This window comes from Sphaeramia orbicularis, chromosome 17, assembly GCF_902148855.1.
Source record: "Sphaeramia orbicularis chromosome 17, fSphaOr1.1, whole genome shotgun sequence".
NCBI lineage: Eukaryota > Metazoa > Chordata > Actinopteri > Kurtiformes > Apogonidae > Sphaeramia > Sphaeramia orbicularis.
In genome coordinates this window covers 45149125-45221213 of record NC_043973.1, presented here as the reverse complement: position 1 = coordinate 45221213, position 72089 = coordinate 45149125, and the positions used below count along the sequence as shown (strand labels likewise).

At 37.4% G+C, this 72089-nt stretch overlaps 2 protein-coding genes across 2 annotated transcripts in view; both read left to right on the top strand.

Annotated features, from left to right (window-relative positions):
* LOC115436973 (E3 ubiquitin-protein ligase MARCH6-like) overlaps positions 1–21952 on the top strand; it is a 22515-nt gene extending 563 nt beyond the window's left edge. Inside the window, exons 2-26 of the mRNA XM_030160010.1 lie at positions 1728–1824; positions 2068–2141; positions 2232–2375; positions 4847–4919; positions 5079–5259; positions 6867–7089; positions 8671–8753; positions 10356–10388; positions 10543–10594; positions 10713–10771; positions 12354–12434; positions 12568–12636; positions 12759–12833; positions 13354–13488; positions 13581–13700; positions 15163–15263; positions 15393–15530; positions 15621–15816; positions 15907–15976; positions 16900–17081; positions 17172–17306; positions 17402–17491; positions 19213–19345; positions 20903–21038; positions 21136–21952. Of these exons, the coding sequence (XP_030015870.1) occupies positions 1728–1824; positions 2068–2141; positions 2232–2375; positions 4847–4919; positions 5079–5259; positions 6867–7089; positions 8671–8753; positions 10356–10388; positions 10543–10594; positions 10713–10771; positions 12354–12434; positions 12568–12636; positions 12759–12833; positions 13354–13488; positions 13581–13700; positions 15163–15263; positions 15393–15530; positions 15621–15816; positions 15907–15976; positions 16900–17081; positions 17172–17306; positions 17402–17491; positions 19213–19345; positions 20903–21038; positions 21136–21220 (2765 nt within the window). The 3' untranslated portion in view covers positions 21221–21952. The remainder of the gene's footprint in view (positions 1–1727; positions 1825–2067; positions 2142–2231; positions 2376–4846; positions 4920–5078; positions 5260–6866; positions 7090–8670; positions 8754–10355; positions 10389–10542; positions 10595–10712; positions 10772–12353; positions 12435–12567; positions 12637–12758; positions 12834–13353; positions 13489–13580; positions 13701–15162; positions 15264–15392; positions 15531–15620; positions 15817–15906; positions 15977–16899; positions 17082–17171; positions 17307–17401; positions 17492–19212; positions 19346–20902; positions 21039–21135) is intronic.
* A 12993-nt stretch (positions 21953–34945) lies between these two features.
* On the top strand, positions 34946–69976 carry ankrd33bb (ankyrin repeat domain 33Bb). The gene is made up of 5 exons (XM_030159816.1): positions 34946–36609; positions 55623–55752; positions 65754–65894; positions 67753–67916; positions 69260–69976. Exons 1-5 carry the CDS (start codon positions 36148–36150, stop codon positions 69914–69916), a joined length of 1554 nt encoding a protein of 517 aa, XP_030015676.1. The 5' UTR covers positions 34946–36147; the 3' UTR covers positions 69917–69976.
* Positions 69977–72089: the final 2113 nt, after the last annotated feature.

The following is a 72089-nucleotide window of genomic DNA, read 5'->3' as shown; positions in this document are numbered from 1 at the left end:
TGAAGGGTTATAAATGCTCAGTGGCTGTCACTAAACATTTTAGAGGAATAAAGCTAATTAGGTAGAGCTATGTAGTTAAATATTGGAGCACTATGAAGTAGCTGTTATCATAACATTACAGTATGGTGGCTAGTTAGCATTAGCTAGCATTACTAATAAATCCACACATATCAACGCTGTTTACATTGATGAAATACATATTAAACTGTAAAAAAAAGAAACGAAACAGTGCCGTGAACAGTATAATTTGATATAAACACAACTCCTATAGTTTGTTTCTCATTGTGTCTTAAAAATGTTTGCTCTTTGTGCTGTTCATGTGTCGTATTCTGATTCTTCTACCGTCGTAAAGTCATGATCCTGCTCAGAAATTTAACATATAGACCCACATGTTAACTTACAAAACAGCTAGATAATACTCAGGGTATCCTAACTGGCATTATACCCTTTCATCGTGGGCTAATTATAGTCATTTTAATTTGGTCATCTACTCACACAAGTAATCCAAGGATTAGTTTGCTCTATTGTTAGTATGACCTCTCTTGTGTTGTTCCCCAAAGAGGCATCTTATCCTACATGTACATAAGTTCCAGTCTGTGGCATATTATAAAAGCATGAAAAGTGAAAATCCATTACAGGCTGTTTTTCTGTGGCCAGAATGCAGAGATTTTTCTTTTTTCTAATATTTGGCAAATAACTTGTCAATAAAACAGTTATTACAACTGATTTTCTCTTATCTCCAGGGTTATTTTATTAACCATCTCAGCTAAGGTGATTAGAAAATGTTTTGCTTAACTTGCCACATTTATATTTAGATGCAGAATAATGATCTGCCCCTAGATTTATGAAAAGATCTGGTATTTAGTACATTTCTGTCAAGCTCAGACCCTCAACATTAAAATTTTAAGTGTAATAATGCAAGTAATCATCTTGTACACCACTCAAGACTTCTTTATTTTGATGCATGTTGGCTTTCATTAGCCTATATCAAATGTAAATGACATACCGTCGACATAAAATTATTAGACCACACTTGTTTTCTTCAATTTCTTGTTCATTTTAATGCCTGGTACAACTAAAGGTACATTTGTTTGGACCAATATAATGATAACAACAAAAGTAGCTCATAGTAGTTTAATTTCAGAGCTGATATCTATCCATTTTCCATGGTTTTCTTGATAATAACCGAAATCACTTCAATTCTTACATCAATAGCTATGGCATTGTACTGACAAAAACAGTGCTTTTCGGCATTCCATGTTTTCTTTTCTGTCAGTTTTAGTCACATGATACACACAGGAGTTAATACTTGATTGCATAATCATTGTTTTTGATGACTTTTGATGGTCTAATAATTTTTTCCGCGACTGTACTAAAACACAAAATTATAGACTACTGGTGTGTTTTTCCCCTGTCGTTTTCAGAGTGTTGTGCTTTTACAAATAATTTAAAGGTTCAAATAGCAGTCTGAGCTCTTCAACTTCCACTCAGGACTTCATATTAGTAAAAAAAAAAAAAAAAAAAAATTATTACAGTTATCTTGATATTAATCGATATGGACGGACCAATATGGCAGTGATGATTTTGATTTTATTTCCCAGGTTTGAGACTCAAAATGAAAGTAATACAGTCAGTCAAATGCTGAGATCATAAAATGAAATTGTTGTAAATATTAAATGGACAGAAGTGTGATCATACAACATGACCTGATTGTGTTTCACCATCAGACATATGCAGGGTTTGTCGGTCGGAGGGGACCCAGGACAAGCCTCTCTACCACCCCTGTGTGTGCACCGGCAGCATTAAGTTCATCCATCAGGAATGGTACGTTCAGTGACCAAAAAGGAACATACAAATGCTCGAGTTATTTTTTTTTTACCCTTGTATGAAAGACAAAGGCTTTATAAATTTAACAAGGAGGTTAGAGACCATTAGGGAATATGCTCTGAAAGTCAGTGAACGAAAATAAGCACAAGCTGGACAAAAAAGATGGTGTTTTGTCTGTTGTTGTAGTAGTGAAAGAATGCGAGGTACAACCCAGCAACTTTTCCATGCTTCTTCTTACAGCTTGTTGCAGTGGTTGAAACACAGCAGAAAAGAATACTGTGAATTATGCAAGTATAGGTTTGCGTTTACACCAAGTAAGTTGTTTTTCTAACCATCCTCACATATAAATCCAAATATTCTGTTGCTGTTGTTGACCTTCACCTCTTTTGTTTTGTGTTCTTCAGTCTACTCTCCAGACATGCCATCTCGTTTGCCTCTCCAGGACATCTTTTCAGGGCTGATCAAAAGTCTTGCAAGAGCCATCAGATACTGGTTCCACTACACACTGGTGGCCTTTGCCTGGCTCGGCGTGGTGCCTCTCACTGCATGTAAACCACCTCATTTCATTATATATTAACAAGACAATGGAGATTTATCATGCAGGAATACCTGGGCCTTTGTATTGTATGCATTCCGAACCATGTTAAAGAGAAGATACATCTTGTTATTGTCAGTGACTTGTAAACCTAAAGGGGTCATATTTTGCTAAACTCACTTTTATTAGTCTGTGGTAGGGGTGTTAGAAAATATTGGTTCCACAATATATCACAATATTTCATTTCACAATACTGTGTTGATATTAACTCTTTAAGTGCCAGACAGTTAAGGGTCTAATAAGCCTTAAAAGTGCCACAGAATTTGGCCGTTTTTCAGTATTTCGCGTCGTTTTTATAATATTTGAAGAATCCTGCAGGAAACCGCTCGGTAACATCCGACCGATTGCTGATTAGATCCAAAACGCACCGGACGCAGCCGATTCATTATTGATCGTAATTTGCATAATTTATTATAATAATAATAATAATAATAATAATCTTTATTTATATAGCACTTTTCATACATTAAAAACTGTAGCACAAAGTGCTTTACATATCAGTTTAAAAATCAGTACCACCCCCCACCCACACCCACCCGCTCACCCGCACACACACACATATACATGCAAACCCACATATACATGCAAACCCACAAGCTCACACATACTTAAGAAGACTGACTGAGCACAGGTAGACCAGAACAAAAATGTACAAGTAAAAGTAAAACATCAATTTAGGAGGCGCTGTCTCAGGGAGCCATCCGCACCAGGAGGCAGCCGCCGACCCCGGCGACCAGGCACCAGCAACACAGCCCCGCATCCCAACTAGTGGGAGAGGGCCAACTGGGACCCCCACCCACCAGAAAGGAGCGGACCCCAGTGAGAGAAGGCGCCACAGCCCCCGGAGTCCACAGCCGCCCCCCGGCATGGAGGGCTCCCTCTGATGAAACACCGGAGAATAAGAAACATTAAAAAGATATAAAAATATTATTCAGTCGCATGACCTCAAATTCCCGTCTGCTTGGTCTCAAAAGGGGGACACAGAAAGAACGTCATCGAAATGTGAGAAAGAAATGGGGGTGGATGGTTTGTTTGTACACAAATATGGCGTGTTCTCCAAAGCCGATCTGATCGGCCCGTGGCACTTTACAGGTTGTTTTCGTAAAGCCGATTTAATCGGCCCATGGCACTGAAAGTGTTAAAAAGTACTGTATCGATTTTTTTTTTTTTTTTTTTTTTTTAAGGTATTTGTTCAAATGCAGACATGGTGAAGGTTCATTTTTGTTTTTCTTTTTTGTTTATATTTTCTTATTATTTAACCTTGTTTTGTTAAATAATGGTTATTTCAAAGCATCCTAAAGTACTTTTTACTGTCTGAAAGAGGCAGATGTTTGTTCTGTTGTTGCACAAAATAATGTTATGATGTTGGATGATTCAAGGACTGTCCACTATGCATTCTATTCACAACAAATAGAATATAAACATTTGAGCAGGATCTTAAACTGTAATGTCTGTAAAACATAATTTAAGTTTTTATAGAGGAATGTTTTGTGATACAACAATAGATCCTGTTCTGATAAAACAAAATTTCTTTAGTAGTCATGCATATTTCTGGTGTTATTCAGTTTTTACAGAAAATAATCTTTTAAAAAAGAAACTTTAAAAAAAAAAAAAAGCCTTATTAACAGTATCATGATATATTGCGATATATCGTATCATGATCCTAGTATTGTGGTTTGTATTGTATCGCCAGATTCTTGCCAATACACACCCCTAATCTTTGGTTCATTTATTTGTGTATTTGGACTCAACAGTTCCAAAAGTTTGAATTTGAACCCTCCAGGTGCTGCAAAGCTATCTTTATACTCATTTTGGTAAAAATCAAGTGGATTTCTTCAACCTGTTTCAATTCCTGCTTAATTTGTTACGTTTTAAAACTAGTTACATTACGACATTTGCACATATAAGGTCAAGACTTCCGACGAACATTTCTCCGAGTACGACATCATTTTTTGTCAGCAGCGGCGGTTGTAGTCCATATTGAAAATATGTCCAAACTTCGAGCTAATTACCTAAAATTTTCAGTTGTTGATTGTATTAACGAACACAAGTGGCTGAACGGGACAGAAAGCACGATCAACAACCTGGAGGGGGTGGGGTCATGTGCATTTAAAGGGCCAGCGCTCCAAACCACCTTTCTGGTGTCATTACTCAGAAATAGGGTTGAAGATGGACCTGTGGAGTTGAATTAATGAAGAATTCAGACCCAAGCAGAGCATTTACAGTTTATGTAGACCACAGGGAAATGTTTGAAAATGAAGAATTCCATTTAAAAAAACAAAATATCACACCCTTTAAATCCTTTGGCATAAGGGTCACCATGGGCATATTTGTGAGTTTATATCCCACATGTATTTATTTTTTCTTTTTTTGCAGCCATGTTTTTATTGACATGATCATCTCCTGTGTTTGCTTTCCAAACAGATCGCATCTACAAGTGTTTATTTACTGGCTCTGTGAGCTCCCTCCTTGCCCTGCCATTAGATATGATATCAACGTAAGTATTGATCACTTTCTGAGCTGAGTTTTAACCCATTTCTGTTCCACTGATGTGGTCTCGTGGTCCATCCTTTTTCCTTTGTTCAGCTCTGTGTGTCACTGCAAGATAAAGAGTTGAATATTTGTTGAATCGCAGCTGTTTATGTGTTCTCCACAGAAAAGACATGCTCCTTGATTGCGTCCACGGTGGGTTTGTGGTCACATGCACATTGTCTGCCTTCATCAGCCTGGTGTGGCTGAGAGAACAAATCGTCCACGGTGGTGGCCCCCAGTGGTTGGAGCAGAATCAACCCCCTCTGGTTCCCAATCAGCCCAATGGCCCTGCAGCTGCTGATGAGGTGAGTCCTGTTGATGGTCAAGGCCAGCGCACGTCTGTTTTCTACCTTCACATAGAAGTGGGCAGTTACCGGATATGTGAAGGTTATTGGATTCTCTATTTATTCCACCATGAATGCACTCTGGTCCAGTTGGCACAGTCTAAACTATCCGTGTTGTCAGAAGTGTGTATAAATACTGAGGTATACAGAACCTTCTTTAAATTGATGAGTAAGCAACTCAGCTTTATTTTACCCTTAACCCTTTATTGGACAAGTGACTATTTTTGGTAATTTCCTCATACATTACAAGACAGTGACAGCAACAGTTACAGTGAGGGAACAATCTCAGGTCCAGTGTGGTCTCCAGGGTCTGTAAGGTCCATCTCTGCATGAACAGTGAGTGGACCTGCTTTGTTCGGTACCATGAAGTAATGGTACTAATGTAAGGAATGATGTTCAAAGGGATCATGTGGATGTGGACAGATAATAATAATAGTAAATGCTGATAAATCACTTAAAAAAGGTTAAATATAGAGAAAAATTAATTTGGAAAGTGCCACAAAAGTAGGTCTGGGTCTTCATGGGTTAAAGTGGACTCAAACTTGCTAGCTTAGGAACATAAATGCTACAGGGTTTCTGTGGGTCATTAAAAGCATAAAAAGCATAAATAGCTTTTGTGAAAATTAAGGCCTTAAATGACATTAAAAAACATTAAATTCGATGTCCAGAGGCATTAAAAAATTAAATACACTCAATGGAAAAAAAAAAACATTCCTATTCACAATTTATTTTGATTATATAAACATTTAATTATTTTGATTGGAAGTAGAGTGTGATGATTGACTGGCGGGACAATACACAATGAAGAATAATTATAGAATAATTACAGTCTTGCTCTGAACTGCTCTAAAATGTCACATATTTCTCTACTGATGAAGCTTGTCTCCCAGTAAACTCATGGACACCAGTACTGATAAGTTCAGGGTCAGTTCTGCTCACTGAAGAAGATGTTTCGGCTACAGAAGCTAGGACCTTGCATTCCAATAGATACATGTCTAAAACAACAGTCATGACACTTTGCTTGGAATACAACGTGCTGTGAGCGTGCTCATGCTGGTGCGAAAGAGTGAAGGGAATATTAGCAAATGTTGGAAAAATGGGAAAATGCAAGTTTCAGCAGAAGTGATTGGAGGAGGAACTGTTCAGAACCTGGTTAAAGCCTGTCGACGGTAAACTGTCATAAAACTATAAATAAAACTGTATCTGCTGTATTTGGACAAGGGCATTAAATTTGTTTAAAGTGGCATTAAAAAGCATTAAATTAGATTTACTGATACCTGCGGAAACCCTGTGCAATAGGTATCCCAAGGTACTACATATTTATATTTATGGTTTTTATACTAGTATGTTCTTTTTGTGTCTGTGAGAGAATATATAAAAAATGTAAAATATAAAACAAACAAACAAACAAACAAACAAACATGACAATTAATTCATGAATGTTAGCAGTACAGTTTGATGAATGTGACTCCAAAAGGCCACCTGCCATCTGTTCTTTCAGATGTGGTCAAATCTTGCTTCATGCTCTGCTGTGACCTGTTTTATTCCCCCGTGCGTGGATGTTACAGGTTCCAGGCGGTCATGGAGCTGCAGACGAAGCAGCGGATCGACGACCAGCAGACCCGGACGCTGCGCCTGCCGACCCACACCAAGCTGGTAACCATGGAGACGAGGCCGAGCTGGACGACGACGAGGACGAATACGATGACGATGAGGATGATGACGAGGATGATGATAATGATGAGGATGATGAGGAGGAGGAGGAGGATGCTGATCCCAACAACAGAGGAGGTCAGCGAACAGTAAAGCATCACAGTTTTTTCTTTCAGTTCAAGACTTTGGAGGTTTTAGTCAAACCCTGGATTTATTAGTATTATGTGGGGTGTGGTTGGTAGAAATCAGGGGTGTCAAACCCATTTCAGTTCACGTGTCCGCACACAGGCCAATTTGATCTCAAGCGGACCGGACCAATTCAGTTCAATTCAATTTTATTTGTAGAGCCCTATATCACAACAAGGTTGTCTCACAGGGCTTTACAGAATTAGTTGGATATGAAAAGGAAAAACAGTCAAATAAACAGTAGATGGAGGAAATGGACCAGTAAAATAATAGCCTATAAGTAATGACAACTCCAAATTTTTCTCTTTGTTTTACTGCAAACCCTCCCCAAAAAAACATTAAATTATGAAAATATTTACATTTACAAACGATCCAAACAAAGATGTGAATAACCTGAAAAAACAGGACCCAGAATGGAGCCTTGAGGGACCTCACTGAAAGACTAATGAACTACAAAAAAACACAATCATTTAAAGGAGTGATATTTTGCTTTTTTAAATGGAATTCTTCATTTTCCAACATTTCCCTGTGCTCTACATAAACTGTAAATGCTCTGCTGGGGTCTGAATTCTTCATTAATTCAATTCCACAGGTCCATCTTCAACCCTATTTCTGAGTAATGACACAAAAAAGGTGGTTTGGAGCGCTAGCCCTTTAAATACACTTGAGCCACTTCAGGCCCCACCCCGTCCAGGTTGTTCACTGTGCTGCTCTGTCCTGTTCAACCAACAACTGAACATTTTAGGTAACTGGCTCCAAGTTTGGACATATTTTCAGTTTTTACAACAATTGCTGCTGCTGATAAACAATGTTCGACAGAAGTCTTGACCTTATATGTGCAAATATCGTGACATAAGTAGTTGTAGACGTAACAAATTAAGCAGGAATTTAAAGGAGTTGTAGAAATCCACTCGATTTTAGCCAAAATTAATATAAAGATAGCTTTGCCGTACCTGGAAGGTTCAAATTCAAACTTTTTGAACTATTAGGGTCCAAATACACAAATAAATGAACCAAAGACTAATAAAAGTGGGTTTAGATAAATATGAGCCCTTGAAGAAAAATAAGTGCAATTTTAACAATATTATACCTCAACTTATCATTTATATACATGTGCATTACAGATGGGATCTAGAACGGCACAAAACATTTAGTAACAGGCAGAATATTGTTAAAATTGCACTTAATTTACATTTCAGGTTGTTCATATTTGTTCAGGTTATTCACATTATATTATTAAATGATAGTTTGTTAATGTAAATATTTTCAGAATTTAATGTTACTTTTTTTCCGCTAAAACAAAGAGAAAAATTTGGGGATGCCTTTATTTATAGGTCTAATGTAATATTATTTTATTCACATTAAACCAAAAAGAAAATTTGCAAATTCATCCCACATGTTTGACACCCCCGGTATAAATAATCCTTTCGCTGTTCTCAGACGTTCTCTCCCCTTGTTAAAGTAAACGGAGATATGCTTGAAGAAGGCTTATGGATTTATTCACATGTATATTTGTTCGCCTATCTATGGTAGGTATCCCTTTCCTTTTTCTAGCAGAGTTGCACTGGAACGCCATGGAGTGGGACCGCGCCGCCGAGGAGCTGACCTGGGAGAGGGTGAGCATCCGTTTTCTGTTACCAACGGAGGTTTTCTTCGCATCCTCATGGTTTAGCTCAGTGGTTCTCAATCTTTTTCTGTCAAGCCACCCCCCCACCCCCACCCTTTTTTTTTTAAGGACGAAAACTCTCCCGGCCCACCTCAACCCCAACAACATTGTACCAGTGGTGCAATTATAACTTTTATTGAAAGAAACACCAATATCGTACCAATACTTGCCTTTCCTTGAATGATTTTTTGTGCAAATTAAAAATGACTTAGATTTTTGCTTAAGTGATACAGATAAATTCAACCAGACTGCTCCTTGAGACAATATTTTTCCAAACAAAATTATTTAGTTTAGTTTATTTCGACTATGTAACGAAAGAAAATAATCCTACTTAGTCCTTATAAATGAAACAAATTATGAGAAAACAAAACAAAAAACAAAAACATATACATGAAAACAAAGTCTGACCTCATTTGCATATTCGAAAAGGAATGGAAGGAAGTATAACGTATTTAATCCCATCTCTTCGCCGCACAGAAGTCTACTGTTACAACTATGGTAATAAAGTTACTTTTTTTTAGAACAACAAACACATTTTGGTAACAAAGATGAACATTTTAACAATATCAGTGGGTCAATAAGCCCATTTCCATTGCACTTCTCAAAACATTGAAGTGCAAACTGTACAAACTTTGCAAAAACCGAAACATTACACATTTTCTTTTGCAGTCCAAACCTTGTCCATTCTCCAAACCTAAACTCTTTGTCTTTGTTTCTCAATGGGAACCGAAGGCATCAGAGTAAATAAATACGTTTTCCTAAATTCAAGGAGTCAGATTTTTGCCAGTATGGCTGTAAAGAAATGGGCATTAAATTCTGTTCTAAGTAGTCTTAAAAAGGTCTTAAAAAGTCTTAAATTTTGCTTGTAGAAACCTCTAGGAACCCTGGTTATTACAAGAAAGAATGAAGAAAACAAAAAACTGCTCTTTCATAAACACCTGCCTATACACCATACCTATATGTTCTCCATTCATTATCCATAACATGACATATATGTTCTCCATTAATTATCCATAATTTGACATATATGTTCTCCATTTATTATCCATAATATGACATGTATGTTCTCCATTAATGATCCATAATTTGACAGCTGCCTTAGTCTAGTTTGTCTTTTACTTCTCATAATAACAAATATCTCTACAGTTGTGTTTTGTGCTGTTTCTTCAGCAAAATCTCAGTGTAAATCCAGACTTCCAGCCTGTTTGAGTTACTCACTGTAGCTCACAGAGGTGCTCTAATTTTTCTCTAGATTAGATTCAATAGAACTTTATTGATCTGTTTAAATTGTTGTTTTGTTGGTTCCCACTTCCTCAGCGACAGCAAATTGACGTATTTCACAAATTCCTGCAGGTTTAAGTGGAATAACTGAATGAACACTGATAGTTCAAAAGAATAGTTTGGATGGCACGGTATTTATTTATTTATTTAGTCACAGTCCGTAGAATCCCTTTGATAATCGAATAATTTTCCATACTAATAACCAACCACGAAATAAAATCTCAACAGTATGATGTGTTGATATGAACGATACTCTCATTTTGTGTCTCAGATGCTGGGGCTGGATGGCTCTCTTGTTTTCTTAGTGAGTACTCAAACACTCTCTGAAACTTATCTCACACACACAGCTTCAACCATTTCATAACAAGTGTATTTAGGATGTATACAGGACATGGCCCCTGTTGTTATGAGGCTGCTTGGAATCATGGGACTGAAGCTGTTGTGTACTTGTGTTTTAGGAACACGTCTTCTGGGTGGTGTCTCTGAACACGCTCTTCATCTTAGTCTTTGGTACGTTAAAGACTTCATGCTAATAAATGTCCTCCACTGTCATTGGGTCATAACATGCTGGATTTAAGGCCTGTAGTAAAGTCGTAACTACAGATTTGCTCTTGTTTTTCTCCTCCAGCTTTTTGCCCCTATCACATCGGCCATTTCTCAGTGGTTGGACTGGGCTTTGAGGAGTATGTAAGTACATATGTAGTCCAAAGACGACACCTGTACAAACTGAACCACTGCTTCTACACAGACTTAAGGCCTTATTAAGCCTTTAGCTTTGAGTACAGCATGCAGTCAGAGTGGCATCATTCCAATATGCTCATCCAATGTCTCAACATTTACTGACCTCACCAACTAAATCAAGCCCAGATCATATCACTGCCCCCAAATGCTTTTACTGTAGGCACGAGGCATGATGGGTAAGGGGTCAGGGTCAGTCTGTACTCAGACCACATGACTTTTTTCAACTGAAACACAGTCCAGTTTTTATGCTCTCTACAAAGCGATAGTTGTTTAAGAAATGAGAGGCTACTCTAGTTAAAGGGTTAAAGAACTTGATGCAGTAACACACAACAATATTTTTGCACTCTTATTTGTCTACATTTCTTTTAATTATCATATAGATAATATTTGTCTAGTACATATTGTACAAATTGCTGTTCGGTCCTGTGATTAATAAAGTATTCTGATTATTATCCAGTGGAAGGATCTGACCTATTTCTTAAATAATCTAAATCCATGTGGAGGCTTTTTGTTTGCTCAGGCTGTGTATTTGTACTTTTGCCTTATTAATTGAATAGAGTAGGCTTTATTGATAGAGAGAGTTGGTCTCTGCCAGTGATAGTGCACTGACATCTAAGTAACAACACAAAAGATTCAGGCATGTATTAAAAATATAAAATAATAACCTTTACTGTAAATTTGAAGATTGATGTTTTTGTGCAACACTGGGAGGGATGGGTGAGATATGTGAAGTCTTTGAGATCTGATTTTGCTGAGATGAATGCATGAATATGAACCCAAAATCATCTGAAGGAAATATGTTTTTGTTTATCTTTATTTATGCATTGATTCTTTACTTTGAGATCTTGTATGACAGGACCATAATGAGCTGCTGTAAATGTTTTTGTTTTGATTTTTACAACCACTCTCTGGATGTGCCTAGTTTTGTGTTTTTGTTTGTTTTTTCAATGTATGAAAAGAAAAATTGTCTTTCAATAAAAAGAGAATTTAAAAAAAGTATATATATATGTAATTGAAAAATATATGCAAATTAGAAATATACTGTATTATAAAAAATATAAAAGCAGTATGAAAATGTGCAAATTAAAGTAGTAATATAAATAATGTTAACACACATATAAGAGTGTGAACAGTGCAAATGTATCAGTATAGACAATGTTAACACAAATGTACCAGATTCAGAAAACTTCTTTTATCACATACGAGCAAGTCATTAGCAGCTTACCACAGACATCAGCCCACATCCAAAGTGCAATGTGACAAAAAAATAATCAGTGCACAAATACAAGATCATTGAAAGCAACTATGAATAAATGCATTTAAATAATCAACGATAAATAATCAATGAACCAATGCAGACTAAAAGACTAAGAGACACTGTTGGTTCTGCTAAAATAAAAAAAAAAGAAATTTCATATAAAGTGACTAAAATGGCTGCTGTCAGAGTTTAAAAATCTGATAGCTGAAGGAATAAATACAGTCAGTGTGCATGTATGATGCTAGTGACGTTGTCTTTCCTTGTCTGCAGATCAGAGCATCAAACCTAGATGGTCCCATCACCACCTTAGTGGGCTACATCCTTCTGGCTGTTGCTTTCATACTCTTTCACGTATCCTTTGCACTAAACGCTGTCATTTCGCTGCTTTTTTCTTTTTGTAGTCGTACAGGACCAGGTCAGGGACAGTTACTGTATGGAAATAATCCATCTCATTTGTATGAAGCCTTAACTGTGCGTCCTTTAGGCATTGGCTTCGTTAGTGAAGTTCCAGCGGTCCAGACGTCTTTTAGGTGTCGGCTACATTGTTGTCAAGGTAACGTAGCAATGAAACAATACTGTGCTCATGGAAAAAAAGCTGATCTGTCAATCAAGAGTGTGATGCTGAAAGTGATGGAAACAGAATCTAAATTGGATTTTCATTGTAATGTCTTGCAGGTGTCCTTGCTGGTTGTCATGGAGATAGGCTTGTTCCCATTGATTTGTGGCTGGTGGCTCGACATCTGTTCATTAGTAAGACATAACATACAGTTGTGGAAAATATTATTAGACCACCCCTTGTTTTTTTCAGTTTGTTTTTCATTTTAATGCCTGGTACAACTAAAGGCACATTTGTTTGGACAAATATAATGATAACAACAAAAATAGCTCATAGTAGTCTAATTTCAGAGCTGATATCTATCCATTTTCCATGGTTTTCCTGATAATAACCAAAATCGCTTCAGTTCTTACATCAATAGCTATGGCATTTAGTGCTTTTAGGCATTCCATGCTTTCTTTTCTGTCTGTTTTAGTCACATAATACACACAGGAGTTAGTATTTGATTGCATAACCATTGTTTCTGATGACTTTGGATGGTCTAATAATTTTTTCCATGACTGTACATGACATCACATACCCTTAAGCTTGAACTAAGGGATTTAACCGCAGCCACGATGGCACAGTTTGATTAAGCGTCTGTATTATTAGTCATTACAAAAGCGTGAAAACATTGTTTAACAAGGAAAATAGCGTGCCTCTATTGTACTACAGGAAATGTTCAATGCAAGTCTGAGGAGCAGGGGTCAGAATCTGGACAGCGCCCCTGGTACCACCTTGTTCCTCCATTGGCTGGTGGGCATGGTTTACGTCTTCTACTTTGCCTCCTTCATCCTTCTGCTTAGGGAGGTAAAGAGAGAACCACACCTCCTACATTTCTATTCCGTCTCCATGTAGAGGCATTCAGTGTGTCTGTAAACGTCTGACCTTTGTGATTGTAGGTGCTACGACCTGGTGTGTTGTGGTTCCTGAGAAACCTAAATGACCCAGATTTTAACCCAGTCCAAGAGATGATCCAGCTGCCCATCTACAGACACCTCCGGAGGTTTATACTCTCTGTGGTTAGTCACATATCATTCTTCCAATGTCAGTGGCACAACAGCAGAAAAACACCATTTATTATAAAGGAGTGCTTTAAAAAATGGTACATGTACAATGGTAACCCTTTAAGCGCCAAAGTTGCAATATTCTGACAAGCAACATAACTGAATGAAACAGACCATAGCTCCAGATAGAGTTGACAAATCTTGTTGCCACCTCCCACGAATAGATGGCAGACATGTGCCCCTTCAATCCTAACACTATTTCAGGGCATGTTTCTATCAAAGTGAAGAAGAAAATCCAGTTTGAAAGACGTGGTCCTGAGCTGGTTTAGCAAGTAAAGTTTAGTTTTAGTTTGGATAGATTTGTCTTCTCTGCTGTTTGGATGAAAAGGTATTAAAACTTACTGCATTTTACTTTTTTACTAATATTTAAGTTCGTTTATTTTAAGGATAAGATGTCAAAAAAAAACAAACAAAAAACACAAAGAAAACATCCATGTAAATATGTTCAAAGTTCAATTTTACTAAAGGTTATGCAATTCAATATGGCCGCCACCCTGTGATGTCACAATATGCAAATTAGATGAGTGCACTTACTCCCGTCATAAACTTTGAATCATACCTAATATTTTTGTCATTCATAATATGACTTTATCTCTAACCACTTCCAAGATACAACTTTTTGAAATCGTGATATTAAAATTCAATATTTAAAAAAAACAAAACTCCAGCACCTGAAGGGTTAAAGGAGTGATATTTTGCTTTTTAAAATGGAATTAAGCATTTTCAAACATTTCCCTGTGTTCTACGTAAACTATAATGTATGTGCTTGGGTGTGGATTCTTCATTAATTCAACCCCACAGGTCCATCTTCAACCCTATTTCTGAGTAATGACACCAGAAAGGTCGTTTCGAGCACTGGCCCTTTAAATACACATGAGCCACTTCCGGCCCCGCCCCCTCCAGGTTGTTGGCTGTGCTGCTCTGTCCTGTTCAAACAACAACTGAAAATTTTTAGGTAATCAGCTCAAAATTTGGACATATTTTCAGTTTTTACTACAACTGCTGCTACTGACAAACGATTATGTCCTACTCGGAGAAATGTTCGTCGGCAGTCTTGACCTTATATGTGCAAATGTCGTAATGTAACTAGTTATAAAATGTAACAAATTAAGCAGGAATTGAAACAGGTTGTAGAAATCCACTCAGTTTTTGCCAAAATGAATATAAAGATAGCCTTGCAGCACCTGGAGGGTTCAAATTCAAACTGTATGAACTGTTAGGGTCCAAATACACAAATAAATGAACCAAAGACTAATAAAAGTGGGTTTAGCAAAATATGACCCCTTTAATACAGAACTTTAATTGTTGCATGTTACTTCTCATCTCTAATTCCATCATATAATAATAGTAATAATAGTAATAATGCCACGCTGTATCACCCTGGGATGTGTTTATGATCTGTGTCTTCATCTTGTAGGTGGTGTTTGGTTCCTTAGTTCTGCTGATGCTTTGGCTTCCTGTACAGATTATTAAACTTCTATTTCCAGACTTCCTTCCATATAATGTGATGCTTTTCAGGTAAACACAAACACACTTTGTAGCTCTTGAAGAAATAAGCTAAACGAGCCTTGCAGTGAGTGTCCATTTCTAATACGAGTCCATATCGAAGCGACTGTATTAAGATGGAGTTTTGTCCCATGTCTGCAGCGACGCCCCCGTTAGTGAGCTGTCCTTAGAGCTGCTGTTGCTTCAGGTGGTTCTTCCAGCGTTGTTGGAGCAGGGTCACACTCGCCAGTGGCTCAAACAGCTCATCCACGCCTGGACGTTCACCGCGGGATACGCACTGTAGGCAACAGCATCAAACACAACAACCGCTCAGTTAGAACTGCATTATCTACCGCCGCTAGCGTTCCTCACACGCATCATTTCCCACAGCGACCTGCACTCCTACCTCCTGGGGGAACACGAAGATGAGGACAACCAACCAAATAATAACGCACCTGGTCGCCATAACAACAACAGGATTCCTGGCTTGGGGGAGGGGCTTCACGCTGCACATCAGGCCTTTCTGCAGCAGGGCGGTCCGCTGGGATTCCAACCGTACTACCGACCCAGAAACTTCCCCCTCAAGGTATCAGAGAACCCGACAGCGAATCGTATCAGAGTTTAGTGTCCGCACAGTGTTCGGATATTAACATGTGGTCTGTTTCCGTTTGTTTAGATCGGCCTGCTGGTGGTCTTGATGTGTGTGACCCTGTTAATGACTAGTCTGATCTGCCTCACTCTGCCAGGTAAGTGTCAGTTCACTCCCTTCTGAAACTTCAAGTCAAGCAGTTGTTTTAGTTCATTTTTTCACAGTTTCTATGGGTCTGTAAATCTAAAATCCACAAATGTTTTTCAAAATGCAACTTAGGCTACGTTTAGACGGTCACAATCTGAAGCGAAAACACAAAAGTGGAGTTGCGTTCTCACTTTAATTCCGTGTTTAGACATGCATTTTGGGGAAAAAAAAAAAAAAAAAAAAAAAAAAAATCGCAAAATTGTGTGAAATTTCCTATTTAGCGATGTAGTATGCACGCCCGTAGGCTCAGAGGCATCACCGCCACCTAGACCAAGTACCTTCATACAAACTTTCTACTTCTCTTCCTGTGCATCAATAGTTTGCAGAAGGTACTTAATAAGCCATCTCTGTTTATGTAAGTAATTCAGTAATTATTTTTTGTTGATGGAAGTTCCATTTATTCATTAATGACCTATTAATTATTTTTTCTCATCAGTGAAAGAGGGCGCTTTTAAGTTAAAATTTTGCACACCAAATTTATTAATTAAATTTAATTTTTAATTTGTAAAAGTATGTTGTTTATTTGCAAAGATTTGAAAATAAAAAAGACACCTTTGGCAGAGGAACACATTTTGCCTAATTTTTTTCAATCAAAAATGCTGAAGTGAGAACGGGGGGTACTTGGCTAAGAAAGTATATTTCAGGGGGTACTCCACTGTAAAAAGTTTGAGAACCACTGTACTAGACAATATATTATCAATATGATAGTTACAGAAATATACATAAGTGTGCAAAAATCGTTATTAAAACTGTTAGTTATTGTTAAACCCTTGAGTGTCTTTTTTTTATGAAGACGATCCAGTCATTTTATTCTGTGCTGAAAATCTGAAGATGTTCCGGTTGAATTGATTCTTTTCCTGTCTTTGTTTCCAGTGTGTGTCGGCCGCTGGGTCATGTCTTTCTGGATGGGCACCGCCACGGTTCATGAGCTGTACACAGCAGCCAGCGGTCTGTACGTGTGCTGGTTGTCCGTCAGAACGGCCACGGTGCTGGTGTCCTGGGTTCCACAGGGACCGACGGTCATTCTGTCCAAAGCCTACAAGTGGATCGTCACGGTAACGCATCGCTGCCCCGTGAGCCCGTGACTACATGGTGCAGTTTTCTATTACGTGTCCAACACTGATGTGCTTGTGTGATGAAAACAGATCCTTAAGATGACGGCGGTGGCTGTGCTGTTACTGGGCGTCATCCCTCTGCTGCTGGGCGTGCTGTTCGAGCTGGTCTTCATAATTCCTTTGAGAGTCCCGCTGGTGCAGACGCCGCTCTTGAACCCCTGGCAGGTAGGTCGTCCAGTTTACTTTCAGAGTGTCGTGAAAACAGACTGAACAGATGAGACGGTGTTTGTAATCAGGTTTCGTATGTGTGTGTGTGACAGGACTGGGCCATGGGCGTCCTCCATGCTAAAATTATTGCTGCAATAACTCTGATGGGCCCTCAGTGGTGGTTCAAAACCGTCATCGAGCAGGTCAGTCGCACATCTCTTTTACAGCAACAGAACATTATCACTGGTATTTTAACCCATAAAGACCCAGGGCTACTTTTGTGGCAGTTCTAAAATGTTTTTTCTCTATATTTAATTATTTTTAAATGATTTGTCACCATTTATTATAATATTGTCCTCTGTATTTCGTGGTTTTGATATGAAAATTAGGTATTTTCCAATTTTTAATCCACCTTCAAAACCACCATAAATTCAATAATAAAACTGCAAAAACAAGGTATACGTATTATCAATAAGGCTGATTATTATGCACACACGGAGCCACTTTTTCTAAATTCTTATGTGATGAAATTTTATGATCTCTTTTATTATAAAATAATGCAAATTATGTTCAGAGCAAAATCAAAAATGCTCCCTGACCGAATACAGAGGTTCTTTTCAATTCAGGACATTCCATACAATCTCAGAGGTGTTTGCAAATTTACTGTACAAAAAGCTAAAAAAGGTATGAAAAGGAGATGTGTGTCCATTATTGGAGTTAAATTTTGGAATGATGCCAACATAAATTTAAAAACATGAAATTCTTTTTTGGTTTTTAAGAAAATGGTTTGTAAAGCTATTTTTGAAGCTTATAAACGCGATTAATTATCTGTTGTTGTTGTTTCTTTGGAGGTTGGTAGCCTAAAAAGTTGTAAAATAGGGTAGGCCTTGATAAGCAGTCTGCTTCTGCCTATACCTTATCAGTCATTATTCAACACATTATTCAACACATGATTCTTGATTTTGTGATTCTGTGATTCTTTTTCTTTCTTTTGCGTGAAATGTCAATACTGTGTACAATATTTGGTGTTGTCATGACTGAATAAACTACTACTACTACTACTACTACTACTAATTCACTGATCATGTAGATGTTCATGAAAACTCACATTAAAATTGAGGGTTATTCTATCAGTTGTTTTTCATAAATGTTGTTTCGTAAATTTTATTTTTTTCACTAACTATTTATTGTTAAATGTGTCAGTTATTTGAGTTTTACAAGAGCGTCCTGGCCAAGATAGGCAGCAGCAAATACAAAACAGTTAAAACAGGTTCTTAACCCATAAAGACCCATAAGTAATGATTTTTTCCCTTTATATTTAACCTTTAAGTGATTTGTCAGCATTTTTTTTAACAATATTATCCTCTGTATTTTGAAGTAAAAAAAATTGGTTTTTCCCTGTATTTAATTCACTGATCATGTCGACGTTCATGAAAACTCAGATTAAAGTTGAAGGTGATTGTATCAGAAACAGAGTAGACTGAAGAAAACGTGACTTTTTCAATAAAATATATCATTAACTGAAAGTAAAAACAACCATCTCCATCCACTGTCATTGATTCAACTCAATGGGTTTTACTGGTGAATCAATGACGTAGAAGATGAAGGTGTTTCCATGGTAACTACGGAGCCTCTGAACATCCAAATGGGTCATATCTGATGACCATGAACAGACAACAAACTGTATTTTACACCAATTATTTACATGTATTGATAGGATTAGTGGATCAACAGGTATTAAACAGTTTAGATCAGTAGATGCTTGTGGATGTTTGGGTCTGTATGGGTTAATGTTTTATAATAATAAACATGTTACTTAAATGGTCCAAAAGTTTGAACTATACGGCACAGTTTATTTCTCGTTGATTAAATCTTAAAGAAGTGAAATCAACCAACCACTCAGTATGTTCTGTGTTTCTCGTAGGTGTACGCTGACGGAATTCGGGACATTAACGTATGCTTTATTGCACGAAGTCTGGCTGCTCCGGTCGTTTGTGTGTTGCTGCTGTTTATCTGTGTGCCATACACCATCGCCAAAGGCATTACACCGCTGCTAGGTAAGTTTTCAGCACGGGTTTCTGTCATTTAACGGTGAAACAACACATTATACTGGTAGTGGAGGAAAAGAGGACAGTCCCTCATCGTAGTTGGGCAGTTTTTTCATCTATCCGTTTGCTTTTCCCTTGTATTTTATGCACGGTTTGGCATAAAAGACACTAGTAAAGACCTGACTGACCACCAGTTTTATTTTCTAACTGTATGTGCCTGCTCACACCCTCTTGACATAAAAAAAGTCACGATGGTCAAGATGATTTTACATTTGCACATTATTTTATATTTTTTTGTTGTTTCAAATGTTTTGTTAGAGCACACTGTCATACAGTTACATGTTTACTGCATACACATTGCGTTTTTGCGGATTTTTACATCCATATAAACAAATGCGCAGTTAGGTCATAATGCACTCTTATTTTTTCTTTTCGTTGAACATATAACAATATATGAAGAACAGGTATAAACATAAGGTGCAAAACACAAATGAGGAAAAAATACATTAAAATAAAAACAAGGATAAATAAAACTAAATACCCCCCCACACACACACACTACCCACCCTTACCCTTCCGTCTATTTACTACTTTGTTAGAGTAAAGGTGAAAAACTAATTTCTGCAAAGAGGTGTGAGATACTGAATGAGAGGTGACCAAGTTTTTTCAAAGAGTATGAGTTCATCCATAAATGTATATCTAATTCAATGAGCATTGTAAAGAGGAGTTGATAATATTATTTATTTTGTTGTTGTTGTGTTTTTTCTCTCTTTTTTTGTGTTCAATAGGTCTGTAGGTTTGTTGTATATTTTTTTTTGTATTGTGTCTGTGTGGTCCCTTATGTCTTAGTACATGTTTATGCAAATGTATAATTAAGGGTCAAAACATGGTATTCGAAATCTCTCTGACAGGACATTGTAGAGAATTTGACAGATTAGTGTTGCTAAATGACCCACATTTTCACTTTTAAATTCATTTTTGCTTTAGTTGGACCACAAGGGATTACACAAAACAAGGAGCTACTTTATACTGAAATAAATGTTGGAATGGCAATCAATTAAAGTTCGCTCTCTGACAGGACATTACTGTGTTTTGACCCTTAAAAAAGTAGTATATCTAATTCTTTCTAAGCGGAGTGTGTTAGTGAGGTCACTAAACCACATCTTTGTTCTATGGAGGGTACTTCTTTCTTTTTCCAATGCATGAGAGGTAACTTCTTTGCAATGATAAGACTGTAAGAAAGGAAACATTACTGGAAGTTGTTTAGTTTAACATCATCTGAAATTCCCAAAATAATAATGGGTGGTTTAGGCTAAATATTTTATATTTTCTAATACATGCCTGTATCTTTTGTGTTGTTAATTATAAAATGCACTGTCGTTGGCAGAGATCACCTACATTATCATTGCACGGCTGGTGTAATGACAATAAAGCCTATTCTTCTATTCTTCTTCTTCTATGATGCTCTGACATTGCATTAAAAACAACAATGTAAATCTTAATAATGGAACTCAGTCTCCATTTCATCCCCCTCCTCCCTCCCTCTTTGTTTCTTTGTCTTTGCAGGTGTTCAACCTTGGACACAAATACTAGTGGAAAGGAGGATTTATCCGTTCATGCTGATGTTTCTACTTCTGCTGGCCCTCCTGTTCTTTCAGATACAACAGTTCAAGCGCCTTTATGAGCACATAAAGAACGACAAGTCAGTACAAATCTGCACAGGAAGGCTGGGAAATACACCCCGTAACGCCCCGTACCGTGAATGCTAAAGGTTATTGTGTCCATCCTGTCTTCTACAGATACCTGGTTGGACAGCGACTGGTGAACTATGAGCATAAGAAACACCGAAGCTCCTCCAAGTATTCCCACAGCACCTCCTCATGAACTCTAACACAGCTGTCGGATAAGTGGAGCCCATTCTGATCCGGTCTTCTGCTTCGAAACCTGGTTTTTAAACGCGACTCCTCACATTTCAACTTCGGCCCCGTTATTTTTTTTCAGCGACGTCGATTGCGATCACGGGCCGAGACAAAAACACTTGAGAAATGAATCGAAGGTGACAAAAAAAAAAAAAAAATGTCAGCAGAACCGCAAAGGTGACTGTCCCTTCTCTGACGTGCATTTTATTTTTATAATGTACATTTTAATAAGGTTTGAGTTGTTCGGAATAGCTTTTACCTCAGATCGTGCTTCCGTTTGAATGTTTGTCGAATCAATGCCACTGATCGTCTCTTAATAAGACATTTTTGACGGGTTGCGGAGGAAATCATCGCACTAGAACAGGATCTCCTCTGCAGCTCCACGTACTCACTGTTAAAGCGTCTCAAATGACATCCGTCGTTAATAAGGAGGGACATAAACGATGTAGCAATGCGATTGTATTTTATTTTTGCCGTTTTTCTTAGATGTGTTTTCATTGATTTTTTTTTTTTGTGTGTGTGTGTTTATTTTCTAGAGTGAGCTGTGAAGTAGTCCAGTTGAATTTAATGCAGAAAAGACAGACAGACAATCTGTACACAGTCGAGGAATTGTTTACTTAACGGAGGATTTTTTCACAGTCTGGGCTTTGTCGCAGATATAAGAAATCCGCCTTTAGGAGAGGAGAGGTCATTGGATGAAAAAGGTCATGTGATGCATTACAGCGGATTTTTGAATTTTCAACATCCGAACTGGAAAAATACTCCAACGACACTGGTCATTTCATTTACATTTACTTTAAACTTTCTTGATCCTTGCCTTCAGTGCTGCTAATAAGCTGCTCAGATTTTTGCAGAAGCCGTTTATCTGTAACAGGACGCCAGGGTCAGTAACCAGAATAGAGGATCTTGTTTGTGTTGATGCAGAAACCTGACTATTCACCTGTATTTTTACTTAATTGGTCCATTACTAGTCGCTTTTCCATTGACCATCAAATTGCGCAAATATAAATTCCGCATAAAAATGGAAAAAAAAACAACTTTGCCAAAACTCTCATTTACTTACTTTTGTGGATTGACATAATTTGGTTGTGGTGTGTATGGGGCATATACAGGGTGACACAAAAAAACGGGAACTTTTTAACAATCCAATAAAACCAAGAGTGATAGAAGAAAAGTATTTTATTCATAGTAACTGAAACCTTAAAACATGCCATTTAAGAAACAATAATGAAATTTTCATTTTTTAAAAATTACTTCCTGTAGATGGCGTCCTCCTGTACGAATGCATTCTTGAAATCTGCTGTTGAGATTCCTCATTGACCGCTGCAACATCTCAGCTGGGATACTGTGAATTTCATCCTGAATTCTCTGTTTTAACTCATCCACAGTTCTTGGTCGAGTCGTGTGCACTTTACTCTTGAGATAGCCCCACAAGAAAAAATCACAAACGGACAAATCTGGCGATCTAGGGGGCCAGGGAACGTTACCGAATCTTGAGATCACAAGGTTACCGAACAATTCTCACACAGCCTCCAATGATTGCCGTGCAGTGTGTGATGTCGCTCCATCCTGTTGAAACCAGGTTTCTTGAACGTGTGGAAAATTGTTCAATTCAGGTGTAACGAAGGATTGTAACATCTCCACATCACGATTCGCAGTGACAGTGACTGAGATCCCCTGTTCATTTTCAAAAAATCCATGGTTACTAAAATGGGGGGGTGGGGGGGTGTTTACTTGCTCAAGGTCACTGTCTCACAGTGCTGCCACTTGCTCATGTCTGCCAATACGCACTTCAAAAATTCCCGTTTTTTTGAGTCACCCTGTATATCACCACAGTACTGTGGCAAAAAGAGGACAATGCGTTCATGGAAGAGTATCTATGATTGGCTCTGGGGCAACTAAATGTCTGTACTGCTTATTGTCACAGTGCAAATGCTAGCATCTGATTGGCTCTGTGGAAATAGACAAACCCATATTTCATGCCACAGTACTCTGGCAGGAGTTGTTGCCTTTTTTTAAAGCTTATAAAGCATATCGTCAGTCGCTTTTTCACTGACCCTCAAATTGCATGAATACAGCTAGTGCATAAAAATTTACCTAATGGAAAAACGACAATTTTGCCAAAACTCTCGTTTTTCGATTAAAAATTTTTGCGCTGGCAAGAGGTGGGGTTTTTTTGGACGTAGTGCTATTGGTATATCACGCAAAACTGCAATGGATAGACCTTTTTCCGCAACTAGAGTCACGTGAATAAGAAAAAACAGACGTTGACGGACGTTACAACAAGCGTAGAAGAAGAGTTTTAAAACAAAACACAGCGCGGTATGTGTGGACACACCAGGAAACTGAATTATTTTTTAAATTTGGATGAGATAGAGGGGTAATATACAGGGTGTCCCAAAAACATTGAGATCATTTGAGATGTCCATATCAGAGTGACTACATGGTTGGGAGAAATGATACTTAATAGGATTGATTGTTGACATAAATGTTTTATTTTACAAATTTCAAACAAAGAATTCTGGGGGATGGTAGTTTTATAATGTACCAAAGTTTTTACAGATGTTCAGTGTGTGCGCTGCTTTTGGAGTTCCTTTCCAACACAAACAGCCTTCCTCTTGAAACTTCTTACGCCACGTCCAAATCTGCTTTCCTGTTGGTTCTCGTGTATGAAATTTTGTAAAAAATTCACGTTGCGCATTCACATTTGACTGAGTTTGGGCGTACTTCAATACACAGAACGCCTTTTCTGTCGCAGTAAACGGCATATCTATTCCTGAAAGCAGAACAATAAAAAGGATTACACTTTTTTGAGCCAAAAGAGCAAAACTAATTTTAAACAAATTATTAGGTGATGAAATGATGTCAGATTTTTTGGGACACCCTGTATAATAATAATGAATATATCTTTAAATCAACATGATATTTACATTCGTCGTCATGTTTATGGAATGACTTCTCGTGTCATCTCGCGATAATAAATAAATCATCGCATTTGTGATTTAATAGAAAAACCGACATTACCCACTTCTGTTTTTTCGACATTTAGTCGATATCGATAAAGTTTTGTGTATATGTCCAATGGAAAAGCGACTACTGTAACTTCCAGAGCTGGCACACAAACAGTAGTTGATAAAAGCGACCGAAGAGAGAATACGCAGAACAGAATACATAATCTGGTGAATGTTGTCCACACTGAGACCCCAGTGTGAGTTCTAGTCAGTTTCCTTCATTTCTGACAGCAAATAGAAGTGTATTTGCACAGCTCGATGACAGACCGGACTCTTTGCTGCCATTACCGGACGCTCAATGATGTGATTATCTTCCATCCACTTCGTGTCTCCAGTTTGGCGTCTGTTCTTTAGAGGAAAGTGAGCCTTTTAACCTTTCAGTCGCTTCTTCACTCGTTCCCAGCAAGGCCTGATGTCCGAAAACGCTCCGTCTGGACTCGTTCAGTGTTTATCTCAAACAACAGACAGGGGAGTTGTGAGGGTTAAAGAGCCGCGGCTGCAGTAAAACTGTCCTGATGGGGAGGAAACTAGCATGAATCTCAGTCTGTAGTTTTAGACTCCACCTGGGAGATGTGTAGTTAAACCCCCGAGTGTCTTTGTTTTTTTTGTGAAGACCGGTGAGAGGATCTGAAGGACTGTGTGGTTCGTCACTGGACTACAGACTCTTTACATAAAAACTGCTGTTATTCAACGTAGAAGTGCAATAGTCAGTAGTCATTCAATGAAAACTACTTAATGGCAGCTTCACAAATTGTCAGCAGGCCCTGTTTTTCTTAGTCTTACAATATAGTACATGTTTTTTGGTTTTTTTTTTCCATTTCTGTCATTTTCACAGCTGAATAAACAGGAAGCTTTTAGCTGCATCTGTACATCCAGGTACTAATTTTCTGTCAAACCGTTGAAAATACAGGGTGTCCATAAAGTCTCTATACAATTCAACAGATTTATTACAGAAGCAAATGAATGGACATATCTGTGGAAATTATTAAGCGAGGTGTCTAGGGAATTGGGCTACCCCTTCCAATCCACTGGTCTGGACAATGTTTAATTTAGGAACCCCACCCACTAGGCAGCTGGTGGTCTTAAGAATAGGGGAAGCACAAGTAGCATTTTTCCAAATTACAAACTTATGATTTGTATGTGAATTCCACCCTCCTTTCTTTCCCTAAGAAATGATTAATTACCCCATCATACCAAAATAGGCTCTTCTCCAGACTCTTGTGCAATTTCCTTAGAACAGGGTTCCTACACATTTGAAATTTCAAAATTCCATACTTTTTCCAGACCCTAATTTCCAGTTGTCTTGGTAAAAAAAATTCCAACCATCCAACCAGTCTGTATATTAGGGATTTATGAGCCTGTCGTCAGAGAATTTCATCTACTCATTATGAGTTCTGCCAATGATCATACAAGGCATGTTGAATAACTCCCTCACCAACAGTGTGTACAGGAGTTGGACAAAATAATGGAAACACCTTCACCTCAAGATGATAATGCCCCAATCCATACAGCTAGAATTGTTAAAGAATGGCATGAGGAACATTCTAATGAAGTTGAGCATCTCGTATGGCCGGCACAGTCCCCAGACCTCAACATTATTGAGCATTTCTGGTCAGTTTTAGAGATTAAAGTAAGACGTCGATTTCCACCGCCATCGTCTCTAAAAGAGTTGGAGGGTATTCTAACTGAAGAATGGCTTAAAATTCCTTTGGAAACAATTCACAAGTTGTATGAATCAATACCTCGGAGAATTGAGGCTGTAATTGCCGCAAAAGGCGGACCTACACCATATTAAATTATATTTTGTTGATGTTTTAAGGTGTTTCCATTATTTTGTCCAACCCCTGTAGATGTCACCTGTCCGTCAGAGCAGCAGTGAAACTTGATGACACCTGGGCGGGCCTTAAAATGGGTTGGAGGAGGATAAGAGCAGAAGGCGGGGCATTCAACTTGTCAATCTGCCCAAATGTTTTCTGGGATACGGAGCCAACTACGTGTGCTCTACCACAAACATTTTAGCTGTGCTAGCAAGATTCTTAAAGAAAACATATCGATCCATTTCTTTTTTTTAGATATTCCTAATTTTATGTTTTAGAAAATAGAACAGTGGGAACAGTCTAGGAAACATGACTATTTCTCCATACTTTTGTTTCCATTTTCCAGACTTTTCCAGACCTGGAAATTTATCAAATCAAATTCCAAATTTGCGTCAGAACCCTGTTAGAAGAGTTCTTTGGCAAACAGACCACATTGCTGAATGATGACGTTGTAACCGGTGCGAATAACACTTAAGACGACTACCAGGCACAAAAAAAACGTTAACCAATCATGAGTGAAAACCACGAGTCCTGTCATTTCATTGGTTCTGCGGGTTTTTTTTCCAAGACCCGCCCTGCTCTGTTCATCTTTATTGATGTGATGAGTCCTGGAAATGACTTATTTCCCAATGTGGGGGTGCACCATCTACCTGGAAAATGATGGTTGGTTGAAGGTCATCCAGTCAGAAGGTCAACGTCAACATTTGCACTAACTGATCTGTTATTGAAGAAAAATGGACCAATGATTCGATTGCAGACGATCCCACAGCACACATTCAAACTCAATCTCATCAATTACTTTTTTAATACATTTTTAAAAATTGTATAAAGACTTTTGGACGCCCTGTATAATAATTATAATAATAATAATAATAATAATACAAAGATCAAGGAAAGTCGATAATATTGTATTTCAGGATCCAGTCACTTCATTCTATGCCTCTGAAAACGTTACTGTCCGATTCATTCTTCTTTGTAAAATGTAGAAATTCAAGTCATCCAACTGAAAATACATTGTTGGTATTGCCACAGAAAGACTCTAATTGAGGTCTGAATGTTTTAAAAAATTCTGCTGCCAAAAGAAATCCAAATCTCAGATGGGTTTATCTTCCTGAAATGCTTAAAAAGATGCCGGAATTTTTAAAAAAAAATTTTTCCCCTTTATTGATCAGTAGGAGTCTGTTTTTTTCATGCAAATGTTTTCATCTGTTGCACTTTATCCCACACTTTGCAGCCATTTCAGAATCTTTTGTAGCGTCGTCGTCATAGCGTCCCGGTGTTCTTTCATTTTGCCTCATTCAGACTCAGACTTTTTTTTTTTTTTTTTTTCCACTGTGGTGACTTTGCACAACGGGTTTGACTTTAAGTTTTTGACGCTGCATTTTGTGTCGGAGTTTGATAAATATTAACTGCTTTTCTATTGCTGCGAACCATAGATGTTCAGTTTATAGCGCCGGCGGCTGTAGAACTACTGTGCGACGCTCACGTTATATACGATGCTATAAGTGACCTTTTAGTATCTGGTCAAATTGAGCCAAACATTTCAACCTTTGGTCTTGTATTTCACTTTATAGAAGCAAATGATTTCTATTTTTATATGTACAAAACAGGCAGTGGCATGTACTGTGAACATGGAAGTGTCTACTTTTTGGTTTGTTGGTGTAGTTTAAATGAAACGATAATAAATAGTTGAGTTTTTTGGGGGGGTTTTTGTTGGCGGTTTCTACCTCCGGCAAATGTCATTGAACGTTTGTGCCAAAGAGATGTTTTACAGGATTCATTTCAAGGATTTTTGAGATGAATCTTTTGGGATGGGAAATAAAGTCTTGCAGCACAACATTATTTTTTCTGACTCTGCTTTCAACGTTTGCTTTTTGTGATATTTTGCCACAACAGGTTTGACAAATATTGAGGAATTATTCACAGAAGGAGCATTTATCTTCAGCAAACAACTGGCAGACACTGCTTGCATGAATGGCCACAAGATAAAAAAAAAGGTTTGGAAGCTGCATTTTAACTCTTTTTAGTTCACTCATAGAAATACTCCAGTAATTTCAACCTTAGTGTATTATTGGAAAACAAAACTATTACTTTTGGAATTTTTTTTGCATTTTTTTTGTTGTTATGGTAACTCCATTAACCTTGATTTTCTACATGTGTTTTTTTACCTATAAATGGCCAAAAAAATAAAAAATCCGAGTAGTAAATATAAAAAAAATACAAGAAAAACACATATAAGGTAAAAACAACATCACTTTTAGAACATTAGAACATAGCAAGGGATAATGTGGATGTTGACAGGACCTGTCACTGTATGACCAAAAATAGTCACTTAACTGATAAAGGGTAAATATTTATCAGGTGTTTTATATTTAGTACCTTATATTTAGTACTGCACACCTACAGATCAAACCTAATTAAAGGGAACTCCAAAGAAACTACATTTATTGGACTGTATGAAAGTGATTCCATGAAAGAATAGAATAGAATAGAATAGAATAGAATAGAATAGAATAGAATAGAATAGCAGACCTTCTCGTTTTTCAGTGCAAACAGGTAATTATAGATAAAATATAAGGTGCAAAATATATACATTATATATAGCTCTATATACAAATATGAAGATAAAAAAGGATACAAATTGAGAATAGAAAAAATGTAAATAAATAAAATAATTATTGCACAGGATGGTTGAATATTTACAGAATAACAGAACTGATATTCCAACTCTCACCAGCAGGGGGAAGACTGGTACCAGGACGTACTTAGGACCAAAACCACCAACGACTCAATGCTATGTATCCACAGACTGTATCAGTCACTGAATAAAGTTTTTAAAAAAAAGCTAATCGTTTCCACTTACCTGTATTATGGAATCATAAAGTTTTCCTCTTCAAACTAAAACTCAGACGCTTATTTTAACAGTGGCTCAAAATAACATTGTGTCTTATAATCTTCTGCTGCATCGGCTGATAGTTTACATTATAGCTCTGTTAGCTTAGCTCTGTTTTTAGACAGAAAACACACAGTTAAACTTTATGATACTCGTCGCTTTTCCATTTGACCCTCAAATTGCGTGAATATAACTTGCGTATAAAAATTTACCTAATGGAAAACGACAATTTTGGCAAACCTCTTGTTTTTCAATTACAAGTTTTTGCGCTGGTATATCACGCAAAACTACAATGGAAAGTCCTTTTTCCACAACTAGTCACATGAATTAAAAAAACAAACAAAAAAACAGACGTTACAACAAGCGAAGAATAAGAGTTTTAAAAGAAACATGGTGCAGTATGTGTGGACACACCAGGAAACATCATTTTTTAATTTAGTATGGGATAGAGGGGTAATATATAATAATAATGAATATATCTGTAAATCAACACAATATTTACGTTTGTTGCCATGTTTATGGAGTGACTTCTCGTGTCATCTCACGATAATAAACAAATCATCGCATTTGTGATTTAATGGAAAAATCAACATTACGCACTTCTTTTTTTTTGACATTTAGTAAATATCAGTAAAGTTTTGTGCATAAGTCCAATGGAAAAGTGACTAGTGTCTTATAATCTTCATTTGCTGAATCAGCTGATAGTTTACATTATAGCTCCGTTAGCTTAACTCTGTTTTTCGACAGAAAACAGACACAGTAAAAGCACAAATTTCCTGTTTTCTGTACAGTTTGTGTTGTCAATAGCTGCACTAAAGATCTGTTTAGCAAATATAACAGCATCCCATAATAACTTTGAACTGTCATAAGTGAAAACAACAACAACAGCGCTTCGAGAATTGATCACATCGTCACTTTCTTTGACTCTAAAAGTTGTTTCTTATTGGTTCTCATCCCATCTGGTCACTTTATGACACTAGTTGCTTTTCCATTTGACCCTCAAATTGCGTGACTATAACTTGCGTATAAAAATTTACCTAATGGAAAAACGACAATTTCGGCAAACCTCTTGTTTTTCAATTACAAGTTTTTGCGCTGGTATATCACGCAAAACTACAATGGAAAGTCCTTTTTCCACAAATAGTCACATGAATAAAAAAAAATAAATAAAAAAAACGGATGTTACAACAAGCGAAGAATAAGAGTTTTAAAAGAAACATGGTGCAGTATGTGTGGACACACCAGGAAACATCATTTTTTAATTTAGTATGGGATAGAGGGGTAATATATAATAATAATGAATATATCTGTAAATCAACACAATATTTACGTTTGTTGCCATGTTTATGGAGTGACTTCTCGTGTCATCTCACGATAATAAATAAACAAATCATCGCATTTGTGATTTAATGGAAAAATCAACATTACGCACTTCTTTTTTTTTTTTGACATTTAGTAAATATCGGTAAAGTTTTGTGCATAAGTCCAATGGAAAAGTGACTAGTGTCTTATAATCTTCATTTGCTGAATCAGCTGATAGTTTACATTATAGCTCCGTTAGCTTAACTCTGTTTTTCGACAGAAAACAGACACAGTAAAAGCACAAATTTCCTGTTTTCTGTACAGTTTGTGTTGTCAATAGCTGCACTAAAGATCTGTTTAGCAAATATAACAGCATCCCATAATAACTTTGAACTGTCATAAGTGAAAACAACAACAGCGCTTCGAGAATTGATCACATCGTCACTTTCTTTGACTCTAAAAGTTGTTTCTTATTGGTTCTCATCCCATCTGGTCACTTTATGACACTAGTTGCTTTTCCATTTGACCCTCAAATTGCGTGACTATAACTTGCGTATAAAAATTTACCTAATGGAAAAACGACAATTTCGTCAAACCTCTTGTTTTTCAATTACAAGTTTTTGCGCTGGTATATCACGCAAAACTACAATGGAAAGTCCTTTTTCCACAAATAGTCACATGAATAAAAATAAATAAATAAAAAAAACGGATGTTACAACAAGCGAAGAATAAGAGTTTTAAAAGAAACATGGTGCAGTATGTGTGGACACACCAGGAAACATCATTTTTTAATTTAGTATGGGATAGAGGGGTAATATATAATAATAATGAATATATCTGTAAATCAACACAATATTTACGTTTGTTGCCATGTTTATGGAGTGACTTCTCGTGTCATCTCACGATAATAAATAAACAAATCATCGCATTTGTGATTTAATGGAAAAATCAACATTACGCACTTCTTTTTTTTTTTGACATTTAGTAAATATCGGTAAAGTTTTGTGCATAAGTCCAATGGAAAAGTGACTAGTGTCTTATAATCTTCATTTGCTGCATCAGCTGATAGTTTACATTATAGCTCCGTTAGCTTAACTCTGTTTTTCGACAGAAAACAGACACAGTAAAAGCACAAATTTCCTGTTTTCTGTACAGTTTGTGTTGTCAATAGCTGCACTAAAGATCTGTTTAGCAAATATAACAGCATCCCATAATAACTTTGAACTGTCATAAGTGAAGACAACAACAGCGCTTCGAGAATTGATCACATCGTCACTTTCCTTGACTCAAAGTTGTTTCTTATTGGTTCTCATGCCATCTGGTCACTTTATGACACTGGTGGCAACTTCTATTTTTATCACATATTTTGACTGATTGTTTCCTTCCAGTTCTCATCCTCCACTTGGCCTTGGTTTTAGTTTTCATTGCCATCGAAGTCCGGTGGAGTGACTCGATGCTCCCTCTAGTGGTCGCAAACATTCACAACATGTCGGCCCATTGCTGTAAATAAATTTAGTTCGTATCTCTGTAATACAAAATGCCGATATCTTTGACATTACAACAAAAAAGTATCCTCTAGTGTCACGTAGAACAGCCCTGCTCCAGTTTGCGCTCATTTGACCTACTGGAAAACACAGCTCAAGGAAACAGGACATGGGGTTATTTCTGCCAAATCCAATTAGCCTAGCGCTCGGCTAATGCACTGTCTTAACTGTTTTGAATGCCAAGCACCGATTATCAGCCTATGCAACTTGGACTACATTCTTACTGTCCAGCTAAATCCCAGTTGTTTTTTTTTTACCTTGTTTTCAATCATTTTTAAGACGACTTTTTCATGGTAGGTAAATCACAGAAAAAGATGGTTTTGTTCGGATTGAAAAGCCAAATTTATGTCACAACGATTGATTTTTGCCACATATTTAAGGTCAGATTCCACCGTACGTTTGCCTACAGAGATAACTAGTGTTCCAACAGAGATATCTTACAAATAATCCCTTTACATCCTTAGCAGGTGCTGTTGATAGCCGTGTATTATAAAGAACACTGCAGTGACTTTGAGGAAAAACAGATTAGTCAAACTGTGCCTGTAAACTTCAGATGACTCCATGTGAACTGTGTCCTCAGACCTGGACCGTCCAAAACCACAGATTAATTCCTCTCTAGGAACTTTTGGTCATGACCGTTTAGACTAGGCTGATTTACACTGCAAGCTGCTCTGCTAGGAAAAAAAAAACAAAAGAAAACAAGTGGTGCCAGGCACAACAAACCCCACCCTTTGCGCATAGTTCGCCCATCATAAGTAAATGGGAAAATTTTACAAATTCCTAAAAAATTTTAACTTTGACCTACTGTTTAACAGAATGTAATGAGATCCATTCTGGGTCACTGGTAATCCATAAACCAAATTTGGTATGAATTGACCAAACAGTTTTGCTGCTACAGACATTTGAAATTTCGCCCGTTATAAGTAAATGGGGGAAAAAAAGATTTTAAAAATTCATTAAAAATTTGAAGTTTGACCTTCTTTTCTGAAAATGTAATAGTATCTATTCTGAATCACTGGCAATCTATAAACCAAATTTGGTATGAATTGACCAAATAGTTTTGCTGATACAGACATTTGGTAGGATGTATGTTTGTCCCTTGGCTGTTTTTTGTAAGGCGTCTTTGAGTACTTAGAAAAGCACTATATAAAACTGATGTATTATTATTATTATTGTTATTATTATTATTATTATTTGGAATTTTGCCCATTATAAGTAAATGAGATTTTTTTTTTTTTTAATTCATAAAAAATTGTAACTTTGTCCTACTTTTTCCCAAAATGTAATGAGATCTATTCTGGGTCACTAGCAATCTATAAACCAAATTTGGTATGAATTCAACCAATAGTTTTGCGGCTAAAGTGTTAAACAAACAAACTGATGGGGGTAAGGGGTAATAAATGACTGAGGAGAATAGTTTGTGTCAATGCAGACTTGGTATTTGACCTTAAGTCACCATGAAAATATATATTCATATTGAGACAACTTTATTATTTGTATAGTATCGCTGTCATGGGAAACCTCTTTTGTCCAAACAGTTATTTTTCAGGAAAATGGAAAAACAGTGGAATAATACCTAGGAATACACTTAGGAATAATAATAATAAAAAAAAAAAGAAATAAAGAAATAGATAAATACATAAGGGTGGGAATGTAAATGTTAGCATAAAAAGTGGGCCACATTTTCTTTTTATGCTGTTTTTTGGTTCGTCTACATATGCATATATTTATTTTAACCGATTCCAAAAACCATTGTTGTATTTTTCGTCACAGAGGTGATGTAACATTTGACATTATAGGTTACACACAGGTGTTGTGGGTTGTTCTGTTCTTTCTTATTACTTAGTTCACAGGAGTAGACGTCCTGTTTATGCCGACAGCATTAAGATCAAACCAGTGGCTCAACCACGTACACTAATGTCATTAATTCACTAATAAGGCCGTCGTCGTCTGAACACTGTAATGGTTTACTCAGATGTACATCCGATCTGGGACAGCAGGGTTCACTCACTGTTCACAGAGAAGCTGGTAACAACCGGTTGAACTTCTGGGAGCAAGAAGTGAATTGTGCTCATGACGAGGCAGGTAACCCCAAGGGCGGTGGTTTCCTCTGGAGTGGAGCATTTTTTCTGCACTTTCCTTTTGTCACCCTGCCCCCCCCCCCGCCCCAAAGAGGAGGCAAGGGCTATTGTTTTTGGTTGGGTTTGTTTGTTTCTTTCTTTGTTTGTTAACACTTTAGCAATAAAACTACTAGTTGAAGTCATACCAAATTTGGTTTATATATTGCCAGTGACCCAGAATAGATCTCATTACATTTTGGGAAAAGTAGGTCACAGTTACAATTTTTTTAATGAATTTTTACCCCCCCCCATTTACTTATAATGGGTGAAATTTCAAATGTCTGTAGTAGCAAAACTATTGGTTAAATTCACACCAAATTTGGTTTATAGATTGCCAGTGACCCTGAATGGATCTCACTACATTTCTAGAACAGTAGGTCAAAGTTCAATTTTTTTATGAATTTTTACCCCCCCCCCCATTTACTAATAATGGCCAAAATTTCAAATATCTGTAGCAGCAAAACTGTTTGTTGAATTCATACCAAATTGGGTTTGTAGATTCCCAGTGACCCTGAATGGATCTTCTTACATTTTGGGAACAGTAGGTCAAAGTTCAAATTTTTTTTAATGAAGTTTTAAATTTTGTATCCCCCCCCCGTTTACTAATAATAGGCAAAACCTCAAATGTCTGTACCAGCAAAACTATTGGTTGAATTCATACCAAATTTGGTTTATAGATTGCCAGTGACCCAGAATAGATGTGATTACATTTTGGGAACAGTAGGTCAAAGTTCAAATTTTGTATGAATTTTTAAGGTCTTCCCATTTATTTATGATGGGCGAAATATGTGCAAGGGGCGGGGTTTGTTGTGCCTGGGACCACTTGTTTAATATTTTATTCTCTTATGTAATTTTATGTGTTTCTATGCTTTTGTAAAGCACTTTGAATTGCCTTATGTATGAATGAATAAATTTGCCTTGCCTATATGTAACAGAACATCTCATCATTATGTAAAATAGTCTCATCTCGTCTTTTTCTTGGCTTATATTCTGGTGAAACATCTCCATATACAAGTAGAGGAGATGTTTGAGAGTTAAGGCGTTCCCTCTGTGCTTGTACCATTTAATCAGTTTAAAGATTGAGCAGAAAACATTCAGACTCTTCTTCCACCAGGGAGGGGAAACGGGACAGGAAGAACAAACCAGAGAGAGAGCGACTAAAGGGATTATCATGCGTCACTTCAAGAGAATGGCTCTCATCCCATTGCTGGCCATCGTCAGAGGAAGCCCAGTGTTTCTCCACAGGGAGACATGGGATTAGCTGCTCCATGCTGTTGTTGGTAGCTCTTTCCAACTAGGACGCCTGTGCCGCCGAGCTTCAAGAACAGCTTCAGCTTCTTGTCGAGTCTTGGATCGCTGTGACGGTACAAGTTGTTGGATAACACTGGAATTTAACTCTCCCAACACTCCATGGCTTTGTGTTTTAGTTGGAAACTTTAATGATGACGGCGGATACCAAAGAGGAAGACATGACCAGTTCGACCTCAGATTATGAACGTGACTGAGTTCTGTGGAGCTGCAACTTTTACCCTAAAATAAGGATTTTTTTTCGATATCAATCATCCTGGCCAAGATTTCCAACGCTTCAGAACTCACGACCAAGTGAGATTTTATTTGCGCCAAAGCTTTCTTGAAAGACTTGTAGGCTATTGTTGCAAATTCACCTCGATATTCCACTGATTTTGTCATTAGGCGCTGTAAATTATCATCATCCTTGATGTTCCTGGAATCTTTTAAATAACCTGGTGTTATTTCGTGAATTGAATTGAATTTCGAATCATTATTTTTTTTTGTTTGGAATGTTGACCAGACTAACTGATCAACAGCAGCGTCAGTGGAAAATTTGCGAATTTCTTGACTTACCATTATGACGATTACGCCTAACATCACTAATTTGCATCATAGTTACTTTAGGTGCTATATTCAAGTTAACAATCTTTGCTTAATTTAGGATTTGTAAGGGATTAAGGCTTCTCGTCAATGAATTAAGAAGAATTGATACTAAATGCGAGAACCTCATTCATCCGATTTGATAATGACTCTTGGGAAACGTCCCAGCGAAGTATAAAAGCCGACATCCTGGCAGGACTTCATGTTAAATCAAGTGGGATGAGGGATCGTACTGTGGTGGGCCGGTGGACATAAAACTGTAGGTCCTCCTGGAGTGGTCCTGGGACCCCAAGAGTTGTCAGACCCAGGGATTAAATGGTGTTAATAACAGAGCACCACAGCGACGAGTCAAAGGTTCGAGAGAATGGAGTGGCTGTGGGAGTGGGAATGGGTGCAGACTCACCCGTCATGTCCATCACCAGGATTAACGAAGAAGGGGAGGAGTGCGAGGTGTCAGAGGAAGATGAAAATGACGTCGAGGTACCGTATACGCGCGAATACTGGGAGGATGAGGATGATATTTACCAGGAGTTTGAAGAGTTGGACTTCGATTCCCTTCCGGATCGGACGGACACTCGAAGCGTGGCCTCAGATGACTCGTTCTACCCTCCGGACAGTTCGGTCAGTTCGTGTCTGTACCGTTCGCCGAGCCCCGACAGCCCCGAGCCCATCTCCTTCTACAAGGCCTGCTGCAACAACAACGCCATCATCGTCAAGATCATGATCCGACAAGGAATGACGGAGGAGGAAGTGAAGGAGACAGACAGGAACAGGAGGGTGGGTATCGGAAACTGAATCAGAAGTTTGTGTAAAATGTTCAGATGCGTTTGAGAATTAGTCTTAAAGGGGTTGTATTTTGTTAAACCCACTTTTATTAGTCTTTGGTTCATTTGTTTTTTTGGACCCCAATAGTTCATACAGTTTGAATTTGAACCCTCCAGGTGCTGCAAAACTATTTTTATACCAATTCCGGCAAAAATCAAGTGGATTTCTACAACCTGTTTTAATTCCTGCTTAATTTATTATGTTTTATAACTAGTTATGTCACAACATTTGCACATATAAGGTCAAGACTTCTGATGAACATTTCTCCGAGTTTGACATAATTGTCAGCGGCAGCGGTTGTAGTAAAAACTGAAATATGTCCAAACTTTTGAGCCAATTACCTAAAATGTTCAGTTGTTGATTGTATTAACAAGCACAAGTCACTTCACCAACTTGGAGGGGGCGGGGCCTGAAGTGGCTCATGTGCATTTAAAGGGCCAGTGCTCCAAACCACCTTTCTGGTGTCATTACTCAGAAATAGGGTTGAAGATGGACCTGTGGAGTTGAATTAATGAAGAGTTCAGACCCAAGCAGAGCATTTATAGTTTATGGAGACCACAGGGAAATGTTGGAAAATGAAGAATTCCATTTAAAGAAGCAAAATATCACTCCTTTAACCCTCTAAAACTGAAAACATCATCTGTGGCAAAAATGACCTTTTCTTGAAAATGTTCTATAACTTTGGAACAATTAACCATAAAGACCCAGTGTTACTTTTGTGGCAGCTCTCTATATTTGACTTTCCTAAAGTGATTTATCCCAATTCAACATAATAGTATTTTCGTTATTTTGCATTTTTTTCAGTGAAAATCATGAATTTTCCTATATTTAATTTACTGATTATGTGCAGTTTCATAAAAGCTCAGATTAAAGTTGAGGGTTAGTATATAAAAACAGTCTGTAGGTCATCCTTCTTGGATGTTCTTCAGTTCTGAAGAAGTCTCTTGGATGACAGATGAAACATTTTCAAAAGAACTAAACCGGTTCAGTTCAACCAAGAAAAACTACCAAGAAAAATATATAAAAACAGGAAAAACTTTAGAAAAAGTGACTTTTTCAGCAACGATGTCATTAACTGAACATAAACCCAGTGTGTCCATCCACTGTCATTGATCCAACTCCATGGGTTTTACTGGTGAATCAATGTTGTAGAAGATGACGGTGTTTCCATGGTAACTACAGAGCCTCTGAACATCCAGATGGGTCATATCTGATGATCATGAAAAGATGACAAAGTGTATTTTACACCAATTATTTACATGTATTGATAGGATTAGAGGATCAACAGGTATTAAACAGTTTAGATCAGTAGATGGTTTTGGTCTTTATGGGTTAATTGTGTGAATATTCTTTAAAACATTAGATGATATGGCTCAGGTTGCCCTTGGTAACATGATTTGTGTTTGCACATTCAGAGGCTTCACAGTGAATGTGTTCAAGCAGAAATCATTCATCATAATTTGTTAATTTCAGACACTGGATTGCTCTGACTAAAGGTTTAAATCATCCATGTATAGTTTTCCCTAAAGGCTGTAGAAAACAGTTCTTTTACTGCAAGTTTCTGAAAACATTTATGGTAAATGTGTCTCAAACTATGTATGTGGAAAATTTTAACATTAAATGAACCTGATGAATCTTGATATTATCCTGAATCAAATGGTCTTTGACACATGATGCAACAGAATAAAAAAAACAAAACAAAAACTAACAACTAGGTCTCAGAGTTAATGACCCTGGTCCTGCCTCAGTTTGGAAAGAAACGGCAAGAGACAAGAGCGACAAGGGTTTTTTTTCCACCCTTTTTGTATCATTTCATCATTTACACATATATTTGTCAGTTTTAAAGATAACTTCACAAGTCAAATAAGTCACAGTTTGTGTTAAAACTGTTGAAATAGACTGAAAATACATAATTACAAAAACACTATACACCTGTGAAAAAAAAACGCAGTGTCATTGTAACCATCTTTAACCCTGTAAAGCCTGAACCATTAAATCATTGACAGAAAATTCCAGTTCTTTGAAACTGGAGCCTTTATTGGTCCTTCTGAACAACCCAAAAATGTTTTTTCAAATATCAATTTCCATGTATGAGTTTCAATTTTGTATCATATTTGATACGTTGGGTCTCAATGCTCAAATATTATTTTTGAACAAACAAAAACGCAACACAAACATGTCTAACAAATTGGTAATTCCTTTTCAAAACTGTCCCAGTTCTTCCTCCTTCCTCATTCACAGTCTTGTAGTGTCACCGGAAAGGCCTCTGGTGAACGAATTCCTCCGCCCTGGTGGATTATCTGTGTATTGCATGTATCCAATTGTATACATCAGGTTTTTCAAGCAAAATATCCCACTGATCATGTAGAGGGCTTCAAAACTCATGTCAATCTGATTTTTTATTTCATTCTTTTACATCTATGCATGTGAAAATCACAGAAAAAATAAGTCAGTCAAACACAAACAGAAGACAAACATAACGTGGCCGCACTTGAACACCCTCTCCATTCAGTCCACGCCAAAGTTTTTGCAGACGAACTGATGACAATACCCTGCGGCGACGTCAAAAAGGAAGTTATATGGGCCAACTCTGAAAGATGTTTGATAATGGACTAACATTCTATTGGTTTTTCAATAAGTGTAATTTTCATGATAAGATTAGTTTTCATTGAACTTATTACTTGTACAATATTGTCTTGAAACAAAAAGTGAGATGAGATTTTTTTGATGTTAGCATAACCAATAGGGTCTTTTAGTCTGCATTGGTATTTATTGATTACGTTTTTTGAGCTGATTTAGGATAATTTTGGTGTGCTGAATCCAAAAATCACATTAATTTTGCTCAATCAGGTCAACTTTCTGAACTATGCTACGTATTGTCTTTTTAACATTTTTGCTTACATTTATGGGCATTTTCACATCATATGATACAAAATTCTTTCCTATTTCTTGCAATAAACGAGTTCTGAAGATTTTACTTTTACCAATTTATGATTAATGTTTTTTTTAATATTACAGGTGAATGAAATGGCTTCGACTAGAAGATCTTGCAAAAATAAGCCTGACGTATTCTGCTACATCTGCAGTGAATACACCATTGTGCCTAACAGGAATCAAGTCACAAGTTTCATAAAGTGTGCTTACCAATCTTATTTTGGTATTAATTATTATATTTTGTGAGAAGATCAATTTTTTCTAAATCAAATTAGCAAAAAAACCTGACCTGATTGAGAAAAACAGATGTCATTTTTGATGTCACCATTGTACCTAACAGGAATCAAGTGATCAAATGATTTTTTTTCTCTTAAAACCTATTTTGGGTGAAAACTATATTAAAAAAAATCAACTGATAAAGTCACAAAAATGTAATCAGTTTTGTGAGAAGATCAAATTTTTCAAAATCAAATTGAGAAAAACAGATGTCATTTTTGGATTTAGCGGTGCAAAATGGTCCTCATTCAGTTGAAAAAACCTAGACAACTTGCAAAAAACATTTCTTTGTGACCCAGTGTTATTTATTGTTGACTACTTAAACGCGTTATTCGTAGTTGCTTTCAATGACCTTGTATTCGTGCACTGATTTATTCATGTTAGTCACATTGCACTTTGGATGTGGGCTGATGTCTGTGGTAAAGCTGCAAATGAATTGGCCGTATGGGATAAATAAAGTTTTCTGAAGCTGAATCTAAAGTACTACTAATGCTGCTGAAACACCTGCCAAATCTGCATCTACTCAGAGGAAATTTATAGGTTTTTTTTTTTAATACGTTTCACAAACAAAAACACCACATTTGCATAAAAAAAAAAAAAAATCTCCACCATGTTTGATCAGCCCTTTAAACTAATCTGTTTCCACTTTGACCCCGAGTCAGCCCGTTTCGCTGGCAGACGCCTGAGGTTTTGTCGGTCGCGGCGGTGATCCCCATGCAGGCAAACGAGGCCTCGCTGGTGAAGGTTAAATCCTCAAGGCGGGTTCAGAGCAGTTAGTTAAGCCTCAAGTGACAGATGGGGAGTATCAACAGTGACAGTGTCAAGAAGCAGATTGGAACCAGGGCTCAGTTTTTAAAGGGCTCGCAAAGACACTGACCTGAGCGCAAGGTAAAGGATACGGAGCGCAGACCTGGGATAGTTGTGATAATGAAGCAAAAGTCGGTTCATCAGTAGCGTTGCATGGTCAGTAACTTCACTGTGCGACTATTTTCATTCCCGTCTGTCCTGTCACTGCTGAGAAGATCGTCTACTGTTAACCCTTTATAGTTCACACATAGAAAGACTGCGAAATTCAAACTATCAACCTTAGTGTTATTATTGGAGGACATAAAACTTTTTTATTTTGGGAAATGTTTCTAATTTTTGTTATTATCATGTAGAAAATTAAGGTCAATGAAGTTACCATAGTTGGTTCCTCACCCGTAAGTGGCCAAAAAAAAAAAAAAAATCCGAAAAGTATATATAAAAAAACGATTGCATTTATGTCTAGAAGTGGTAGTTTTTATGCAGTTGTGTATTCATGCATGCTGTACCGCACTTGCCAAAGCATTGTGGCCATATCAACATGAATGTAAGGCTATTGAATTCCAAAATTACTAATATCTCCCAAAATATTGGTCCTATCAACTTGCTGTTTTCGCTAGTCTGTTCCTTGACCAAAAATGCATCAATATACCAAACTGCAACAGTCAGCTCCATACAGATTTTGTGTGAATCCCCGGACACACACCCCCAGCCATCCACCCTACTTGGCTTTTACAATATAGAATACAAGAGAAACACATGTAAGGTGAAAGGAACATGTATTTTAGAACATTAGACCAACATAAGTGCTGATCCATACACCTGTCAACATCCACATTATCTTTTTGAACATCATTACCTACGTTAGTCCAGTGTTTTTCAACCTTGGGGGTCAGGATCCCACATGGGGTCACCTGAAATTTCTAGTGACTGATAAAAAATAAAAATGCACTAATAAAAAAATATATGGTGAGTTGAGAGACGAAATCCCAATCCATAACAGACATAACAAACTGAGTCTGAAACTGCAGCACTGTGGTTCTGTTTATCTGTCAAATGTTCATTGTGGTCGGTTTCAGATGCTGCAGCTCTTTCAGAATTCATAGTTTGAGTTCTTGTTTGTTCAGTACCAACACTGGGTTACAAACAAATGTTTTTTGCAAGTTGTCTAGGTTTTTTTTAACTGAATTAGGACCATTTTGCACCGCTAAATCCAAAAATGACATCTGTTTTTCTCAATCAGGTCAGGTTTTTTTGCTAATTTGATTTAGAAAAAATTGATCTTCTCACAAAATATAATAATTAATACCAAAATAAGATTGGTAAGCACACTTTATGAAACTTGTGACTTGATTCCTGTTAGGTATAATGGTGTATTCACTGCAGATGTAGCAGAATACGTCAGGCTTATTTTTGCAAAATCTTCTAGTCGAAGCCATTTCATTCACCTGTAATATAAAAAAAAAACATTAATCATAAATTGGCAAAGATAAAATCTTCAGAACTCGTTAATTGCAAGAAATATGAAAGAATTTTGTATCATATGATGTGAAAATGCCCATAAATGTAAGCAAAAATGTTAAAAAGCCAATATGTAGCATAGTTCAGAAAGTTGACCTGATTGAGCAAAATTAATGTGATTTTTGGATTCAGCACACCAAAATTATCCTAAATCAGCTCAAAAAACTTCAACAATAAATTTGTTGTTGACCAGTGTAATTGTCAGCCTTGTAAATCCAAGATGGACTGACTGTACATATTCTGACCAAGGAAAATTAAATTCTCACTTTGTGCAGTAATCTACACCTGGCTTTTCTGCCTCCGTCCACAATAATATACACTATATTGCCAAAAGTATTGGCTCACCCATCCAAATAATCAGAATCAGGTGTTCCAATCACTTCCGTGGCCACAGGTGTAGAAAATCATCACCTAGGCATGCAGACTGCTTTTCCAAACATTTGTGACAGAATGGGTCGCTCTCAGGTGCTCAGTGAATTCCAGTGTGGAACTGTGATAGGATGCCACCTGTGCAACAAATCCAGTTGTGAAATTTCCTGGCTCCTAAATATTCCACAGTCAACTGTCAGCTGTATTAGAAGAAAGTGGAAGTGTTTGGGAACGACAGCAGCTCAGCCACGAAGTGGTAGGCCACGTAAACTGACGGAGCGGGGTCAGCGGATGCTGAGGCGCATCGTGCGAAGAGGTCGCCAACTTTCTGCAGAGTCAATGGCTACAGACCTCCAAACTTCATGTGGCCTTCAGATTAGCTTCAGAACAGTGCGCAGAGAGCTTCATGGAATGGGTTTCCGTGGCCGAGCAGCTGCATCCAAGCCATACATCACCAAGTGCAATGCAAAGCGCCGGATGCAGTGGTGTAAAGCACGCCACCACTGGACTCTAGAGCAGTGGAGGCACCTTCTCTGGAGTGACCAATCGCGCTTCTCCATCTGGCGATCTGATGGGCGGGTCTGGGTTTGGCGGTCGCCAGGAGAACGATACTTGTGGGACCGCATTGTGCCAAGTGTAAAGTTTGGTGGAGGGGGGATTATGGTGTGGGGTTGTTTTTCAGGAGCTGGGCTTGGGCCCTTAGTTCCAGTGAAAGGAACTGGGAATGCTTCAGCAGACCAAGACATTTTGGACAAGTCCATGCTCCCAACTTTGTGGGAACAGTTTGGAGCTGGCCCCTTCCTCTTCCAACATGACTGTGCACCAGTGCACAAAGCAAGGTCCATAAAGACATGGATGACAGAGTCTGGTGTGGATGAACTGGACTGGCCTGCACACAGTCCTGACCTCAACCCCATAGAACACCTTTGGAGACTGAGAGCCAGGCCTTCTGTCCAACATCAGTGTGTGACCTCACAAATGCGCTTCTGGAAGAATGGTCTAAAATTCCCATGAACACACTCCTAAACCTTGTGGACAGCCTTCCCAGAAGAGTTGAAGCTGTTACAGCTGCAAAGGGTGGACCGACGTCAGATTGAACCCCATAGACTAGGAAATGGGATGGCACTGAAATTCATATGTGAGTCAAGGCAGCTGAGCAAACACTTTTGGCAATATAGTGTACATTATAGAGACTAAATGTTGTCTAAAATTAACCTTTATTTGCAACATAGTATAGGAAACTATTACATGATCAAAAACAAATCAATTTTAGCAACAAAAAAAAAGTTTCTGCTTTGAATGTCTGGGGTCACCGGAAATTTGTGATGTTAAAATGGAGTCACAAGCCAAAAAAGGTTGGGAACCACTGGATTAGTACCATTACTTATATTATTAAGTATTCCATTACTTATATGCTAAAGCTGAGTAGCACTTTTTGAACTTACAAAGGTTGACCCTTTGGTTGACGTTAACCCACAAAGCTCTTATAAACATGGTACCATCATACTGCTCCACACTTCTCCATAGATGCACTAGTCAGTATCCTTTATGGTCATGTGATCTGTTTTTGAATGAACCCAGAGTTAGGACTGAACTGGGGAGGCGGGCCTTCAGCTTTGACACTCCCTCTGCCTGGAACACACTTCAGCTGGAGCTGAAAATACCAAAACTCATGTCATTCCAAGCTTTTCGCTCCGTCTTACAGAAAAGACAGCAAGGGCCAATTGGGACAGTGTTTGTGTTTTTAAATGGCTGTGAACTCAACTAAATTTTGCACTTTTAACCCATAAAAACCCAGTGCTACTTTTGTTGATTTTTCCTCTCTACTGATTGATTGATGTATTTATTTTGAATATGAATGTCAAAACAAAATAAACAAAACACTTAAATATAAGACATATAATACATACCTCTATTTAACCACTCAAGTAATTTATCCCCATTTATTATAATATTATCTTATGTATTTCGCGAGTTTTCCCATATTTACTGATAATGTAGATCACAGGTGTCAAACATGCGGCCCGGGGGCCAAAACTGGCCCGCCAAAAGTTCCAATCCGGCCCCCGGGACCACTTTGCAAAGTGCAGAAGATATTAACAGTCAAGGGTGTCAAACTTGAAAATAATAGCGTAATAATGTAGAAATAATGACTCCAAATGTTGTTCTTGGTTTAATGCGAAAAAAAAAAAATGACGTTATGCCTATAAATAATGTCAACTCCAATTTCTTCTCTTTGATTTACTGCAAAGAACATTAAACTCCGATATCCTTTAATAGTAAAATGTCAATAACCTGAACAAATATGAACAACCTGAAATGTCTAAAGAAAAATATGTGTAATTTTAACAGTATTCTGCCTGTTTGTGTCTTGGTAGATCTGATCTGTAATGCACATGTAGAAATCATAAGTTGCGGCATAATATTGATCAAATTTTTCTTATTTTTCTTTAGAAATTTTTAGTTTTTTCAGGTTATTCACATCTTTTTTTGTTTGGATAGTTTGTAAAATGTAAGTGATTTCATAATTTAATCTTATTTTTTGCACATAAAAAAATTTGGAGTTGTCATTATTTATAGGCTATTATTTGACTGGTTCGGCCCACTGGAGGTCAAATTGGACTGAATGTGGCCCCTGAAAGAAAATGAGTTTGACACCCCTGATGTAGATGTTCATTAAAGCTCATATTAAAGTTGAGTGTTATATCAAAAACAGAGAAAACTGAAGAAAACGTGACTTTTCCAGCAAATATATCAACAAGTGAATGTAAACCCAGTGTGTCCATCCACCGTCATCATGGGTTTTACTGGTGAATCAATGTTGTAGAAGATGAAGGTGTTTCCACGGTAACTACGGAGCCTCTGAACGTCCAAATGGGTCATATCTGATGACCACGAAAAGATAAAAACCTGGATTTTTTACACAAATTATGTCCATGTTTTAGTAGAATTAGAGGATAAACAGGTATTAAACATAATAGATGACTGGATGCTTTTGTTCACTGGTGGCTGTTCGGGTCTTTATGGGTTTAAAAAAAAAAAAAAATTATTGTTATTACCCATTTTCTTTCATAGCATGTGCTGCTGACCTCTTTCCCAGGTCGCCCTTATAAAACACATCTCGATCTCAAGGGGACTATGGGGTTAAATAAAGGTCCATTACTTCATGGTACTGAACAAAGCAGGTCCACTCACTGTTCATGCAGAGGTGGACCTTACAGACCCTGGAGACCACATTGAACCTTAAATTGGTGACTCATTGTCTTGTAATGTGAATGAAAATGACCAAAAATAGCTGCTTGACAAAGGGTTACAGAAAAAAAAAAAAAAAAAAAAAAAAGAAAGTGACCACCTCCTCTGTTCTTGTGTTCCGGTCCTGTTTTCAGTTCAATGCATGCTGCAGAGTTCATGAGTCTCTCCCCTCACACTATAGGAGGAGTCATCTATATGTAAAACAGGCAGATCTGCAGGTGGACGACTGCCGTCACACGGGAAAACACGTATGAACCACGTGGAGCCTAGTCCGGGTCAAATACTTTAACCTTCACAGACCGAAGCATCTACAGGGTGGGGAAGCAAAATTTACAACATTTTGAGGCAGGGATTGAAAGACAGTGTATGACCAATTAGTTTATTGAAAGTCATGAGAATTTATTTGCCACAAGAAAATGTACATAATAGAAAATGTTTTTATTCTATGTGTCCTCCTTCTTTCTCAATAACTGCCTTCACACGCTTCCTGAAACTTGCGCAAGTGTTCCTCAAATATTCAGGTGACAACTTCTCCCATTCTTCTTTAATAGTATCTTCCAGACTTTCTCGTAATAGTTTTGCTCATAGTCATTCTCTTCTTTCCATTATAAACAGTCTTTATGGACACTCCAACTATTTTTGAAATCTCCTTTGGTGTGACGAGTGCATTCAGCAAATCACACACTCTTTGACGTTTGCTTTCCTGATTACTCATATGGGCAAAAGTTTCTGAAAAGGTATGGATAATAGTGTTAGGTATGATTATGACATCAATATTATGGAATCACAGGAGTGCCAAAATTAAAAGGAAATAAATGTGGAAATAAAAAGAGAATCAATAAAAGAAATTTGGAAATAAAAAGAGAATCAATAAAAGAAATGTGGAAATAAAAAGAGAATCAATACAAGAATCAATAATAAAAAAATATACAAATGCAGTCATATCATTGCTTTTGCTTATTCCATTTTGACATTGTCTTTTCCATTTACGTTTTGTCATTGCTTTTACCTGATGGCTCAAGCTGTCAATCAAATGGCTGTGGGCGGGTCTTTCTGTCCAGGATAACTAGTCGATACCTGATCAGACGATTCCGGCTTGACAGTGGCTATGCAGTAGCTCTGTTTATGTGTTGTGTTAGCTCTCAGCGCGGGAGACCAGAAGTAGCGTCACGGACAAGACGTAGACACACATACACATTTATCTGTAATAAAAAGAGGGAAAGTTAAATATGGTTGACGTGGACAAATTGAGAAGAGGTGTTCAACGAGAATTATTAGCAATTGCTCGGTATGTGGAGGAAAATTTTCCAACGGACTATATTTTAAGGTTGGTGGAAGATGTAATGGAAAGTCTTGGAGAAATATCTGCACTGACGAATGCAGACATGGTTCTAGTTGACACGTGTATGTGTGTCTACGTCTTGTCCGTGACGCTACTTCTGGTCTCCCGCGCTGAGAACTAACACATAAACAGAGCTACTGCATAGCCACTGTCAAGCCGGAATCGTCTGATCAGATATCAACTAGTTATCCTGGACAGAAAGACCCACCCACAGCCATTTGATTGACAGCTTGAGCCATCAGGTAAAAGCAATGTCAAAACGCAAATGGTAAAGACAATGTCAAAACGCAAATGGTAAAGACAATGTCAAAACGCAAATGGTAAAGACAATGTTAAAAAACGCAAATGGTAAAGACAATGTCAAAACGCAAATGGTAAAGACAATGTTAAAAAACGCAAATGGTAAAGACAATGTCAAAACGCAAATGGTAAAGACAATGTTAAAAAACGCAAATGGTAAAGACAATGTCAAAAAACGCAAATGGTAAAGACAATGTCAAAAAACGCAAATGGTAAAGACAATGTCAAAACGCAAATGGAAAAGACAATGTCAAAACGCAAATGGAAAAGACAATGTCAAAACGCAAATGGAAAAGACAATGTTAAAAAACGCAAATGGTAAAGACAATGTTAAAAAACGCAAATGGAAAAGATAATGTCAAAATGGAATAAGCAAAAGCAATGATATGACTGCATTTGTATATTTTTTATTATTGATTCTTGTATTGATTCTCTTTTTATTTCCAAATTTCTTGTATTGATTCTCTTTTTATTTCCAAATGTCTTTTATTGATTCTCTTTTTATTTCCAAAATTATTTTATTGATTCTCTTTTTATTTCCACATTTATTTCCTTTTAATTTTGGCACTCCTGTGATTCCATACAGTATATGTTTGGTTTCAAAACAATTGACGTAGTGCCTGCTGAGAAAAAACAACTAAATGTTCATTGTAAATTTTGCTTCCCCACCCTGTATGTATGACCCACTTGGATGTTCAGAGGCTCCGTAGTTACCATGGAAACACCGTCGTCTTCTGGAGCATTGAGTCACCACACTGTTTAACCCTTTCATGCATGAATTATGAGAACCTTAGTCAAGATTTTTTTTTTTTTTTTCTGGAGTGTTTTTATACCTCCTTAGGCATAAAAAAAGGGTTTTTTCGAGTTTTTTTTTTTTCATGGAGTTACAAAAATGTCCATGCATTTAATTTTTTAAGTAAAGAAATATGTATTTAAAACCCAATATCAGAAAGTAAAATGAAAACAATAAAATAAGAACATTTTTAAGGCTGCTAACTTGATGTTTTCTCACATTTTACCATACTCCAGTGCTAGTTATTACCTCATATAATATGCAAAAAACAACTCTTTGTCTAACAAATAACTGATTTACACTTCAACATGTTACTGCAGATCAAGTTTATCAAGAACAGCAAAGTTACAGTAATGTATGAATTGCAGTGTATTATGGGATGTTGCATAAGTGTCCACTGTGTTGGCTCATGTGGAACTAAAACAATAAAACCAATGAATATACAAGAGAACAGCTGGAGAAGAACTGTCCACTGGAGTGACCACAATGCATGAAAGGGTTTAAAAAAAAAAAAAAAAAAAATCCTGTTTTTACGGAAAAAAACCTGGCAGCTATGGTTACCAGAACAATACTGTAAAAAAACACATCCAACTGTTAACATACACTGAACAAAAATATAAATGCACCACTTTTATTTTTGCTCCCATTTTTCATGAGCTGAACTCAAAGATCTAAAACTTTTTCTATGTACACAAAAGGCCTATTTCTCTCAAATATTATTCATAAATTTGTCTAAATCTGTGTTAGTGAGCACTTCTCCTTTGTCCTTTGCTGAGATAATCCATCCACCTCACAGGTGTGGCAGATCAAGATGCTGATTAGACAGGCTGGCCACAATAAAAGGCCACTCTAAAATGTGCACTTTTACTGTATTGGGTGGTCCAGGGGGGTCAGAAAACCAGTCAGTATTTGGTGTGACCACCATTTTCCTCGCACAGTCTTCTTCATGAATTCTCTGAAACAGCTTTGGAGATGGCTTATGGTAGAGAAATGAACATTCAATTCACAGGCAAAAGCTCTGGTGGAGATTCCTGAAGTCAGCATGACCATTGCATATTCCCTCAAAACTTGTGACATCTGTGGTATTGTGCTGTGTGATAAAACTGCACATTTTGGAGTGGCCTTTTATTGTGGCCAGCCTAAGTCACACCTGTGCAAAAATCCTGCTGTCTAATCAGCATCTTGATATGCCACACCTGTGAGGTGGATGGATTATCTCAGCAAAGAAGAAGTGTTCACTAACACAAATTTAGACAGATTTGTGAACAATATTTGAGAGAAATAAACCTTGTGTGTACACAGAAAAAGTTTTAGATCTTTGAGTTCAGCTCATGAAAAATGGGAGCAAAAACAAAAGTGGTGCGTTTATATTTTTGTTCAGTGTATTTATGGAGTAGCATGTAGATTTAACATTGGATTTAAATGGTAAATGGACTGCACTTATTTAGCACATTTTCTACACCTTCATGGTGTCCAAAGCCACCAGGTTCTACTGGGAGCAATTTAGGGTTCAGTGTCTTCCGTGGACACTTTGACATATGGACAGTCAGAGCCAGGACTCGAACCAACAACCCTTTGGTTACACTGGTCTACAAGGAAAATGCTTCCAGAATAAAAGTAATGAAATTTTACCACATGATAAAGAAAAGTCAAGTCAAAAATGCTGGTTGGCTGAACTTTCCAAGATACAGCCTCGGGTCAAAATGTGAAATTCAAGAACTAACAAGAGAATGGGTTTGACTCAAAAGGAATATTTGTCTCAGAGCTACAAGATCTACTTCCAAACACTGTCTGCACATTAGAATACATTCACTTTACAGGTTCTATTTAGTGGAAGATTTATCATATAAGATAAGATATCATATAAGATAATCATATACCTTGAAAACATCAGCAAACCGGCACTTTTGTCATTTATTTTCCAGTTAATCTTATTAAAATACGGAACATTTAGCACATTTAATCTCTGAAGCAAATCATTTCTAAAAAATTGTAGACCAGTGTTATTGGATGAGCCACTCTGCCAACCCATTCATTTACAAGTTTAAAATGTTAAATTGTTAAAAAAAAAGTTATAAAAAAAAGTAAACATTAAAAAAAAAAAAAAAGAAGCAAATATGCCGTTATTTCAACACTATATTCTTGCAATTTAAACAGTACCACATTGTTTTTCAATTTACAGTTTTATTTTCTAAAAACAATAGAAATACAGCATTTCTACATACAAATCTGGTTTTGTTCACATACTCTTCCTGTAAAAACTACAGCTATGTTTGATTTAATCGTTAACACAAAAATCTTTTCAAATAAACAACTTTGGGTTTTATTGTCACTTTGTTTTTTTATGTTGCAATTTTACAACTTTTTGGTGTTAATTCTACAGTCATTTTTTTTTTTACAGTGCAATAAAAGCCATGTAGTCTGACAAATAACAGTGGTTGTAGATGCTTGTTTCAGCGTCCAGTTAATGATATATTTTGCTGAAAGTCTTCACTTTTCTGTTCCAATATAATAACCTTTGAATTTACTCTGAACATCTACATGATCAGGGAATTAAATATAGAAAAATACCTTAGTTTCACTGAAAAATGCAATAAAGTGATAAAGATTAAGTGTGGGGAACCATTTGGAAGTCACCGCAAAAGTAGTTTTATGTCTGTAAGGGTTAAATAGAAATAAAAAAGAAACAAATGCGAGATCATAGACTTAATTCCATAGATGCAATTTTCATTTTAATATTGTTAATACATTATATGGACAGAAGTATCAGTACATATTACCTAACGGTGTTTATTGCTACCTGGGAACCATTATGACCAATGTCCTGGTTATATTATGATAAATATCGCCAACCATAAGTGTTTCTTTTTCCATTAGGGCTAATTGTTCACATTGTTATTAATATGAGCAGAATGCTACAGCTTTTTTTTTTTTTTTTTTTTTTTTTTTTAAATCATTTTGAGTGTTTTAACTAGTTTTCCTCAAGATTTCTGTTCTATTTGTCTCATTTTGACAAACAGTCTGGTTATTTCAACTCAACTTAGGAAGAAAAAAAAGCCGTTAAATTTATTGATCTGACATGGACAACTGACATGAACATTTTTTTAAAATCACCATAACATGATAATATTGAACAGGAATGCAAAGTCTATTAAGCTGTATGTGTGACGCATCCCAATATTTTGTCCATAGTTTGTTGAATACATTTTCTCCACTTACATACATAGATGATTTGAGGTGTCTTTTTTGTTTTGAGGTGTCATTTTTTTAAAGATGCAGTTTTACAGTTTAAAAGGAAAAATATACGAAATGAAATCTAAATTCAATTGCAGAAAAGAACAACAAAAGGTCTACTGAAAATATTTTCAGCGTTGCATTGAAAAGCTTTTTCTACATGTTTTTTACCAAAAAGTTTTCACATAACACGGTGAATAGAACCTGCTCGTAGAGTCGCTGGTCTATCTCTGTCTGTATGCAGTCCATAACAGCATCCTACCTGTATACAACCCTACGGCGCCCGTATAGAACCCTACAGTCCTTGTATAGAACCCTACAACCCTTGTATAGAGCTGTACGGCACCTGTATAGAACCCCACGGCACCTGTATAGAACCCCACGGCACCCGTATAGAACCCTACAACCCTTGTATAGAACCGTACGGTGCCTCTATAGAACCCCACGGCACCTGTATAGAACCCTACAACCCTTGTATAGAGCTGTACGGCACCTGTATAGAACCCCACGGCACCCGTATAGAACTCTACGGCACCCGTATAGAACCCTACAACCCTTGTATAGAACCGTACGGCGCCTCTATAGAACCCTACGGCACCCGTATAGAACCCTACAACCCTTGTATAGAACCGTACGGTGCCTCTATAGAACCCCACGGCACCTGTATAGAACCCTACAACCCTTGTATAGAGCTGTACGGCACCTGTATAGAACCGTACGGCGCCTCTATAGAACCCTACGGCACCCGTATAGAACCCTACAACCCTTGTATAGAACCGTACGGTGCCTCTATAGAACCCCACGGCACCTGTATAGAACCCTACAACCCTTGTATAGAGCTGTACGGCACCCGTATAGAACCCCACGGCACCCGTATAGAACCCTACAACCCTTGTATAGAACCGTACGGCGCCTCTATAGAACCCTACGGCACCCGTATAGAACCCTACAACCCTTGTATAGAACCGTACGGCGCCTCTATAGAACCCTACGGCACCCGTATAGAACCCTACAACCCTTGTATAGAACCGTACGGTGCCTCTATAGAACCCCACGGCACCTGTATAGAACCCTACGGCACCCGTATAGAACCCCACGGCACCCGTATAGAACCCTACAACCCTTGTATAGAACCGTACGGCGCCTCTATAGAACCCTACGGCACCCGTATAGAACCCTACAACCCTTGTATAGAGCTGTACGGCACCTCTATAGAACTCTACGGCACCCGTATAGAACCCCACGGCACCCGTATAGAACCCCACGGCACCCGTATAGAACCCCACGGCACCCGTATAGAACCCTACAACCCTTGTATAGAACCGTACGGCGCCTCTATAGAACCCTATGGCACCCGTATAGAACCCCACGGCACCTGTATAGAACCCTACAACCCTTGTATAGAACCGTACGGCGCCTCTATAGAACCCTATGGCACCTGTATAGAACCCCACGGCACCCGTATAGAACCCCACAGCACCACCATTCACCTCTACACTGAATACAACACTTCTTTCAAATGACTCCGTTGCTTCTCCTGTAGTCGCCCCCCCCCCTCCAGTTGATGGCGACAGTTCATATTAATCAGTCATTGTCAAGTCTTGTGTTATTGTTTAGCCAACTTTAGCTGAAATTAGATACTACTTTACTAGCGCAAAATGTCAGGAGCCGAGTCTCCTCAGTCATTTTAAAAAGCCCAGTAAATGTGATGACACTGACAAACAATGATGCGGAGGAGGATGGAGGACAAGCCAGTAATACGCCAGTTCTTATGGCATTTGGCGTGCTATACGTACACATCTTCTACCTTTTGTGTGGTCTTCAAAGCCATTTGATGGCGTGTCAATATACTCCAACTCTAACGGTAACCCTCAGTTCGTAGTATTTGACGTGGAGTGAACATACACGCGGAAAGCTTGTAATGCGTACAGATAACAAGGCAATTAAAAATGGTGTGTATATATTAACGCAAGTCACGCCATCACGTTGGTTTATCAGCCAGCAGCATCTACAGTTACAGATGGAGGTCTATGGAAAAAAACAAGGTCTATTCAGCACATTTTGAAATTTTTCCTATTGAGCCAACTGTTGAATTTTTTAAATAAATCCCATTCAGAATGCTCACCACAGACACGTCAGGGGTTAAAGCAGGGGTGTCAAACTCATTTTAGTTCGGGGGCCACATTCAGCCCAATTTGATCTCAAGTGGGTTGAACCAGTAAAATATAACAGTGAAAAAAGAAAAATTCTAGTATGATGAAATTTACGTCTACAAAGTTTCCTTAAAAATCTGAACATCAACAACTTGAATTGTCTTAAGAAAAACAAGTGCAATTTTAACAATATGCCTCGGTTTATTAGTTTATCATTTACACGTGTGCGTTACAAATCGTACAAAACATGTACTTTTCTTTAGACATTTCCGTTTGTTTGTATTTGTTCAGGTTATTCACATTTTTTGTAAAAGTATAGCTTGATAATGTAAACATTTTCATGTAGTTTTTTTTTTTTAACACCAAAAAACAAAGAAAATTTGGGGTTGTCATTATTTATAGGTTATTACGATAATATTTTACCGGTCTGACCTACTAAAAATCTAATCGGACTATATGTGTCTGTATGTGGAACCTGAATTTAAATGATTTTGACACCATTGATTTGTTAATATCTTCAGTGTAATTTTTTTTGCAATTTTTCACAAATTCATCCCGTAGGCCGCAAGTTTGACACCTGTGGGTTAAAGGGTTAATTCTCAGTTTGTCTTAGTTTCAGAATAATCATCTCAGCGTCTTTCCACTGGTTAAAACCTGCAGGCCGATGGGTGGTCCGTTATGGTTTATCAGCCGTTAACAATACTCACAGTATACGGTAAATTAGCTAAACATTAGTCCAGATTGATCATCGGTTTTTATCCCTAATCCCAAACACTAACCCTGATTTATTTAACCGTTAACCTTTTCAGTCGGAGTAAATCAGCCTGTAGGACGGTGAAGGACTGGGACTTGGCGTTAGTCCATCGCGTCCTCAGTATCAACCTGTAACAGACCAGTAACAGACCAGGCCTGGAGGCAGGATGGGCGTTATTACCTCCGCCAAGGAGGTTATGTTTTTGCCAGGGTTTGTTTGTTTGTCTGTCCGTTAGTGTGCAACATAACTCAAAAAGTTAGGGACAGATTTTGATGAAATTTTCAGGGTTTGTTGGAAATGGGATAAGGAAGAAATGATTAAATTTTGGGGGTGATCCGGAAGAAATCCTGGATTCTGGATCACTTTGAAATTTTCGTTAACATTGTGGTAAATGGGGCCAAAATTTTCGTTTCCCAATATCTCGCTTAATTATTGACCAAAACTCATGAAATTTAACTCAGGAATTGACAATGGGGTCCTCTATCACATTTCAAAGGCTGATCCGGATCTGATCCAGAAGGCGGATTTTATCTCAATTTATGTAAAAAATGGGGGTGCCCTTACTTTTTGGCCTACTGTGCCTTTAATATTAAAGGTAGAAATTTCTGACAAGCGCCATCGTGTAGCTCAGTCAGTTCCGCATCGGGAGTATGCCACCGGATTTCATGTAGCTTTAATACTTAAGGAGCTAGATCCAGAAGAAAACCGCCATTACGAGAAATGTGATTTTCGTGAATAACTACTGAACTAATAAGGATATAATTATGAATCCAGTTGCTAATGGTATGTTTTCATGGTCAAGGAATCTTAAAATATAGGTAAAATAAATATGGGACGAATATTTATGGTGGAAATCACAATATGGGGGAATTGTGCAAATCTCATGCAGTTTGACTCAGAGATTTACAATGGGGTGTTCTATCAAATGGCAAAGACTGATCCGGATCTTTCAAAAAGTTATGGACAGATTTGGATGAAAATTTCAGGAAATATTGATACTGGCACAAGGAACAAATGATTAAATTTTGGTGGTGATCGGGGGGGGGGGGGGGGGGGGCACTGATCTGCCTTGGCGGAGGTCTGCGCTCTCCAAGTGCTTTTCTAGTTATTTTATTAGAATCACTTGTTCCGTCTCCACTCTAACGCTTCATATACTGTAGAAGAAGAGACGATCTGATCGGAGTCCAACAGAAAGATGAACTCCAGCTCTGTGTGTGTGTTTTTGTGTTTCAGTCCGGCCTCATTATGGCGTGTTACTACGGCTACGTGGACGTGGTCATGGCCCTGTCTCAGTGTCCTTATCTTGACGTCAACTGGCAGGACAATGAAGGCAACACTGCTCTGATCACTGCCGCACAAGCAGGTAAACACACAAATGAAATTAAAGAAGTCTGGGTGGGATGATGTAGGACACAGATGTCAAACATGCGGCCCGGGGGCCAAATCCGGCCCGCCAAAGGGTCCAGTCCGGCCCCTGGGATGAATTTGTGAAATACAAAATTACACTGAAGATATTAATCATTTTAGTTCAGGTTCCACATACAGACCAATTTAATCTCAAGTGGGTCAGACCAGTAAAATAATATCATCATAACCAATAAATACTCACAACTCCAAATTTTTCCCTTTGTAAATATATAAACATTTTCATGTCATTTTACTGTATTTACACTAAAACAAACTAACTTTTCACAAAAACACAAATAAACACAACAAATATGAACATTTTGAAATGTCTGAAGGGTAATTTTACCAATATTTTGCCTGTTATTAAATGTTTTGTGTATTTGTTGATCCACTGTGATCTGTAAGTTGTACAGTCTACTCTCGTTATACCGCCAACTTCCGTTCACGGCCAAATTGGCGGTATAGCGAAAATGGCGTTACAACGGGTTGCGTCCATAATGTGCATGTCTTTACTATATGATGTCTACGCTGCCTCCGTTAACCCGTTCTAATTGCGTTTCTAAATAAATCTTGATTCTGTTATGTTGTAAGGGATCATTTAAAGTGGGGAAACATTTTAAACATTATTATACCGTGTTGGGAAATGACACCCCATCATCTTGAGGCTTTGGCTTAATCCCACATCCTCTTCCCGACATCCTGACCTACTGAGTGTTCTGCGATAAATGAACGGTGGCCGTTCCGTAGACCTACTCGTAGCTTGTCGCGATCAGCGTCTGGCGCGTTTGTTTCAGTGCATTGTTAAAATTTATGTGTACTCGATGGCAATCACGCTGGCGGTATAACGGTCGGGAAATCACTGGTATAAGTGTTGTTTGTGCATGGAACTGGGCTGGCGGATGGCGATAGGCGGAAATGGCGGTAGCTAATGGAATAATGCATTGGGGATTTTTGTGCAATGGTTTTGGTCGGCGGTGAGCGAAAATGGCGGTATAACAGCGGGTGGTTTAACGAGAGTAGACTAATTTACACGTGTAAATGGTAAACTGAGACATCATATTGTTAAAATTGCAATTAGTTTTCTTAAGAAATTTACAGTTTGTTCATGTTATTCACGTTGTTTTAAAGGAAAGTTGGTAAATGTAAACATTTTCATTGCATGATTTTACTTTTTTCGCTCTAAAACATAGAGGAAAGTTTGGAGTTGACATTATTTTTATGTTATTCTGTTATTATTTCACTGGTCCGGCCCACTGCAGATCAAATCTGGCTTACTGTGGCCCCTGAACTAAAATGAGTTTGACACCCCTGATGTAGGACATGTTACTGGTGCTGAGAATCAAGTCAATATTTTATCATTGCACTGAAAAACCGTCCTTCCATCAGCATGCAACATGCAGGAACACCAAAAACAAACAAACAAAAAAAAACAAAACACACAACTTATTAAGTAATGAACAAACAAACCAAAACTGACCATAAAATGTACAAAAAATACCAATAAATGACACAAATAATCAAACAATGAATGAACCATACAGAAAAATTAAAAAAAAAAAAAAGACCCCCTCATTGTCTTTTAATCATGAATCATTTAGAAATACAAATTAGATTTCTTTCCCACGCATTTTTTTTTTTTTTTTTAAATATAAATTAAACAGACATCTTTGGTTGAATTTTAGCTCAGATCAAAGGTCAAACACACAGGAAGTCAAATCAGCCTGAAAAAGGGAACATCACTGGTGTTTGGATCACATTTCTGCATCTCATTAACCCTTTCATGCATACTGGTCCCTCCAGTGGACGGCTACTCTATAGCTGTTCTCTTGTATATTCATTGATTTTGTTCTTTTCGGGGGTTTTTTTAAAATTTTTTTATTAACATGGATCTTTATTAAAGTTTTAAGACACTACATATCTTTTCTGACATGAATTGGTAACCTTATGTAGATCTCTCCTGAGCATAAACCCCCAGAATCACAAGCCCTCCCTATAGTTTTCACACAATTTATCACAAAATTTATGTTTCTGTGCGTCAAAAATGAAACATGTGGTGTCCAGCTGAGTGGACATTTTTGCAACTTAATGAAAAATAGGTTCATAAGAATTTTTTTTTCCCATTATTTTTTTTTTTTATGTATTTTTGAATTTTTTTTAAAAATTATTATTATTATTATTTATTTATTTAGTTTTCAGAAGAAATTTTTCAATTGCTTTGTTTTTTTCATACCTAAAGAGGAATAAAAACTCAGGAAAAATTTTTGATTAAGGTTCTCATAATTTGTGCATGAAAGGGTTAAAAAAAAAAAAACCAATTTATTTCATAGTTTTCACACAATATGTCAGTAAATACATGTTTCTTTGCTTTAAAAATTAAACACATGGAGTCCAGCTGAGTGTTAATCCATGAAAATAGGTTCATAAAAAAATAAAATTTCAATAACATTGTTTTTTCATGCCTAAAAAGGAATAAAAACACTCAGGGAAAAAGATCTTGATTAAGGTTCTCATAATTCATGCTTGAAAGGGTTAATAAAAAAATAGATTCATTGATGTGTAGAAACAGGAAGTGCTATATTTCCCATAGACTAAGTGAAGGTTTAAGGCAGAATAAAGGGAAATAAACCAAAAAAATTACACAGATATGGGCCAAAAACAGGTTCTAAGAGGTGGTTAGGGTAGAAACAATCATGACCAACTAAATCTATCAAAAGAACAGACAAAAAAAAAGGTCATTGGACCCATAAAACCACAGGTTAAGAGGGAATCAAATGAACGGGGAAATGACAAAACAAAAATGCACCACTGGTCTTTTCTTTTCAGGGCAATAAGAGAAGCCTAAAATGTAGATGTTGACTCCTCAGAGCTCACAACCAAACTGAACTGGAAGTTACAGCCTCCTTATATCCACACCCACTCAGGACAATCACCCCCAGCTGTGGTGGACCCACAGGTGGACCTGATCACAGCTGATGAACAGAACCTGAAGGAAGGATGACCTTATTTCATGGGTTTTAGAGCCATAAAATAATCAACAACCTGAATAAAAGTAACCAAAAAATGAATAAAAAGAATGAAATAATCAACAACATGAATAAAACTGACCAAAAAAATGAATAAAAAGAATGAAATAATAAACAACATGAATAAAACTGACCAAAATATGACTAAAAAGAATGAAATAATAAACAGCATGAATAAAACTGACCAAAAAATGAATAAAAAGAATAAAATAATCAACAAAATGAGCAAAAATAATCAATAACATGAATAAAACTAACCAAAAAATGAATAAAAAGAATGAAATAATCAACAACATGAATAAAACTGACCAAAAAATGACTAAAAAGAATGAAATAATAAACAACATGAATAAAACTGACCAAAATATGATTAAAAAGAATGAAATCATAAACAACATGAATAAAAATGAATAAAAAGAATAAAATAATCAACAAAATGAGCAAAAAATAATCAATAACATGAATAAAACTAACCAAAAAATGAATAAAAAGAATGAAATAATCAACAACATGAATAAAACTGACCAAAAAATGAATAAAAAGAATAAAATAATCAGAAAAATGAGCAAGAATAATCAATAACATGAACAAAACTAACCAAAAAATGAATAAAAACAATGAAATAATCAACAACACGAATAAAACTGACCAAAAAATGAATAAAAAGAATGAAATAATCAACAACATAAATAAAACTGACCCAAAAATTAACAATGAAATAATCAACATCATGAACAAAACTAACCAAAAAATGAATAAAAAGAATGAAATAATCAACAACATGAATAAAACTGACCAAAAAAGGAATAAAAAGAATGAAATAATCAACAAAAAGGAGCAAAATAATCAACATCATGAAAAAACTGACCAAAAAATGAACAAAATAATCATCAAAATGAACAAAATAATCAAAAACATGAACAAAACTGACCAAAAATGAACAAAATAATCAGCAAAATGAACAAAATAATCAAAAACATGAACAAAACTGACCCCCCCAAAAAAGAATAAAAATAATCAACATGAACAAAACTGACCACTAAAATGAATAAAATAACCTGCAAATGAACAATATTGATGAAAAAAGAAGAAAATAATCAGCAAAAGGCAGAAAATAATCAACAAAATAATAGCAATGAAAAAAACTGGACAAAAAAAATGAACAAAATAAAAACAAAATGAACAAAACTGACCAAAACATGACAAAATAATCAAAAATATGAACAAAACTGATCAAAAAAATTAAATAATAAACAACATGAACAAAACGGACTAATAAAATGAATAAAATAATCAGCAAAATGAACAATATTGATGAAAAATGAATAAAATAATCAGCAAAAGGAAGAAAATAATCATAGCAATAAACAAAACTGGTGCAAAAAATGACAAAATAATCAATATCATGACCAAAATTGCTCAAAACATGGACAAGATAATCAAGAAAACACATATTATTTCATGTATTTTAGAACCATCCATATATTCATCATCATTTTCCCTTTATTTCAGTGTTAAAGTTAAAACTGAATATTCTTTCACATACAGATTGATTTCATTTCCTTACTCTTTATCTTCATATAAATCTAAGATAAATAGAAATAACAAAAGCAGAGATCAGTAAAATCTAATGAGCTCAAGTATTTCATGAATGGATCCATTCAGAGGAGACGTTTTAAGATCATTATTGTTAAATCTTCACACTTTAATGAGGCGTCTTACCGTGCATACTTAATATTTTTTTTGTTCTCTCCACTACTTTTGATGCATAATTTACAGTGAAGAACTTTAATTGCAGAGAACGGAGTTGAAGACTTAGGCCTAAATTAAAGAACAGAACGTATTATGAGGTCTGGTGCTTCCAGTGCGGGGGTCTGTGTTTTTTTGCGGCATTAGAAAGTATCATGATAAGTAATTTCATAGTGATGTAGCCACATGTATCAGACGTTCGCCTCGGCCTCGTCTGCTAACGATGATGAATGATTCGCTGCGGTCGGTGACGAATGGCTGCAGACCGCTCTTCATTTTCTGCCTCATTAAAACAAGTATCGATCCCCTGTCAGGACAGAGGGATCCACAACAGCCCAGAGGAACAGGTGAGTCCACCAGAGTCCACCAAAGTCCACGAGACCGCAACAGAGTGGACCACATGAAAAACAAACAAACATAGGACCGATGTTCTTGTATCTCAGCGTCATGTTCTATCAAGAATCAATAACAAGTTGAATTTGTTGTTGAGGTTGTCAGGTTCTGTCACTATAGTCACTTTTCCATTGGACATCTGCACAAAACTTTACCGATATTTACTAAATGTCGACTAAACAGAAGTGCGTAATGTCGGTTTTTGCATTAAATCACAAATGCAATGATTTGTTTATTTATTATCGCGAGATGACACGAGAAGTGATTCCATAAACATGGCGACGAACGTAAATATTGTACAGTCTACTCTCGTTAAACCGCCCGCCGTTATACCGCCATTTTCGCTCACCGCCGACCAAAACCATTGCACAAAAATCCCCAATGCATTATTCCATTAGCTACCGCCATTTCCGCCTATCGCCATCCGCCAGCCCAGTTCCATGCACAAACAACACTTATACCATTGATTTCCCGACCGTTATACCGCCAGCGTGATTGCCATCGAGTACACATAAATTTTAACAATGCACTGAAACAAACGCGCCAGACGCTGATCGCGACAAGCTACGAGTAGGTCTACGGAACGGCCACCGTTCATTTATCGCAGAACACTCAGTAGGTCAGGATGTCGGGAAGAGGACGTGGGATTAAGCCAAAGCCTCAAGATGATGGGGTGTCATTTCCCGACACGGTATAATAATGCTTAAAATGTTTCCCCACTTTAAATGATCCCTTACAACATAACAGAATCAAGATTTATTTAGAAACGCAATTAGAACGGGTTAACGGAGGCAGCATAGACATCATATAGTAAAGACATGCACATTATGGACGCAACCCGTTGTAACGCCATTTTCGCTATACCGCCAATTTGGCCGTGAACGGAAGTTGGCGGTATAACGAGAGTAGACTGTATATCGTAGATATCAGATATTTATTATTATTATATTTTATCCCTCTATCCTATCCTAGATTAAAAAATGATTGGGTTTCCTGGCTCAGGACCATTTTCCCTATGGACATGAGCTTTTGGTCATGACCGAAAGGACAAGATCCCGGATATAAGCGGTCGAGATGAGTTTCCTCCGCAGGGTGGCTGGGCGCACCCTTAGGGATAGGGTGAGGAGCTCGGAGTAGAGTCACTGCTCCTCCACATTGGGAGGGGCCAGCTGAGGTGGCTCGGGTATCTGTTTCGGATGCCTCCTGGCCGCCTCCCTGGGGAGGTGTTCTGGACATGTCCCACCCGGAGGAGACCTCAGGGAAGACCTAGGACACGTTGGAGAGACTATGTCTCTTGGCTGGCCTGGGAATGCCTCGGGGTCCCCCTGGAAGAGCTGGAGGAGGAGTCTGGGGAGAGGGAAGTCTGGGCATCCCTACTTAGACTGTTACCCCCGCGACCCGGCCCTGGATAAGCGGTGGATAATGGATGGATGAATGAATGGGTTTCCTGGTGTGTCCACACATACTGCGCCATGTGTCTTTTAAAACTCTTCTTCTTCACTTGTTGTAAAATTCATCAACATCCTTTTTTTTATTCACGTGACTCTAGTTGCAGAAAAAAGTCTTTCCATTGCAGTTTTGCGTGATATACGATTTGCGCAACACCCGAAAAACCACCTCTTGCCAGCACAAAAACATTAATCAAAAAACAAGTTTTGGTGAAATTGTTGTTTTTCCATTAGGTAAAGTTTTATGGGCAACGGAAAAGAGACTTATATTAGAGTCCTGTGGTCTTGACGCAGGAGATCAATCTCCGATAGAAGTGGGCGGTACTTTCACTGGAGGAGAACTCAACTAATTCAATCAAAGTCCATGCATGACTTCGATCAGTGATCAATAGTATCTATATTGAGATCTGTAACCATTTACATTTTATAAACCATCAAAATATGGATCATTATAAGTACATAAGGAAAATTGTTAAAGCTGTGTATAACTTTCGTCACCAATTTTTCATCAAATCTGTAAAACCCGTCATAGCTTAAGTATCATGAATCCGTAAGTCTTTCCGTGATTACGCACTTGAATCTCTTCCCTCTTGGTGAACAATTTCGGAGCTACGAGCAGCCGCATTATGTCCACAGCAGCAACAAACACAGAAATGGCTTCATTGCCTCTTGCCATTGCAGCTGCGTGGAGCTCCACTTCCTACAATGCACATCGTGACAAATTTCCAAAAATGCCCAAGTGACCTACCAACTCTGTTTGTAAACTCATGGACTGTTTATGGTGGAGTACACTTCGAAATTGTTCACGGAAGGGAAAAGATTCAGGTGCGTAATCACAGAAAGACTAACAGATTGTTGATACTTAGGCTATGACTCGGGTTTTACAGATTTGATAAACAAAAAATTGGTGACGAAAGTTATACGCAGCTTTAATATTTAAAAAATACGTCAGAAATTCAAAAATCAAAATTTTTGAAAATCGCAATCAAACTTTGTAGATCTTATCCCAAAGAAGACACATTTAAGATTTAAAATGAATGAAATGAATCTGACCAGTAGTTTTGGAAAAGAATATTGTTGACATTAGTGACCTTGAGTTTGACCCTCAAGGTCACTAAAGATCAAAGGTCATGAATCAAAATGAAAGTCCATATATGACTCTATCTATCTATCTATCTATCTATCTATCTATCTATCTATCTATCTATCTATCTATCTATCTATCTATCTATCTATCTATCTATCTATCTATCTATCTATCTATCTATCTATCTATCTATCTATCTATCTATCCATTCTTAGTAAATTCATTCTCTCGGTCCATTCTTACCAAGGCCGTACTCACAGAGTTCCAAATCCAAACTTCATATTCAGATACGCCAATTGACTCAAGGATGAACTGTAAAGATTTTGGCTGCCTGAGGTCAAAGGTTAAAGGTCAAAGGTCAAAGTCGCTATAACCTCATGTTTGTCTGTTCTTATGCATATGTAAGCTCTTAAGAAAACTGGCAAGTAAGAAACATTCGCCTCAACTCAAGAAAAAACTGGACAGAGTTTGACTGCTAAGGGTCATAGGTCAAAGGTCAAGGTCACTGGAACTCATATCTGCCCTGTCTTATAAATACCCAGAAGCAGTTTGGGTGAAATTTTAGCACAAAATGGTAGTTTAGTACAAACCTTCACCTCAGTTGCAGGTTATTGATAAGCGAGTGAGGAAATATTGATGTAAAGATCTGACTGAATGTATGTTTTTTGTTTATTTTCATTTAAACACGTCTTTAAAGGACACAAAGAACTATAGATTTTATGCATGTGTGTAAAAATAAAACTGAAAAAAAAAAAAAAAAAAATAAATAAATAAATAATAATAATCGAACCATATTAATTTATAGGGTTTGTTCAGTATTTCAGCATTTCTTTCATTTCTGTACAGTCCTTGTCTATAAATACATGACACATGGACAGAGTAGATCTCAGTAATACACATCACCCTGTGTAATGGTGTTACATATAGGAATAAAAAAACAATTCCAGAGGCCAAAGGTATGAGGAGGAACCTGCTGTCAATCACCCTCAGCTGTGGTGGACCCACAGGTGCATCTGATCCCAGCTGATGAGCAGAACCTGAAGGAAGGATGACCTTATTTTATGGGTTTTAGAGCCATAAAATAATCAACATGAGCAAAATAATCAACAACGTGAACAAAACTGATGAAAAAAAAAAGACAAAAAAGAATGAAATAATCAACAACATGAACAAAACTGACCAATAAAGTGAATTAAATAATCAGCAAAACAAAGAAAATAATCAACAAAATAATTGTGGAAATGAACAAAACTGGAAAGTAAATGAATAAAATAATCAAAAATATGAACAAAACTGGAAAATAAATGAATAAAATAATCAAAAACATGAACAAAACTGACTAAAAAAATGAATAAAATAATCAAAAACATGAACAAAACTGACAAAAAAATGAATAAAATACTCAAAAACATGAACAAAACTGCCCCCCCTCAAAAAGAATAGAATAATCAACAACATGAACAAAACTGACCAATAAAATAATCAGCAAAAAGAAGAAAATAATCAACAAAATAATCATAGCAATGAAGAAAACTTGACAAAAAAATGAACAAAAAAATCAACAAAATGAAAAAAACTGCCCCCCCCCCCCAAAAAAAAACAATAAAATAATCAACAACATGAACAAAACTGACCAATAAAATGTCTAAAATAATCAGCAAAACAAAGAAAATAATTAACAAAATAATCATGGCAATGAACAAAACTGGACCAAAAAAATGAACAAAATAATCAAAATGAACAAAACTGATGAAAAATGAATAAAAATAATCAACAAAATGAACAAAACTGGACCAAAAAAATGAACAAATAATCAAAATGAACAAAACTGATGAAAAATGAATAAAAATAATCAACAAAATGAACAAAACTGGACCAAAAAAATGAACAAATAATCAAAATGAACAAAACTGATGAAAAATGAATAAAATAATCAACAAAATGAACAAAACTGACCAATAAAATGAACAAAATAGTCAAAATGAACAAAACTGATGAAAAATGAATAAAATAATCAGCAAAAGGATGAAAACAATCAACAAAATAATCAACAAAATGACCACAACTGACCAAAATATGAATAAAATAAGTCAAGTCTGTCATAAAGACGAGCTGAACTGAACAACGATAAAACATTCAGAGGCGTCGGACCCGAGAAAATGAACTGATGCTTATCTTCTTCTACCATCCATTTAGCTGTAGATCTGTGGTTGAATGAAGCTGAGGTGTAAACTCCATGTTTGTGTTTGCCCTCCAGGTCATGTGTTCATCTCCAACTATCTGCTCAACTACTTCCCTGGACTCGACATCGAGAGGAGGAACTGTCACGGTTTCACGGCTCTGATGAAGGCCGCCATGCAGGGCCGATCTCAGTGTGTCCGAGCGCTGATGTTAGCAGGTAAAACACTCATATAGTGGAATATCTACTCTGAATATATGCACCTGTGGTAGCTATAGCTGTAACCTTCCATCATATCTGTAGACCAGGGGTGTCAAATATACGACCCACGGGCGGGGGCACCGTAAAGGGGGGGTAAACATGACAAATTCATGGGGCCCAGCATTTCCAGGGGGTCCAGTGGATATGGGTTAGAGGTTGTGAAAATTTCGTGTCAGCTCCAAAGTAAAAGAGACGCGTAGAAGCCGGGAATCAGACATCCAAAGTTAAGTGTCAGTTTCTGTTTCATGCCAGTTGTGGTTGTTACAGTACTTAAGAAATATATCCTCCTAAGACCAAGGTAAGTTTATTATTGTTAACAAAATGATGAAGACTAGAATTGAAAAAACATTTTTGTTAACGGAAATAAATAAAAACTATAATGAAAAGAAAAAAAAAAAAAAAACGATAACTAACTAAAACTGTATTATATGTTTACAAAACTAATGAAAACGTATAAAAATTGTGGATAAAATTCCCTTTGTTTTCATTTTTGTCAATGTCGGATTGGTACGAAAGTGATTTATTTCGCTCTAGCAATTTTAGCTAGCGGCACCGTACAGTACTTCATGGTCTGACACTTCTCGTCACTTGTCATTTAGTTGTCTTCTCGTCCCCACTCTACCTGGAAACATGGAGACTAAAGTTGGGGAAAGTTCTGCATGGGATTTATTTGAATACGACGGCGAAGAAGACAAAAGACACGACAAAACTAAAATTAATACTAAAACTAAACTAAAACTAAGCATTTAGAAAAAAAAAGAAAACTAATAAAAACTAGCAAACCTACTCTAAAAACGAATAAAAACTAACTGAATTAGAGAAAAAAAAAGTTCAAACTAAATAAAATTAAACTATTATGAAAAATCCAAAACTATTATAACCTTGGACCCAGGAAAGGAAAAGTTTGGACTTATTTACATTTAATAATTGTCATGATTGGAAACAGCATGATGCAACAGTTTTTTCAGATAGATTTTTTTTTTTATTTTTATGGAATGTCCTTTGCAGTGGACAGCATTTTGTTTTTTTGTTATTTATGTTTTTGTTTTTTTTAAATAAAGCTGAAAAACTCTTGACCCCAGAGCCTCTGAACGTCCAAATGGGTCATATCTGACAACCACGAAAAGATGACAAACTGTATTTTACACCAATTTTTTACATGTATTGATAGAATTAATGGATCTACAGGTATTAAACATTTTAGATCAGTAGATGCTTTTGGAGGTTTGGGTCTGTGTGGGTTAATAGTGAAGGATGTTCAGGGGCCACATACAGTTCAATGCGATAACAAATAAAATGATAATATAATATCCCATAAATAATGACAACTCCAATTTTTTTTCTTGTCTAACGTGGACAAAAGTCAAATTATATTATGAAAATATTTACCTTTACAAACTATCCTTTCATGGTAAAATATGAATAACCTGAACAAATATGAAAAACCTGGAATTTCTGGTGAAAATAAGTGCAATTTTAACAAAATTATGCCTGTTACAAATGTTTTTGTAGATCCACTGTGATCTGTAAATTGTGTTAATAGTAAGCTACAACAAATACAACATAATTTGCGACATTGGAAATTGCACTTAAAAAAAAGAAAAAAGATATTTCAGGGTGTACAGGGTTGTTTTCATTAAGTAATTTAACTTTCACAGTAAAACAAAGAGCAACATTTGTTTTTTTTAACTTATAGGTTGCTATGCCTGTTATTTTACTGGTCTACTTGAGATCCCATTGGGCTGAATGTGGCCTCTGAGCTAAAATGAGTTTGACACCTCTGCTTTAGACCACTTACATCAGTGTTTGTTTCCAGGAAGTGATGTTCAGGCGCGGGACAACAGTCGTCACATGACGTCCAGGGAATGGGCGTTGTTCACCGGTCGCCATGAAACAGCCGACCTGATGCTGCAGCTGATGTCCAGACCATGTGCTGAACAGTTCTGTGACTCCTTCCCCCTGGAGTGGCCCATGTTGGAGGTGAACAAACATATGATGAACACAACAGCAGCCTCATAATTAGGGATGGGAATCGAGAACCGGTTCTTTTCGAGAACCGGATCCCAGTAGCTTGATTCCTTGGAATCGTTTGCCTGCCTGCTTAACGATTCTGCTTATCGAGTCCGCCTTCGTTGCGCATGTGCGATGACATCATGTGTATGCTGCATTGTTTTGGTCAGAACGTAGCCAACATGGCGTTGAGGCAGAAACGGTCTAAAAAGCTGACACCAGGTCCAAACAGACGACACCAGGTCCACTGGAACACTGTCAACGCTTCCATTTCTTCAAAAGGGTGGAATCCCTCCAATCTGCTCAAAAATTTGTCCACAGCATGTGATTCATTTACAGGAATATCACGTATTTGATACACTACTTAGCGATGCTTGTGAACGTAGTGGCAGGGTGAACGCCGGGCACAGTTCTGGTTCCAGTGCGGGCAACAAACGTCGTACCCCCTCAAATACAAGTTTCCGAAGGTAGGGGAAAGGAAATGAGGTGCACAACACCGGGAGCTGAGCCAAGTCGAACTGGTTTCACGTAGGTGACATGCGGTAATAGAGGAATTAGTAAAGCGTCTTAAGTTTCACTTTCACTGCACGCTGCCACCGCCCATCTGTGTCCGTGCCATGCGATCCGTGCCTGAGTCCGGAAGTGACCTAATCACCACTCCGACAACTCTGAAAGTGAGTTAATCACCACAAGACCACAGACGGCACTCCGGTTGCCTCCTGAAAAAGCCTCGGATCCACGCAGCACAGGCTCACCTTATCGACCGAACCACTCAGTGATATATCAGGGAAAACGAAGGTCGCTCTGCTTCTCTTTGCCTCAAACAAGCTAACAGATAGGTAAGGGTTTGTCTTCTTCTGACTTCCGCAGTTGTAGGATAGCGACAGAATTCCTTCCACCTTACCAGCTACTGTTTCAGCCCTGTAACACCCATTCGTACTCGGGCATGGGTTGTGGCATGTGCTTGTGAACGTAACATCTGCGAGAAAGGTGTGAACATATCCAAGTATGGTATGGTCTTGAGAACGCTGTGTGAAAACACCCTTAGGGTTATGTGAACCGAAGATCTTGACGCAATCGAATGGACACGAACAGTCGAAAATACGAAGGTATAGCACACCAAATGCCATAAGAACTGGTGTAACATACAATATCATTTCTTGAGATCAGTCTGAAAAAATAGGACCAATGGTCGTTGGGGTTGTTCAGAAAGACCAATAAAGGCTCCAGTTTCAAAGAACTGGAATTTTCTGTCAATGATTTAAAGGCTCAGGCTTTACAGGGTTAACTGTTGTTGGATCTTTTCTTTCCAGGAGCTGGTGACTCAGGCCCAAGAACCCAAGTCCTGTGGGAAACGTCTGAGCAGCCTCTTCTCCTGCTGCCCGTACAGGTTCTACATCAACAACAAGGTGAACCCCGTGGACGACGGCGTCCTGGAACACATGGTCCGGGTCACCACCGGCATCTCCAGTCCATTCATCGCCACAGCGTGTCACACGGTGTGTCCGGGAAGCCCGCCGTGCATTGGAAAGCGGCGTTTCGCGGTTCAGGAGATCCTGAGAAGGAAACGACTCGCCGAACTGAAGAGCCTGGGTCCGGACCGACTGAACCACTACAAGAGGCTTTTCCAGAACTCGCGAGTCCTCCTCATCCCAAAGGTGAGAGATCGCAGGGCGAGCCTCCAGCCTCAGCTGTTCAGTGAAATGGCGGCGGTGTCGTCCGTGGTCATGCGACGGGCGAGTTTACTGCCTCTGAACATGATGAGGAGGAGCAGTGTCCGGCCGGGCCTTGTGGTGCCCAAAGTCCGGCTCTGCAAGGCCCCGCATCCTACCTTCATCCCCGAAAAGGTTAAACAGAACCACAACCACAACCAGCTGCAGGTTCCCAAGTGGGACTACAAGATGAAACGAATAGAAAGGAGGCGCGAGGAGGAGAAGAAAAACCTGGTACCTCTGATAAGGAGGAGGTGAGGGCTTCATGGACGATTTTAACCCTTTCATGCATGTTCAACTGAAACCACAATATCTGCAGTAATTAACCCAAACTGATATTGTTAATTTTGCTGAACGGCACTGCAGAACCCTAATTACCTCGTGGATTTACTTGTAATGAACGCTTGTTATTTTAACCCATAAAGACCCAAACCTCCACCACCGACCAAAACCATCTACTGATCTAAACTGTTTAATACCTGTTGATCCACTAATCCTATCAATACATGTAAATAGTTGGTGTAAAATACAGTTTTTCATCTTTTCATGGTCATCAGATATGACCCATTTGGACGATAAGAGGTTCCGTAGTTACCATGGAAACACCATTGTCTTGTACAACATTGATTCACCAGTAAAACCCATGGAGTTAGATCAATGACAGTGGATGGATACATTATTTTTATGTTCAGTTATTGAAATATTTTGCTGAAAAACTCACTTTTTCTCCAGTTTTGTCTGTTTTGACATTCATTCATTCATTCATTTATTTGTTTATTTCGAGCATTTACAGAATACATGCAAGTTAAAAAATTTCAAAATAATTTATTTACATTCGAAAAGGAGTGGGAAGAATATATAATAGATAGATATAATACTCTTTGAATTAACTCTGAGTTTTCATAAACATCTAAATTAAATATAGGAAATGAACATCGGAAAATGCAAGATTTACAGTGAAAAATGCACAATATAGAGAATAATATTATAATAAATGGTGAAAAATTACTTAAGAAATGTTAAACAGAGTGAAAAATTAATTTGCAAACTGCCCTAAAAGTAGCACCGGGTCTGCCCAAAGGATCAATAAAGTTCTATCTAATCTAATCTAATCTAATCTAACGTAACGTAACATAATGTAGCATCGCCTAGCCTAACCTAATTTAATCTACTCTAATCTAATGCAACGTAATGCAATGTAACGTAATGTATACCTAACCTAATCTAACGTAACGTAACATAACATAATGTAACGTATACCTAACCTAATCTAACGTAACGTAACCTAATCCAATCTAATGTAATGGGTTAATACTTTATCAGGTCATTCATGTTTGCTACTGATGAGTCAAATCATTCATAAATCCACTGTGTTTATGCAAATTATATTTATCATCAGCCTGCATTCAAACCATTGTTATACAGTTGTGTTTGTCACTAAAAAAATAAGAGCTGAATCCAATTGGACACGTCCGATTGATTATAGTTTCTCAATAATTCATGCATGAAAGGGTTAATGTAAAGACCTGACTGTATTGCTGAGGAAATTACTATTTTGTTGTTGTTGTCATTTCTGTTGCCTTGTTTTTACTTGACCTACTGTACATTTCTGGGGGAGGTTTTTATCACTTATGCTCGTATAGTTTTGTACTACAGTTCCTCACATCGGCAGCTTTTATTCATTTTGATTTTAACGAGAAACAAAAGGAGCCAAAGTGTAAAACAAAATAGCAGATGTTGAAAATGTGAAAAAAAAAAAAAAAAAGGAAGAAATTCTGTTTTTATTGACTGTGTGGTGTTGGATAAGGTGAAGACGGGCAGCAGCGAGTTTACACTGATACATAACACAGCAGGTAGTTGGAGCGGAGCTTATGAATGGTATCCGACAGCTGATCCTGGGAGTGAGCTCACACCGGCTTTGGAAAGGCTTTGTGAAGAATCTGAAAGGCAGAGCCAAGAATAAACTGCTTAATGCTAGACGGTGACTTGTCTAACCCTGAAATAATCACGAGATGGTCCACCGCGACCGTCAGCGGAGACGGTGTGAGGGCGACCGGGACCGACTGAATGTGCTGTGATGACGGAAAAAAAAAGGATTTACAGAAACACTGAAGACGATGCTACAAAACTGACTGAGAATTCACAAATGCAACCTTTCTTGTCCCCTGGTGGAAAGCAGTAGGAAGTGCGAACATCTCCAAAGTCTGTGTTTTTTTTTTGTTTTTTTGGTGATCATCAAGTGTTTACATGGACTGATTTTTTTTTAATATTCAGAACGAAATAAAAATAACTCATTTATCAGGAAAACCTTATGGGGAAATGCTTGAATAGAATAGAAACATGGCAGCAGCAAAACAAAACTAGTCGATGATTTAAAGCTGCAGAACTGGGCAGGTTTTTACTGTCACTGAGTAAAAAAATACCTTATTAC

Coding starts and splice junctions, on each gene's coding strand:
- ankrd33bb (XM_030159816.1), top strand. CDS start 36,148: ATGGTGTTAATAACAGAGCACCACAGCGACGAGTCAAAGGTTCGAGAG. Junction 36,610..55,622: donor AGACAGACAGGAACAGGAGG/GTGGGTATCGGA, acceptor TTTGTGTTTCAG/TCCGGCCTCATTATGGCGTG. Junction 55,753..65,753: donor GATCACTGCCGCACAAGCAG/GTAAACACACAA, acceptor TTTGCCCTCCAG/GTCATGTGTTCATCTCCAAC.